The sequence below is a fragment of the Podarcis pityusensis genome (genome assembly GCF_964106645.2).
Source record: "Podarcis pityusensis genome assembly, chromosome: 6".
Taxonomy (NCBI): Eukaryota; Metazoa; Chordata; class Lepidosauria; order Squamata; family Lacertidae; genus Podarcis; species Podarcis pityusensis.
This window is the reverse complement of record NC_138030.1, coordinates 9,788,473-9,860,150: the sequence shown is the minus strand read 5'-3', so window position 1 is coordinate 9,860,150 and position 71,678 is coordinate 9,788,473. Positions and strand designations below refer to the sequence as shown.

The following is a 71,678-nucleotide window of genomic DNA, read 5'->3' as shown; positions in this document are numbered from 1 at the left end:
GGTTTTTAATAGGCTATTCACTCCTTTCAGGGGTGTGTGTGTGTGTGTGTGTGTGTGTGGACATCGGGTCAAAAAAGTGGCATATAATATACTACAAGAGGATCAGTACCCTATCTTTATTTACTCTCTTAATATGTTTCTTCCTACAGAGATGCTGCTGCTAAATTTATTTACTGTTGTCTAAGAGACTTCAGCGGCTCCTGCAGGCAGCCATGAACGACTGTCGGTTTGGGAATCATAGAATTGTAGTGTTGTAAGGTACCCCCCTCTGTAATGTCGTTTCTGTGTGGCCAGACAACACACAGGGAAAATCCGAGGTAGGAGACGGGTCTAGAAGAAAGTTGGGCTTCTGGAAGGATGGGCTGAGGGAAGACTACTCCCAAATCTTCGAATGGGACATTATCATAAACTCAACAGAGCTAAAACCACTTGACTCTTCTCTAAGCACGACACAGGGCTTGGGTCACCACTGTGCACCATTCCTTCAACACACAAGCACAACCCTACATGCCCTTTGGTAAAATCTGCTTTTTCTCTCAACATATGCACAATAATTTCAAGGACTCTTGAGCAGCTGATTTTTTTTGAGCAGCAAATTAAATAGTATCCCCCATAGACCTAGCAAAACAAAGGCACAGCTCATGCCACCTTTTGCTAAGTCCCATAAGGTCAAAGCAGAACCTGAATTCCACTAGTGGAATTCTCAAGAGCATCCTCAAAGCACAGTCGAGTTATGACTCCCAGGAGAAGTTACTTAGACTCTCATAATATGAAAGGGAAAGAAGTAGGGTGTTAATTTGGACATCACCAAACCTCTCCGTAGGGCAGTGAGGCCCATAAGCAGAGCGGGAGATATTCCCTAGGGTTTGGGGGAAGCAGAAGCTTAGCTCCCAGCAAAACATTAATTTCCCAGCAAGAAATTAAAAGAAAAGATGGGCTTACATTAATAGGACATAAAAATGTTGTAAGACATAGACATGTAAGTTTATCATCAATCACTTTATTTGTACGCCAAAGTTAAAAACTTTCTCAAGGCGGCATATTAAAACAACATATTTTAAAAAGTCACAAGCGTAATAATACTAGTCATAAACATTAAACAAGACATCAGAAAGTAAACAGCCAAATTGAACAATTTCCACATAATTCCCAAGAACCAAAATAATGATAGAATAAAATAACATCAACAATAGCAGCAACCCCATCCCCAGATAAGCCTCATTAACCCTATTAGCCTATTAGATACCTTATTAGCATCTAAGACCAAGTGCTGGGGGGGGGGGGGGGCAGGGAAAGGAAAGAGAAGAATCCACACCAAAAGTAAAGATGCCAGGAAGACTCTCTCATCCTTTATACACTTCAGATAAAGAGACTTGTTGGAGCAGGTCTGCAATCCTGCACAGACTTGCTTTAGAGTAAGCACCGTTTACAGTGCAGCTGTTTGGATATTTACTCACAAATACTCCACACTGAAGCCTGCACTGGAAAAGGGCCCTAGCTCAGTGATAGAAGATCTGTTTTGTCTCACGTTCAGTCCTTGGAGCCGGGAGGGATTCGGCTGCCCGTGAACCCTGCATGAAACGCTGGAGAGCTGCTGCCAGCCAGTGTACACAATATTGAGCTACATGGACTAAAAAAAAAAAAATAGAAAAAGTCCGGCCAGGTAAGTTATGGCTGTAGTCTTAGGGCGGCTCTTCTTCCATAAAGAAAAAGTCAACCATATAAAAGCAGGTGGGCCTTTTTAACCCCTTCGTGCGCGTTTGTTTATTGCAGCGTTTACAAATGACGCCGCTGGAGCAGCCTTTAGCTAGCTATAAAACAAAACAATAAAAACACACACCGACGGCAGGATCTCCAGCCTGCAAGCGACCGATTATATCTGCCCAGTAATCCAATAAAACGGACAGGTGGGCGTGAGGAACAAGGAAGAAAGGAGCGACTCTGAGTAGCTGTAAGAGGAACCGATTGCCTTCGGAGACAAAACCCGACGTAAAGAGGGAAAGCGTTTGCGCAGCGCAAGAAGACTGAAGATAAGACACATGTATATGTATATATGTGCATTTAGATCCGGAAACCGGTCAAACGCAGGCACCTGCCCGAACTCCCCCGCCCACCCCGCTTTTTCCAAAAAGGACCCAGGAATCCGAGACACACCTCCCCCCCCCCGCCCCTGCTCACCTTTGCCTCTGCACTTCCAAGGGGAACCCTCCTCCGGCGGCGGCGGCGATGCTCTGGGTGGGGCTCAGCAGCCCCGCGGGGGCGACGCCCGGCTTCGCCAAGACCCCCGCGGCTGCGACGGCCGGGGCGGGCACCACGGGGCAGAGCGGGCTGCCCAGCAGCAGCTGGGGCAGGAGGGCGGCGGCGGCGGCGCCCAGCCCGCGGGAAGGGTCCAGCTCGGCGGCGGCGGCGGGAAGCAGCAGCCCCGGTGGGGTGGCGAGCAGGAGCCTGGAGGCGGGCAAAGCATCGTCGTCGGGCCGCTCCCCGGGGGCCGCGGCGGCGGACGAGGGCGGCGGGCGCGGCGGAGGCGGCGGCTGCTGCTGCTGCGGAGACTGCAGCGGCGTCTTGCCCGGGGCCAGGCACGGCGGCCGCCCGTCCAGGGAGATGTTGTTGAGGAAGAAGAGGGCGGCCTGCCGCCGGCGAGAATCCCCGCCGCGCTTCCTCGCCGGCGGAGGCGGCGCGGGCTCCCCGGGCGGCGGAGGAGGAGGCTCCGGGGGCTCCCGGTCCGCGGACGAGCCGCACGCAGCCGCAGCCATTCTCTCCGCCTGCTGCTGCTGCTGCTGCTGCCACCAGCGGCCGCCCGGGCAGCCGTCGCGGCCGCCCCAAGCCCGGCCGGGTGGAGCCCTCTTCTCCGCGCTGCCCAGCGAGAGGGCGCTCGCCCAGGCGGCTCGCAAGGCCATTGGCCGCGGCGCGCCGCTATGCAAATACTCGAGGCGGCCCCGCCGACCAGCCCATTGGCTGCCGCGCTTCCCCGTTGTCTGCCGGGCGCCGCCCCGTCGCCTCCTTCCGCCCGGCCGCAAAAGCGTTTTTCTTTCTCCCTCGGCGCCGCCTCTTCCTCCCTCTTGCCGAACGGAGCCGGCCGGGTCCTAAAGCGCGCCGGGTTTCGGGAGCTGCGTTTATTATTGGGCAGGGCGAGGGGACGAGGCTAGTCCTCATGGAGGATCGTGGGGTTTTTCTCTTTCTTATCCTTGTTGAAGCAGGGGCGGGAGGGGGGAAGCCGGCGGCCCTGCAGATGTCTCGCTGGGTTTGGTTTGGTTTATTGTATTCCTGTGCCGTTTTTCGTGCAAATGAATCCCAAAGCATAGCTGTCAACTTACAGATGTGAAAATAAGGGACCAGCAGCCTCGAAAATAAGGGATCAGCAGCCAAAATAAGGGATTTTAGTTAACCAGCTGAAATACAAAGTTAAAAGGGACCAGATAATTTGGGAGAGCAGCGCCGGTTTTTAGCCCTTAGTTTCCAGAGGTTGCTGCTCAAGACACCAGCTGATGAAACACTGCAATTAAATAACTACTGTACAAGCAGCAACCACTTTTCGCGCAAAACCCTCCCGCAGTTTGGTCAAACGCATGCTGGTAGCTTCGAGAACACTATCCAACCATCTCGTCCTCTGTCGTCCCCTTCTCCTTGTGCCCTTGCAGATGCAGCGTGAATTGTATGAAATAATGAACAAATAATGAATGAAACAATTGCAATTTAAAATGAAACCATTTATATGACATTATTAACAAAACAACAACAAAAAATAAACACAGCTAAACGCTATTAACAAAACAGCTGCTGAAAAATAACCTGAACATCACCATTACAGCAAAATCCATATTATATGGTTAGCATTTCAATATGGCGTTTATAATCTAAAATAATACTAACAGCATTAACAGAAGAGCAGCTAAAAAAACCTAAGCTAAGCACTGTTAAGTTCATACAAACGTTCTCCATGGCCCCATGACTTGTGATCTTCCTCACATTAAGATACACATAAAATACACACAATGCCCGTTGTTAAGCCAGCTCATCAGCAGCTGCACTGGCTGTGGTCCTTAGGTAATGCGCCATAGTGGAGACAATGGGGCTCTTACCACCAGTGGAAAGAAGAAGAAGAAGAAGAGTTTGGATTTGATATCTCGCTTTATCACTACCCAAAGGAGTCTCAAAGCGGCTAACATTCTCCTTTCCCTTCCTCCCCCACAACAAACACTCTGTGAGGTGAGTGGGGCTGAGAGACTTCAGAGAAGTGTGACTAGCCCAAGGTCACCCAGCAGCTGCATGTGGAGGAGCGGGGAATCGAACCCGGTTCACCAGATTACGAGTCCACTGCTCTTAACCACTACACCACACTGGAAAGGTGGACTGCAGCTCCTTCCCTGGTTGTGCCAAGCAAAGTTGGTAGGCTCCTCCAGTCAACAGCTTAGCTGCATCATCCTGTGCCAACTGCAGCTTCCAGGCCAACATTAAGAGCAGGGAGAACATTGCAGAAATCGTATACTGGAGTTACCAATGGCTGAAACATTGGTGGCCAGGTTATCCTAGTCCAGGAACTGCTTTAGCTGAAGCTTGTAGCAGGCACACCTGATCACTGAGCTCACCAGGGCCTCCAACAATAATGATGGATCAAAGAGCACCCCGGACTATGCACCTGTTCCTTTAGAAGGAGTGCAACCCTATCCAAAACAGGTAAGGTGATCTATCTTCCAGATACCCACAGGGATTATGCCTTTCCAGGATTTAAACTGCACTTCATAGCTCACAGCTTCTCTGAGTTATTCAAGCCCCTTTGCCACGACAAGGCAGTGATCGGTTAAAGCTATGGTTTTCTCAGTAGTGATGTATGGAAGTGAGAGCTGGACCATAAAGAAGGCTGATCGCCGAAGAATTGATGCTTTTGAATTATGGTCTGGAGGAGACTCTTGAGAGTCCCATGGACTGCAAGAAGATCAAACCTACCCATTCTTAAGGAAATCAGCCCTGAGTGCTCACTGGAAGGACAGATCGTGAAGCTGAGGCTCCAATATTTTGGCCACCTCGTGAGAAGAGAAGACTCCCTGGAAAAGACCCTGAGGCTGGGAAAGATGGAGCGTACAAGGAGAAGGGGACGACAGAGGACGAGATGGTTGGACAGTGTTCTCGAAGCTACCAGCATGAGTTTGACCAAACTGCGGGAGGCAGTGGAAGACAGGAGTGCCTGGCGTGCTGTGGTCCATGGGGTCACAAAGAGTCAGACACGACTGAATGACTAAACAGCAACAACAAAGGATTTAAACTCAGTTTATAGGCCCTTCATCCACTTCATACAGGGTGTGCATGACCACACCTGCTTCAGATACTATGGAGAAGAAGAGCTGAGTGCCATCGGCATGAAGAGGACATTTTGCTCCAGATCCCCCACATACAGCTGCTAAATGGCACAGGGGACAAAATAGTGTCCTGAGGCACCCCAGGGCAAAAATTCCATGCTTGGATGCCTTCTTTTTTTGAGCGTGGCCCAGCCACTCACTCTCAGCCTAACCTACCCCACAGGGTTGTTGTGCAAATAAAATGGGAGGAGGGTTTTTGTGAAAACAGAAAGGGCGGGAGCTGGAGACTCATGAACGTTGTCTTTATCTGCCTTCTTCATTATTCATGAGGACAATTGTGAGAATGATGAGTTCTAAATGCAAGGTTCTTATAGAGATAGGTGGCTTTGCCACTACTCCTAGGGTGGCATAAGGAGCTGGATCTGATTGGTGGATCTGGGTCCCACCCCCGCAGGTCACATTTGACAGGTGGGCAGGGCCACTCTCCTGTCAATCACCTGGTGTCACAATGATGGCAGGGGATCCATTTTTGCATAGCATGTACATGGAAGCCCCAACTATCAGCCGATTGTTGACTCTTGATAAGCCCTGTGGACAGGGATTTGCAACCGCACTTTCAGCTCCGTTTTGCCTTTACCATTTTGACATCAGGTATAGGGCAGGTAAGGGACGCGGGTGGCGCTGTGGGTTAAACCACAGAGCCTAGACTTGCCGATCAGAAGGTCGGCAGTTCGAATCCCCGTGACGGAGTGAGCTCCCGTTGCTCGGTCCCTGCTCCTGCCAACCTAGCAGTTCGAAAGCACATCAAAGTGCAAGTAGATAAATAGGTACCGCTCTGGCGGGAAGGTAAACGGCGTTTCCGTGCGCTGCTCTGGTTCGCCAGAAGCAGCTTAGTTATGCTGGCCGCATGACCCAGAAGCTGTACGCCGGCTCCCTCGGCCAATAAAGCAAGATGAGCGCCGCAACCCCAGAGTCGGTCACGACTGGACCTAATGGTCAGGGGTCCCTTTACCTTTACCTATAGAGCAGGTGGGCAGGCCAAATGGGGAGGCCTAGTGGCCTGAGGTTCCCCACCCCTACATTAAGAGGAGACAGGGAGTCTCACTTACTAGGGCTGCATAGCAGTGGCTTCTGGTGAGAAGCTTCCTGCTGCCCGAGGTGGCTGCATCAGTCCAACTCATGAGCAGGCCAGCCTTGGGAGGAGGTGATAAAGGCAAATTTCTCAATGAGCACAGGTGCAAGCCTTCAGAAGATTTGGGGGTCTTAATAGACCACAAGCAGTGCGGTCAACATTGTGATACAGCAGGGGGGGATATCAAATGCGATTATAGGCTGCATCAACAGAAGTATAATTCCAGATCAAGGGAAGTAATAGTACCACTCTATTCTCCCTAGGTGAGACCCCACTTGAAATACTGTGTCCAGTTCTGGGCGCCACAATTTAAGGAGGATTTTGACAAGCTGGAACGTGCGCAAAGGAGGGCAACCAAGATGATCAATGTCTGGAAACCAAGCCAGAGTTGGTTATGTTTAGCCTGGAAAAGTGGAGACTGGGGAGATATGATAGCCATCTTCAAATATCTCAAGGGCTGTCTCATGGGAGAGGAAATAATAATAATAATGATGATGATGATGATGATAGTAATAATAATAATAATAATAATAATAATAATGATGATTTTTATTTATACCCCGCCCTCCCTGGTGAGAGCTGGGCTCAGGGCAGCTAACACCAATAAAATCACAGTAAAAACATAATGGGAGGGGGAAAACCAATTTAAAATACAGGCTAAAATGCAATTTAAAATGCAGCCTCATTTTAAAAGTAGCCGATAAGACAATAAGGGGAGGGAAACATAAGGGTCAGACTGGGTCCAAACCAAAGGCCAGGTAGAACAGCTCTGTCTTGCAGGTCCTGTGGAAAGATGTCAAGTCCCACAGGGCCCTAGTCTCTTGTGACAGAGTGTTCCACCAAGCCGGGGCCAGAACTGAAAAGGCCCTGGCCCTAGTTGAGACCAATCTAACCACCTTGCGATCTGGGACCTCCAAAATGTTGTCATTTGTGGACCTTAAGGTCCTCTGCGGGGAATACCAGGAGAGGTGGTCCCATAGGTACATGGGCCCTAGGCCACATAGGGCTTTAAAGGTCAAAACCAGCACCTTAAACCTGACCCTGTACTCCACCAGTGCAGTTGGTAAAGCACTGGATGAATGTGATCCCGCGGCAAGGACCCCGTAAGGAGCCTCGCTGCGGCATTCTGCACCCGCTGGAGTTTCTGGGTCAGCTTCAAGGGCAGCCCCGCGTAGAGCGAGTTACAATAATAAAGCCTGGAGGTGACCATCGCATGGATCACTGTGGCCAGATCAGAAAACAAGCTTGTTTTCTCCTGCTACAGACACTAGGATCCAAACCAATGGAAGAATTTCTGGCAGTAAAAGCTGTTCAACAGCGGAATGGACTTCCTTGGAGTTTTTTAAGCAGATGCTGGATGGCCACCTGCCTTGGATGCTTTAGTTGAGATTTCCTGCAATGCAGGGGGTTGGACTAGATGACCGTTGGGTTCCCCTCAAACTCTACAATTCTGTGATTCTGTGATTGTAAAAGGCTTCGTACCACGCTCCAAAGAAGGAAAATGCCATTGAACACAGCAGCATATATGGAGCCAATAGCTTATATGCCTTGGGAAATGACTCAGAGTTTTATTATGACATTAAGCGTTTAAGAAAGACTGAGCTGATTGATTTAATCATGCCACTCCAGACTGCAGAGAGCGATGCATCCTCTTAATGAAACGGGCATACAGCACGGATATGAACGAATGAAACAAAAACATCCCTCTTCTCCACATGCTGCAGAAGCTGTTCTATGTGACTCATCGTCAAAGGAGTTGCAGGGCTTTTTTGGGGGGGGGGTCGTGGTCACGTAGACAATGAGAGGTCAGAGAGTGGGGGGCTAAGGAAATACATTTTCCAAATCAGTACAGAAACCAGAATCGCTGTTTGCTTGCTTAATTGTGGAGCCCAAACCCTCAGGTGTTGCCCAGAAGAGAAACTATAGCTCAGTGGCGGTGAAATAACTTAGTCACATATTAGCATCTTCCTCTCTTTCCAAGGTAGCGATGACTGAACAGTCTGGCTGCTATACACATATTGATCTACCTTTTTAAAGAATTCTGCACAGTCATTGTACCTCCAGCCATCAGAGAAATAAAAATTATTATCGCTACAGATCAGGCTCTGGATTGTGTGAAGAAGTTATTTTATCTGTCCCAAATCTTCCAGCATTTCACTTCATTGGCAATCAGAGAAATAAAAATGGCCTGGCTGCTTTTCTGTTCTTGAACTCTGGACCTAGTAGCCATTGCAGATATGCAGACAACCTGTTTATTAAACATTCAGTTGATTTGTTTGCAGATTGTTAGATGACATGTCAAACCAAGCGCCATCCATTATTTTCCAGGGCATTTTCCTGTCACCCCTTATCACAAAAAAGATCCAATCTTTTGGAGAAGTGGGTTTGTTACATAAGACCTTCCGGTCAACTATAATGAGACAATTACGCAACCTGAATTTTCCAGGGTTGTTGTCCCTGGGCGATGTGGGGACTGGATATTGTGTAGCATGTGTGAAGGGTGCATCACATGACATGACATCACATGACCTGGGATTCCCTCTGCCAATTCTCGCCATCTTTGTTACGTTAAAGTTCTTATTTACATTGCAATTCATGTATCTCTACCTTACTTCTCTTATTAAACTGTTATTTTTTCTAGGTCAACTTTACAGCTTAGTCTAAACATATCAGCATGCTATCTTTAGAGCAGTGTTTACTCATATATTCTTCAAACCATATCCGTTGTGACCTTAATTTCTTATTTGTTTGTTATCTTATTGCTGCAGTTAATTTCACCAATTCTATAGATTCCGATAATTTATATAACCAATCCTCTTTTGTGGGTATATAATTTCCTTTCCTTTCCAATTCTTTGCAAGTAGTAACCTGGCTGCTGCAGCTGCATATAGAAATATTTTTTTTCTATCTTGTGGTACCTCATTTCCTATTATTGAATATATTATTATTATTATTATTATTATTATTATTATTATTATTACAAGGTAATTGTATAATCTTAGAAGGGGTGTGGCTTGGACTTCTGAATCTGTCACTACACCAGCCGCTGAGAAAGAGAAGCAGACATACAGTGGTACCTCGGGATGTGAACGGGATCCGTTCCGGAGTCCTGTTCGCATCCTGAGTAGAATGTAAGATGCAACTGCGTATCTGTGCGTGCACAGGTCGCATTTCGCCGCTTCCTCGCATGCACGTGAAGTCATTTTGACCGTCTGTGCATTCACGAGCGGCGAAACCCAGAAGTAACACGCTCTGTTACTTCCAGGTTGTTGCGGAGCACAACCCGAAAATACTTATCCTGTAGCATATTTATCCCGAGGTATGACTGTACAGGTATGACTGTAAGGGACGCAGGTGGCGCTGTGGGTTAAACCACAGAGCCTAGGACTTGCCGATCAGAAGGTCGGCGGTTCGAATCCCTGCGACGGGGTGAGCTCCCGTTGCTCAGTTCCTGCTGCTGCCAACCTAGCAGTTCGAAAGCACATCAAGTGCAAGTAGATAAATAGGTACCACTCTGGCAGGAAGGTAAATGGTGTTTCTATGCCCTGCTCTGGTTTGCCAGAAGTGGCTTAGTCATGCTGGCCACATGACCCGGAAGCTGTACGCCGGCTCCCTTGGCCAATAAAGCGAGATCAGCACCGCAACCCCAGAGTCGGTCAAGACTGGACCTAATGGTCAGGGGTCCCTTTACCTTTACCTTTATGACTGTACAGGAGATGAAGTGGGAGCGAAAGAGGTAGAGGGAATGTGGATGAACAGAAGCCTGTGAAGAAGAGAAGAAGAGTGAAAGAAAGCATGTGCTTGAAGGTAGGACAGGAACCTGACATGGAAGAAACTGAGGCAGAGAAACAAACAGAGAGTCAGGCAAAAACCAGGGAAAGTAACAAGAAATAGGAGCAAGGCATTGACCATGGGTAGGCAAACTACGGCTCAGGGGCCGGATCTGGCCCAATCGCCTTATCAATCTGGCCTGCAGGCGGTCCAGGAATCAGCGTGCATTTACATGAGTAGAATGTGTCCTTTTATTTAAAATGCATCTCTGGGTTATTTGTGGGGCATAGGAATTTGTTCACCCCCCAAAAAAAATATAGTCTGGTCCCCCACAAGGTCTGAGGGACAGTGGACAGGCCCCCTGCTGAAAAAGTTTGTTGACCCCTGACATTGACTGAAGCAGTATAAGGCAAAAGAACACCGCCCACGGTGAATTAAGAGAGGAGAGATTACAAAGGAGTCAAAGGGGACGACAAGTATTTCCAAAGAAAGAAGAACCACAAATGAGAGGAAGGAGCTTTGCATGTCCCAGTGGTGGTAGAACAAAGAAATGAACCTAAGGGCATGTGTACAGTGGTACCTCGGGCTACAAACGCTTCAGGTTACAGACTCCGCTAACCTGGAAGTAGTACCTCAGGTTAAGAACTTTACTTCAGGATGAGAACAGAAATTGCGGGCCGGCGGCATGGGAGGCCCCATTAGCTAAAGTGGTACCTCAGGTTAAGAACAGTTTCAGGTTAAGAACGGACCTCTGGAACGAATTAAGTTCTTAACCAGAGGTACCACTGTACTGATGAGAAGAGTCCCAACCATGAAATGAGATGGCTGGGGCTCATCAGGTGGCTCTGAACATAAGAGTCATGCTGGATCTCTGAAGGCGCTTGAGAGGCAGGAATGTAGGAATTCTCCCATCCAGCGACTGGTATTCAGAGGCCTACTGTTAAGTTGTGGGTGAAAATATCAGACGACACAGCGATTCTTCAAACAGCTCTTCTTCATTCACAGGACAGAACAGAACTGAACTGAAGGGTTCAGCCAGCCTGCTTATATAGAGCTCCACTACAACGCCACAGTAACCACTTTCTGTAACTATCCAATCACTGAATGTCACTTTCAATCCCTTATTTGCATATGTGGACCTGAGTGAAAACTATCTACAGTATCCCCCTGCTGGCCCAGGGTGAGAACTTCAGTACATAACACCTACGGTCTCCGACTATGAATGGAGGTAAACACTATTCTGTTGACAGTTCTCAAGGAAGAGTCAGCTGCCAGCCCAGTTGCTTCTGCACACGGACTTATCGTCTTTTGCCTTCTACAATGAGATGTCTTGGGTCCGTAGCTTGCACAACGGTTTATGTCGAGCTCCTCCTAGCGGCTCTCCCACGAAGGCATGGTATCTGCACTCGCCAGTGTGAATGCAGACGTGGTGCCCAAAATCTGTGAACAGAAACTCCTATGGTTTGGTTGTATGTATGTTTTACAAAGGGAATATCTGCAGTTTAGGGGAGGGGAGATTTTGGAAAGGGAGATCAAGTTGGATTATGATTGAGGTGCTGGGGGAGTCAGAAAACCCCAGCGACCCCTGCCCTGCACCAATTCCTGATAAAAATGCCAATTTCCTCCAGCTGCTTTTTGCCCTGTGGAGCAAAACATCTGAAGGGGCCTCTAAGTCCACAAAACCTTCTGCCCTAGCAAAAGTTTTTAAGTTGTGGCAGGACTGCTTTTTTGCTTTTGCTGCAAGAGGCTAATACAGCTCCCTCTGTGGAAATGGGTGCAATACTTGGGTGTTTGCAGACCATTTAAAAGCAGAAGCTGCATTCTTGAAGCTGGCACTGGTCTGTCTTGTACTCTAGTTTTTTTAAACAGATGGAGCAGACAAGGTAATATTTCTGCCTTGGGACAGAACAAAGGCTGCATTCCCTTCTGTGCAAGTTCCCGAGGGGCTAGTGGCGAAAGTGGGTGGAACAACAAATGTGCATTTTACCCCGTTTCATGGTAGAATATTTTGTCTACCTGGGTTCCATCATAAGCCAATGCAATTCTGGGCCTCATCAATAGGAGTATAGCATCTAGATCAAGGGAAGTAATAGTGCCACTGTATTCTGCTGTGGTCAGACCTCACCTGGAGTACTGTGTCCAGTTCTGGGCACCACAGTTCAAGAAGGACACTGACAAACTGGAACTTGTCCAGAGGAGGGCAACCAAAATGGTCAAAGGCCTGGAAACGATGCCTTATGAGGAACGGCTAAGGGAGCTGGGCATGTTTAGCCTGGAGAAGAGGAGGTTAAGGGGTGATATGATAGCCATGTTCAAATATATAAAAGGATGTCACATAGAGGAGGGGGAAAGGTTGTTTTCTGCTGCTCCAGAGAAGCGGACACGGAGCAATGGATCCAAACTACAAGAAAGAAGATTCCACCTAAACATTAGGAAGAACTTCCTGACAGTAAGAGCTGTTCGACAGTGGAATTTGCTGCCAAGGAGTGTGGTGGAGTCTCCTTCTTTGGGGGTCTTTAAGCAGAGGCTTGACAACCATATGTCAGGAGTGCTCTGATGGTGTTTCCTGCTTGGCAGGGGGTTGGACTCGATGGCCCTTGTGGTCTCTTCCAACTCTATGATTCTATGATAAGCAGCAATCTCTCCATTGACACTGAGCTGGACAGGTGTGTTGGCAAGGCAGCTACGGCAATGGCTCGCCTCTCCAAAAGGGAATGGGAGAATGCCAAGATGAAGGTCCACCAGGCTTGTGTGTTGAGCTTGTTGCTTTATGGAAGTGAGTCGTGGGCAACTTACAAGTGTCAGGAGTGATGCCTTAATGCCTTCCGCACCTGTGCTGCATCAGGAGGATTTGGGGTATCACAAGGCAGGACAGAGTCTCTGTTATGTACTGAAGTTCTCACCCTGGGCCAGCAGGGGGATAGTGTAGATAGTTTTCACTCAGGTCCACATATGCAAATAAGGGATTGAAAGTGACGTTCAGTGATTGGATAGTTACAGAAAGTGGTTACAGTTGCGTTGTACTGGGGCTCTATATAAGCAGGCTGGCTGAACCCTTCAGTTCAGTTCTGTTCTGGCCTGTGAATAAACAAGAGCTATTGAAGAATCGCTGTGTCGTCTGATATGTTCAGCCACAACTTAACAGTCTCAAACAAAGATGTGCTCTCTCAAGCCCACATTCCCAGCATGTTCGCACTCCTGCCTCAGTAACGTCTACACCGGCTTGTCCACAGAATGGAAGATGGCAAGATCCCCAAGTACACACTCTGTGGAGAGCTGGCTTCAGGCACCAGTCCCATTGGCAGACCAACTCTGTGCTACAAAGATGCCTGCAAGCGTGACGTGAAGGCTGGCAACATCAACCCTGCCGTGTGGGAATCCCTTGCAGATAACTGCAGGGCCTGGAGACAGCCAGGTTGTGCATCCAAATCAGTGGCCAGAGGAGGAATGACCACTGGGAAGAGCACAGAGAGAAGAAACACTATGGTGCATCTGCAGCAGCCCAACCGGACGCCTTCATCTGCCCCAGCTGCAACAAAACGTGTCTCTCCCATATGGCTCTCTACAGCCACAGCAAGTGCTGCAAGCTTCCAGCAGTTGGACTTCACCTCAAAAGGTGCACTCCTCCAATCTTCCCTGTCCCTTATAGGCAACTACAAAGGAACAGACACAAACTACTGTGTTGTTCTTTTTCTTAAAAAATAAATACAGTGGTACCTTGGGTTACATACGCTTCAGGTTACAGACTGTACTAACCCAGAAATATTACCTCGGGTTAAGTACTTTGCTTCAGGATGAGAACAGAAATCATGCTCCGGCGGCGCGGCGGCAGCAGGAGGCCCCATTAGCGAAAGTGGTGCTTCAGGTTAAGAACAGTTTCAGGTTAAGAACGGACCTCCGGAACAAATTAAGTACTTAACCCGAGGTACCACTGTAATAACATTCCTTCCAGTAGCACCTTGGAGACCAACTAAGTTTGTTATTGGTACAGTATGAGCTTTCGTGTTATCTGAAGAAGTGTGCATGCACACGAAAGTTCATACCAATAACAAACTTAGTTGGTCTCTAAGGTGATACTGGAAGGAATTTTTTATTTTGTTTCAAGTATGGCAGACCAACACGGGTACCTACCTGTAACTTTTTAAAAAAAGACACCCCAGTTTGAAAACGAAGGATGTTTTTGCTTTGACTTCTGTTCCAGGAAACCTATCCTAGACCTGCACTTTGTAGAGCCCATTTGTGAAGGTAATTCTTCAACACAGTGGACACCCCAATGCCTCATTTTTTAGGCTGGTGGTGTCACAACTGGAACACATAAAATTAAGGAGTACACTAAAGAAAGGTTGCAACATTTCATACTTCCTCTGTGCTGGGAGTTGGGGATTTGAGAGAAACCAGGCCACTGAGTTTGGAGCATCTGGATATCACTCACAAAACCTGCATTTAGTAACCTGATTTTGCAAGTCTGGTGTGTGTGTGTGTTTCATAAAGTGTTGCTAGTGTCTTTCCTATGTGAGGACACATGCCAAGCTTAGAAGTACCATACTGTATCCACTAGGTGGCAGGCGCAGACCAAAAGAGGCAAGGGCCCTTCGAAAAATGACAACGGATTTAGTGCCCCCACTATTTCCACATGTGCCAGCGACTAATGGCTAAAGCTGCGTCAGAGCACCCAACTCGCTGCTGACGCGGCCAACACTCGCAAAATGTACGAAGGCATGGAGACAACCTTTGGACCAACCTGTCAAGGGAAACTGCACTGCTGAAAATCATCACAGATCACAGCAAGCAGATGAAGTGATGGACAGGGCACGATCAAGAACTGTAGTCATGGGAAAACATGATCTCTGACACAGCAATTGACAGTATCTAGACTCTGCTTGGTGATGTGGTTCGGGAACAACAGGATATGAATGACCTTCCGAAGGTCAGTGTGAACCGCGTGCTAAGGGCCAGCACTGCTTACAGCTTGGCTGGTGTGTGCCAGAGAATATTTATTTCCTTGTATGCCACCTTGTTTTCCTCTGTCCTCTAGCTTTGACATTTAAGCTGCCATTTTGGGCCTGTGTTATCTACATCATTTGTGAGGATTCTGTACATGAGTCGTGTTCTGGGCACCAGAGTCATTTGCTGGGTATGTAAATATTCAGGGCATGGACTCACGAACACAAATGTGCATAGCATTTGCCCATGCTAATTTATATGCATAGATGTGTGACAGAAGAGGAGCCAACTAACTTCCCATGCAAATGACCCCCCCCAAAAAAAAGTTTGATTAATTGGCAGCCAGCCAAAGCTCATCCTGGTGCTGTGGGTTAAACCACAGAGCCTAGGACTTGCCGATCAGAAGGTCAGCGGTTCGAATCCCCGCGACGGGGTGAGCTCCTGTTGCTCGGTCCCTGCTCCTGCCCACCTAGCAGTTCAAAAGCACGTCAAAGTACAAGTAGATAAATAGGTACCGCTCTGGTGGAAAGGTAAATGGCGTTTCCGTGTGCTGCTCTGGTTCGCCAGAAGCGGCTTGGTCATGCTGGCCACATGACCCGGAAGCTGTACGCCAGCTCCCTCGGCCAATAAAGTGAGATGAGCGCTGCAGCCCCAGAGTCGGTCACGACTAGACCTAATGGTCAGGGGTCCCTTTACCTTTACCTTTAAAGGTCATCCCAGATCAGGTCCTCTTCAACTCATTGAGCCCAAAATTTTTCCTTTCAGATCGGGCTCTGGATTGTGTGAAGAAGTACTTTTATCTTTTATCTGTCCTAAATATTCCAACAATTAGCTTCACTGGATGTCTATGAGTTCTAGAGTCATGAGAGAGGGAGAGAGAGAGAAAAACCCTGTCCACGTTCTCCAAGCCAGGTATAATTTTATAAACGTCTATCATGTCACCTCTTACTTGGTTTTGGTCCTAACTAAAAAGTCTCAAATGTCACAACCTTTCCTCACATGGGTCAGGGGGCACTCCAGCCGCTTGATCACATTTCAGTTGCTCCTTTCCAACTCTGCTGTATCCTTGAGGGAGAGTTGACTAGAACAGCACACATGGAATTCCTAGCATGGAATTTACCTTTTTAAAAATAGTTGCCGTACACTGGGTCAACATCTTCACGGAGCTATCCACTCTGACCTGAAGGTCTCATCGCTGGTCAGTCACTGCCTGCTCATGCCTCATGTGCGTATATGTGAAATTAAGATTTATTGCCACCACAAGCATCATTTGACTGCTGCTTACACGGAACTGGGCCATTTTATTGCCCATTTGCTCAGTTTGGAGAGGCCCTTTTGAAGCTCTTCACAATCTCTTTTAGTTTTTAGTTTTAACGGCCCTGAACAGGAAGTCTGCAGTCAGCTCCCACGTTGTTCACCCCTGATATATGGAGAGCAGCTGCTATAACCTCCCCACCCCCAAATCCCTAACACAGAGTTCACTTAAAATAAGATCACTTATTTTAGGGTAAACTATGCAGTGGTTTAATCAATGCAGGATTTATGTACAATCAAACAGGGTACTTGGCGATACGTAGGTTTTTTTTGTACCCTGTGCGTATCAAGATCCAGAAGTTTTTGTTTAGTGTGTGGCTCCTTTCCCCTCGAATCCCTGCGATGGGATGAGCTCCCGTTGCTCGGTCCCTGCTTCTGCCAACCTAGCAGTTCGAAAGCACGTCAAAGTGCAAGTAGATAAATAGGTGCCGCTCCGGTGGGAAGGTAAACGGCGTTTCCGTGTGCTGCTCTGGTTCGCTAGAAGCGGCTTAGTCATGCTGGCCACATGACCTGGAAACTGTCTGCGGACAAACACCGGCTCCCTCGGCCTATAGAGCGAGATGAGTGCCGCAACCCCAGAGTCGGTCACGACTGGACCTAATGGTCAGGGGTCCCTTTACCTTTACCTTTCCCCCTATTAACTTCAAAAGTGTGATTGCTTCCTTGTCACCAGGACCCACCACCTGCAAAACTGATGTAGATCAAAAGCTACCAAGAAGATCACTAGGCCATTTCTGGCCCTCAGACTACTTCGGACTGGCAACCATGAGGATGTGGCTAAGCAGATATTGTTTCTTATCGCTGGTCCTTCAGACTGTTACGATATTGAATCAATGCAGCCACGAGCTGCTGGTAGCTTGAAAACAAAACATAATGAGAATGTTGGGACAGTTCCGTGGGAAACAGAGGGACAGTCAATTCACAGTGCAGTGGGCACCGGAATTAGCTCAGAGTGTAATATGAGCTGTACAGGAAGTACAGGAGGAGTTTGTCTCTCGACTGCAGGAGTTTGAAGAGAGCAGTCATGATTTTTGTAACGCTGCAAAGACAGAAATAAAGGAATGTAAATACGTTTCTGTCTATCTCTCTCCCCTGCCCGGGGGGGGGGGCAGGAAAGAGGGGGTGTGTTCTTCTCACTCTGAGAAGGATCGCCTATCGCGACCTCTGCCTGGATCCTCCTGGGGAATGCAGACAGGGAGGTCAACAGGAGATCAAGCCGGGTGCCTGGAGAGTGGCCAGTTTCTCCTGATAAAGGCTTGATTTCCAACACAGACTTCCCCATCAGCCATGTGCAATAGCTAGGGCCCTTCTCCTTGCTGAATCTTCCGATGTGTGTGTATGGGGATCACAGGTGCAACAATATCTGAAATAAGCACTTAAGATGCACTTTGGGAAGTTCTCCAGGAGTCATCAAACCATGCTTTCGCCATCTTGGCATAGCTGTCAAGCGTCCCTTATTTGGCGGGACAGTCCCTTATCCCAGTGCCATGTCCCGCTGCTGTCCCTTATTGATGATGTCCCTTAAATAAGCTACTGAAGGTAATGGGGCCCTTTCTATGTCCAGCTGTCCTTTGTCAACAACAAATTGTTGCTGTTTTTTTGTGTTGAATATATGCTATATGGTAATTTATGGACCTAATAGGTATCTAAAGCCATTTGCACGCAACAAAATATGTATTTTATCAGAGTAATTGTTGATCCCTTATTTTGGCTGCTGATCCCTTATTTTCGAGGCTGCTGGTCCCTTATTTTCAAATCTGTAAGTTGACAGCTATGCATCTTGGCCCAATACACCCTTTTGACGAAGGAAAGCTGCTGTCAAAAGTTTGACCCATTTATTCTTAGCTTGCATCTGGCAGGACGACCTTATTCTGCCGCTGTTTCCCCAGTGCTTTTGGTGGGATTTGCAGCGCACCAATGATGCCTGACAGATACCTAGCCTACCCTCCAACATTCCCCTGATGAAAATCGGGATGCGTGTCTTTTGGTGTCGGGCTGCCATGCGGGTCAGCAACACCGCTACAAGCGCCAACGCTGGCTGCAAGCGCCAGCTTATCCCCGGGACATTCCGGGATTTAATCAGAAGCTGGGATGGCTTCTATAATTCCAGGAATGTCCTGGGAAAATACATACGGTTGGTGGGTATGACTAGGAAGTCAGAACACTGGTCCATCCAGTTTAGCATTGTCTACACTGCATTGCAGCAAGTGTCTAGTATTTCAGGCAAAGGTCTTCCCAGTCTCACCTGGAGATGCTGGAAATTGAACCTGGAAGCTTTTGGATTCAGAGTAGTTGCTCTGGCACTGATCTACAGCCCTCCCCTTGTGGATCCACACCCTGCAGGACATTGGATGTCCAGGCCCCTGCAGTGTTGCTGATTTTATAAAAGGAAGGAAAGACAACGGTCCCATAGGGATGTGTTGTATTGGCCGCAGAAGCAACAAAATACCATGTTTTGCAAGTCACTGAAAGCTGACAGGTCTGCTGTAGCTCACTGTTGTCGTCTCTGGTTTGCAGCAGCCCTCCAAGATATCAGGCAGGGGCATTCCCCGGGACCTGATCATTCTAACTGGTATTGCAAGGGACTGAATTTGGGACCCCCTGCATGCAGAACATGGTCTCTCTGTCCTTACATTGCAGTTGTCTCTTGATGCAACACTTAATGCATCACAGTGAAGGTATGGCAGGGCCAATCTGGTTGAATGCCAGAGAACTGGTGGAATCTAGACAAAAGGAACCACAGAATAGCCAAGCAGAACAAACCACCTCACTGCCAAAATCTCGAGAGAATTAACCAAAGAATTTTGTAAAGCTCTCCAGAGTGCCTTGACTGTCAGTAAGTTACTAGTCCACATGAATTCACTTGCCGGTCAGGGATGTGAAGCAATGGTGCCTGAGCAGGCTTGAGCTGTCCTGGTTGATGTCAGTGAGAATAACTGGCCACTGAAGGGCTTCATATCACAGCAGAAATATCTGACACTGGTTCAAGTGGTAGGATCTGCCCCAGTAAGAAAGCACATTTGGGCTATGTCTCTTCGTCTTCATTGTGGCTGGAAGCAGGGCTGCGGTTTGCTGTTTCTTTTAGATCTTCTTGCACGTCAGCTAGGTTCTGGGCTGCTTTGCCATTACGCCTGCCTTGAACAGGCTTCTTAAAGGCTGCGAAGAGCAAAACAGACAAAGGCGTTAGCAGGTTTGCAATGCATTCTGGGATAACGAACTGTGCAAGTTTTGTTTCAGTCTCTGGCACCTCATATAGAAGAGATGGGCCGAAGGTAGATCAGGAGAGCGATTGCAATAGATCACCAAGTGTGAAATCCAACTTAGGCCCCATTCACCACCTACACTTAAAACAGCATTGTACCACTTTAAAGAGTCACTGGCTTCCCCCAAAGAATCCTAGGAACTGTAGTTCGTTAAGGGTGCTGGGAGATGTTAGGTGACCCCCATTCCCTTAGACAGCTACCATTCCCAATCCTTGGGAAGAGGTAGTGGTTGAAGCAGCTTGTGGAGTCTAAAGATCGGGTTTCCTGAAAACATTTCGCCCAGTTCCCACGTTAAGAGACACACAAATGAGCAGCTCCCTGTCTATGACTTGGTTGCATGAGGGCCAGATTTCATGGCACTTTTGGCACAGTGCCAAAGATGAGCCACTATCCCTCAACAAAACAAAACAAAACAAGACAATGAGAGTGATGAATGGTGACACAGCTAGGTTGGGGGCCCTTCCAAGACCCTGTGTCCTTGGCCGGTGCCCAACCTGACTGATTGTTGGAGCTGGACTTGGGTTCCATCCCACCCTTCCCTGTCGCCATAATTTCAGTGTTCTTTCTTCCTGGTTGGAAAAAAATAAACACAAAGGGCTATCCTTGCCACTGATGCAGGTTCTGCAAAAGCTGGGCCAGAATTCTGTCCTAAATCCTAATCCTGGTCATACACACTGGATTGAGCATTTCAGGAACCTGCTGTATTGAGAACAGTAAAAAAAAAAAAAAGGTAAAGGACCCCTGGACGGTTAAGTCCAGCCAAAGGTGACTATGGGGTGCAGCGCTCATCTTGCTTGCAGGCCAAGGGAGCCGGCGTTTGTCTACAGACAGCTTTCTGGGTCATGTGGCCAGCAGGACTAAACCACTTCTGGTACAATGGAACACTGTGACGGAAACCAGAGCGCACAGGAACACTGTTTACCTTCCCATCGCAGTGGTACCTATTTATCTACTTGCACTGGTATGCTTTCAAACTGCTAGGTTGGCAGAAGCTGGGACAGAGCAGTGGGAGCCCACACTGTTGTGCAGATTCGAACTGCTGACCTTACGATTGGCAAGCCCAAGAGGCTCAGTGGTTTAGACCACAGCGCCACCCGTGTTCCCCTATTACCTTTGAGAGCGGTAATGTAAAGGCAGATGGGCAGCTGCTTGCAGGCCTGGATTAAATTTGCAAGCGCTGGTATTTGAAAATACCAGTGTCCACCCCACCCCTGCTGCCACTGCCTACCACTGTCTTGCCCTTTGCAATTTTAACCCCTTCTGAGCTCAGCGCTTTGCAGGGAAGGGCCGAGCCTTTTAACAGAACGAGAAAAAGGAGCTGTCAACATTATGTGTCCAGGTTCATCAGACCTGTCAGAAAGACAATGTGATAGGAACGGAAGCTTGTCAAACAAGCCCTCCTGCCTTGCTGACAACAATATCTCTCACATACTCGGTCAACATTGCTCTCTCTAACTCACACGCATACACACACACACACACAGCCAAGCACACACTTTCTGACTGCACAAACAGAGCCAGGGGTAGAGCTTTGGGGATGGAGAAAAGTATTTGAACTGTGAAGAGGAAGGGAGGGTTGTTGGTTGTCCCCTCCGCCCTTTTTCAAGTGCCCAACCTTTATCCATTTCCTACTTTGTCACCTGCAGGAAATGCCAGTACAACACATTCCATTGTTAAGAGGTTTCCCCCTCTACAGGGAATGGGGCTTAACAATAAACACCGTTTGTGAAAAATGCATTCCCTGCAAGTCAATAACATTTCTCCGGAAAGGCTAAGCAAACACTGAACTGTGTACCTAGTGCACCTACTCAATTTACGTGTTGCAAAGCCTTTCTCCTACTCTCTTCTCCCTCCCAGGTTGGCTTGGGCTAACCCTTTGCCAGAAAGCCAGCCTGGCCCCTGAGACTCTGGAGTCCTCCCTGCTTGCGTTCCTTATCACACCGGACTGTATCGCTGTGGACAAACATTTGCGTACCCTGGAATTCAGAGAGCAGAAGAGAGTGTCTGGCCTGTGCATAGGAAAAGTTAGCTCTTTTCTCAAATGAGCCACCAGAACAAACAAAGTTCAGTGGACAAGGGCCACATCCATTTGAAGCGCAATGGTGCCATTTTAAACTGCCTTCCCCCCAAGAATTCTGGGAGCTGTTAAAGGCGCTGAAAGTTCTTAGGAAGCCTCTATTCACCCCTCAGAGCTACAATTCTCAGAGATAGCTCTGTGAAGAGGGATGGATTGCTAAACTACTCTGAATAAAAAAATCCTTCCAGTAGCACCTTTAAGACCAACTAAGTTAGTTCTTGGTATGAGCTTTCGTGTGCAAGCACACTTCTTCAGATACACTGAAACAGAAGTTGCCAGATCCTTCTATATAGTGAGAAGGATATATAACTATATAGAAGGATCTGGCAACTTCTGTTTCAGTGTATCTGAAGAAGTGTGCTTGCACACGAAAGCTCATACCAAGAACTAACTTAGTTGGTCTTAAAGGTGCTACTGGAAGAATTTTTTTATTTTGACTATGGCAGACCAACACGGCTACCTATCTGTAACTTAAACTACTCTGGAAATCATAGCTCTGTGAGGGGGATAGGCGTCTTCGAACAAAGTAACAAGTGGCAACATAGGCAATTTAAATGTGAATGTGGCCTAAGTAAACAGGTGCAGTGTTATGTAAGACATGAAAAATAGTATACAGTGGATGCTCGGGTTGCAAACGTGATCCATGCGGGATGCACGTTCGCAACCCGCATCTGCGCATCTGCGCATGCGAAGTTGCGCTTCGGTGCTTCTGCGCATGCGCAAAGCGTGATTTAGTGCTTCTGCGCATGCACAACTGCCCAAACCCGGAAGTAACCTGTTCTGGTACTTCTGGGTTTTGGCGGTCCGTAACCCGAAAAAACGCAACCTGAAGCGTCTGTAACCCGAGGTATGACTGTATCTCACAATACATGATTCTGAACCCCCTGTTTGTACCCTTTGTCAGTGAATCGTGTCCCCTTTTCCGCTTCTTTTGCGATCTCTGGGTGATCTCAGTTGTGCAACAATATTTTTCTTTCACGGGAGCCGCTTGGAGGCTTTCATCATCACAAGTGCCAATCACCTATTAGGGGGAAATTATTCAGACATGAGTTTCAGATGTGTAAGTTAAATGTCCCGTAGCATTTGGGAACCCCACCTTTTTTTCCTTCAGTTGTGCTCAAGTTTTGCACTCAAAAATCAGGTCTGATCAGAAAAATTCTTTTCCTCCTTCTGGTATTCTGCAAACAAGTTGACGCTCTTTCAACCCTGCCTACAAGTCAAACACAGCTCATTTTGGATTAAAGTCAAGTCCTTTCATAGGTCGTTCTAGGTGAACAGTGTAGGATTAGCCAGAGTGATGCCCTTACCATTGGCTGTGCTAGTTGGCTATCCTGGCTATATTAGGATTAAGGTCATAACTTGAATCATAGAGTTGGAAGGGACCGCAAGGATCATCTAGTCCAGCCCCCTGCAATGCAGGAATCTTTTGCCCAATGTGGGGCTCAAACCCACAGCCCTCAGATTTAGTCTCATGCTCTACCAACTGAGAAACTCAGCTTTGGAAAGACAGCTTCCACTCCTTCCAACTTTCACCTCCTTTATTTTAACCATGGCACCAGCACTTCATTTTGGGATGTGTCTGTTGCAAGTCTTCCTTTTGGTGATTGGTGGGACTGATTTAGCAGGGACAGCTGAATACATTCTGCTGCCTGGGGGAGAGGGCAAACGTTTGGTGCTCCCCATTGCACATACAGAAGCCATTTGGGCTGACAGATGAATCTGACTGGAACACTGGCAATGGGGCAGTGTCTCCCACTGCAGCTGATGCCAGCTGGCTAGCATAGGGGGCACAGGGCAGGTCAGATGCGGCACAAATCTCTGTCCTCCAGCCCAGAGGAATGGACAAGGGGCTCGGCAGGAATGCCTTGGGGGAAATACTCAAATGTCCATCATAATCTGCCACCTGAGGCAGTTGCTTCACTCTGCCTAACAATTGGGCCAGCTGAATCTCATAAGGCCATGCATCTCATGAGCTGACTGCTTTGTCGCCACACTTGTCTGCCCACGTGCGATGTTGGAGCAGGATCCTGGCACACCATATGGAGCCCCCTTTCTCTAGTGGCTTCTCTTGACTTAGTTGAGAGCATACGGTTTGATTAGCATTGCCAAAGGTTCTCAGAAGTGGGGAATCTCTTGTTTGTGGGCTTAATCAGACCCACCAGCCCTCCCCATTTAAACCATGGGGCAGTTTTGCCTTCAACTTAATGTAATATATGACACCAGGCTGGGTAAAGGCATGGCTGGACCAAAAGGGGTTTGCAGATCAGCGGTGGCTTCAAAGCCATGTGATAATAATAATAATAATAATAATAATAATAATAATAATATATTTTTATACCCTGCCCATCTGGCTGGCTTTCCCCAGCCACTCTGGGCGGCTCCCAACAGAATATTAAAAACACAAACACATCAAACATTAAAAACTTCCCTAAACAGGGCTGCCTTCAGGTGTCTTCTAAAAGGCAGATAGTTGTTTATTTCCTTAACATTTGGTGGGAGGGCGTTCCACAGGGCGGGCGCCACTCTGCCTGGTTTCCTCTGCCTGGTTTCCTGTAACCTCACTTCTTGCAGTGAGGGAACTGCCAGAAGGCCCTCGGTGCTGGACCTCAGTGTCTGGGCTGAACGATGGGCCGAGGCCATTTAGGGCTTTACAGGTCAGCACCAACAATTTGAATTGTGCTTGGAAACGTATTGGGAGCCAATGTAGGTCTTCCAGGACCGGTGTTATATGGTCTTGGCGGCCAATCAAAGTCACCAGTCTACCTGCTTTGATGTACCGTATTTTTCTTTGTATAACATGTCACCATGTTTAAGACGCCCCCCTATTTTTGGAGACTCAAAATTAAGAAAATGGGGGAGATTGCCCCCGTGTATAAGACTACCCCCCTTTTTAAACATTATTTTTAAAGTAAAAAAACGTAGTATTATACACGGAAAAGTACGGTACTTTGCAAGCGCCAACAACAGCTGATTCCTTGGGTCTTGCATTACACTGTGCAAGCAAAAATTAGTCATCAGCTGAATGACAGGTGGGCATATTCAGCCAAATAAACCCAGTGTTGCCCAGTTGCCTCCTAAATGAGTCCCACACTGAGAATGGGTTGTGCTTAGCCAGAAGGTAGACTCTACTTGGTGTATGTGTTGGGGGGGGGGGACAGACAGGTGGATGTGTGGGATGATGAGCAAATACACAAAAGGGAACAAACCTCGCTATCGGATGTATTGGGCTCGTCAGATTCTTCACTGACCGACTCAGAATCTCCGTTACCTAAAGGAAACAATGGCAGATGAAAGATCAGCTGTTGGAGGACTTGCAGTTTCCAGACGAGGAGCCACACCAATATTCAAATGACAAGCAAACAAAACCTCTCTCTGTGTGTGTTCCCACCCCACCCAGATGTCAATCAATTGAGAGATCCTTCTCCCTTGATTAGATCTCCTTATATGCAAATCAGCACACAGCTGCCTTTAAAAAACAAAACAAAAACTTTCCCACTAGCACAAAAATCCTGATTCTCTGGTCTGGGCTAGAGCTTCACAAAATCAAGCCATACAGGCCAACTCTACTTTCCAGCTCAGCCAGTAAAGTTGAAATTACGGATGTGACTTTTGTTGTTGTTGTTGATATAGGAATAGTGCTTTCCCCCCCTCATATAATAGGAGAGCCAACCAACCATTTTACTGATGGGAGAAGGAGATGGAAAGGGTCAAGTTTCTATTCCTCACAGATGTAGAGAAAATTTAAAAAATGGGGATTTTCCTGTGGGGGCTATAAATAGGAAAAGCTTGTGATTTCCTCATTGTCTTGAATCAGGGATCATTCCCTTTGCAACTTCCTATCGTGTGTCCATATCTCACTGGTTAAGTACATGGTCTGCATGCAGGAAGTCATAGGTTAAATATCTGAAATCTCCAGGTAAAAATACCAGGAGGCAAATGCCTGAGACCTTGGAGAGCTGCTGTCAATCACAGCAGACAATACTGATCTAGGTGAACAAATAATTTGAGCAGGTGGTGCTTTGCTTGGGTTGATATGGCCACAGGCTAAAGTGAGAAATTTCTGGTCTTGCTGTCCGAAAAGCCTTACAGGGTGCTGGAGGTTTCGGTTGAGCACAAAGACCTACTGTCTGTTATAATCAAAGTTTACTTAAATTGGAGGCACAGTGTGTTCAAACAATGCAGTCGTCTAGGATATAAGGAGTGAAACTACCGGTTGAGCAATAGAAGTTTCTTTGGAAGCCACAGAACTTAGAGGTTGCTACTGAGAGTGTTAATTACAACCATTAGGGGAAATGTTTCTCAAGTTTTGGAGTGCAGTTTGATGTAAGAGTGGTTTGGTCAACAAGGGATGTCTACATTTCTTGCTGAAAGAAATGGTAGCTGTGTCAGTCTGTTACAGCAACCACAGAAATAAGAGTCTTCTGGCACCTTAAAGGCTAATGGCGTTTCCAGTTTGTCTCTATTTTTGGGTGGGATTCAGTCACATACAGGCAAATTCAGGTTGGGCAGTTACAGTTGATTTGGAGGTATTGGGCAGTAAACCCACTTCCCCCAAAAGATCAGACTTTTGGCAATAAGGAAAGTGTCGGGAAAATGCATGGCAAAGTGTAGGGTAACACTTACTTTGATGCAAGGTCATCCAGTGTCTTCACAAACAAGTTGAAATTAAATGCTAACTAAATAGTTAACAGGGACGCAGGTGGTGCTGTGGGTTAAACCACAGAGCCTAGGACTTGCTGATCAGAAGGTTGGCAGTTTGAATCCCCGCGACGGGGTGAGCTCCCATTGCTCGGTCCCTGCTCCTGCCAACCTAGCAGTTTGAAAGCACGTCAAAGTGCAAGTAGATAAATAGGTAAATGGCATTTCCGTGCGCTGCTCTGGTTCACCAGAAGCGGCTTAGTCATACTGGCCACATGACGCGAAAGCTGTACGTCGGCTCCCTCATCCAATAAAGCGAGATGAGCGCCGCAACCCCAGAGTCGGTCACGACTGGACCTAATGGTCAGGGGTCCCTTTACCCCTTTACCTTTAAATAGTTAACACCGTCTAATCTCCCAGCGAGCAAATCATGGTGATGATGTTGTTGTTGGCGTCTGCCTGTCTGAAAAGATGAGGGCGTGTTTCATGCACCTGGGGCCTGCTAACTTAGAAAAACCCTACGACCTACCAAGAGAAATGTTGTTCCCTATCACTGTCTCTCTGAAAGTGCAGGTTACCTGGCTGGTCCATTTTCTGCTTTTGCGCTTCAAAAGGCACCTTTGTCTCTGAATCGGCTGTGGCGTCGCAAGATGCCGGCTTGTACGTGGGAAGTTCTTGTAGTGAAGAGATCTGCAGAAGGCACAGACAGATGTTTGTGGCCAGAAATATAGCAGTTCAACACAAACACACTCACACCAATAACACCCAGCCTCCATCATGGCCACATACCAGGAATCCTCAAAGGCAGATTCCTCCAACATCTGCAGCTGTAAGGAGACGGGTGTATTTCATGGACTGTCATATGTGGAGCTGTAGCGCACAAGGAGGGATCTCTAGTCAATGAATAGCTAGCCTAGCCTATCAAGACCTGTTAGTTGCTCCAGGACACTTCTGAGTCCACATGTATGTCCTGCCTCAGCTACAGGACACCTCTCCAAGGTGCTGATCTTATGTTCCCCTGCTTACCCACCTCCAGCACAGCTGGGGTGATCAGCTATGCTTGGTGGTGAGTATCTCCATGGACCAAAACAGCCTCCATGGAACATCACACATGACTAGCCTTCCTTCTTGATGAGATGGAGAAGGGATGTAATTGAGTGGTAGAGCACAAATCTTGCATGTAGGAGGTCTGGGGTTCATTTTTCACCAAAAGGCACCTTGGTGGGGCTGGAGTGACCCTCTCTTAAGTGTTGGAGAACTGCAGTGAATCAGAATATACACTACTTGGCTATATATGCTGGCAGTGTAAGGTAGCTTCGTATGTTCATGAGACCTGTGTTCAAGTCCTGCTAAACACAAGCATCACTGTAAGCATTCACAGAATGTGAACCATAAGTCGTGTCCAGCTCAGACAAGACCCACTGAAATTCATGGACCTTAGTTAGTCACACCCATTAATCTCAATAGGTCTGCTTTTAACATTGGATACAGCTCCCACGAGCACATATGAACTGAATGATGCTCATGTTCAGTCAAAGGTGACATGACTGATGCAGCAGACAGATGTTTCCTGAAGAGGACCCATGAAGTGTGGATGATGTAGCCACATCTTTCAGCATCTTTGCACACATATTGTGGGACTCTGATTGGGTCTGACTGTTCATGTGAGTATTTAAAGATGTGACTATGTCATCTACACTTTAAACACATAATGTGCAAAACATCTGCATGCCACATTCATCCTAGCCCTTTGCAGATATACTAAACAGGTAAAATGTGTGGAGGACTGGGGGCAAGAAGGCCTTGAGGCAGCTGACTCTCCACCAGATGTATACCCGCTTGTTTCAAGGTGAGGAGCCCATGCAGGGACAAGCGTATTCACACATATGTACAATACAAGAGTAGGATTGGCTGGCAAGTATTTTGTTGTGCCATTTGATTGTTGCATATTATTTATGGATGCATATGTTTTAATTCTTATGTAATTGGTTTCTATACTTGTAAACACTCAGAAGCCTGTTTTGGCATTAAGTGGCATATAAATCCATCCATCCATCCATCCATCCATCCATCCATCCATCCATCCATCCATCCATCCTCAATGGTGAACAAGGTGATTTGCTGCTGTGCAAATCAAAGAGGCTCTTGCCTAACTGTTGTCCTAGGTCATAGGACTGGTAGGAGGGCAAAAATATTGCAAAGGATAAAAGTGGCATAAAAAACATAAATGGAAAATGGTTTTGTTTATAAACAGAAGTGACAGTTCAGAAACAGCCCAACACATGAACTCTTGGAGCAGTTTCTCTTACCAGAGATGCTGCGAGGTTCTCCTTGGCTCCCACGCTGAGCTGCTCTGACTCTTTGCCCCTGTGGAGACGTTCAGCTGCGTGGAGCCAGGTGGACAAATCACTTTTATGAAGGATGGGGTCTTCAGCTGACCTTTTAATTGGACTTCCAGGCTCCTCTTCCCCTGAGGATGGTTGCCAGTTGGCTGCCTTCAGTTTCTCTCTTCCTCTTCCATAATCTGATAGGTCTAGGGGTACTTCTGTGAGATACTCCCTCATGACTTCTGCCTTCTCTGCTTGCTCCAGTTCCTCCCTGTCAATCAAAAGAAATCGCCCTAGCGTTCCCTCACTAGAGTCTCCCGAATTGGACCTTTCCTTTTTGCACTCCTTGCTTGCCCTCAGCAGTGGGGAAGGCGATCGACGCTCGGTGCGATCTAAGCCGTCTTCCATCTTGGCATTGCATTCCTGCTGTTGCATCAATAAATAACGGAGCTTCTCTTGATGATTAAGAAACTGGAGTCTATTCTCCAAATGGCGGTCCTTCATGTACACCATAGCGCCTGGGAGATCGAAGATGGCAGCTTGGTCTTCCCAGTCGTCTTGTGACTTCATTCTGCCTTCTGCCTCTCTGGCCATTAGTAAGCGGTGAGGGAAACCACTTTCCCTGCTGCTGGAGTTACTCTGGAGCCCAAGATGGTGCAAGGCAAAGTGTTGGCCGTGGAGGCAGGATTGCTCCTTTCTGGCGGCAAACTTCAGAGCCTTGTAAGATGAAGCAAGTTCCCGGCAGTCCGATTTGCTGGCTCTTAAATAACTGAAATAAAGCATGACTGTCATCAACACTACTCAAAAATCTGCCAAGAGTCGCAGGGTAGTATTCAACTACTGTCAGGGCTGGATCAAGGCGTTTTGCTGCCTGAGGCGAAAGACAAGATGGTACCCTTCCCCAAGGCACATACAGAAGCCAATTGGATTGGCACCTCAATACTGGTGAAAGGAAAGTATCTTCCACCGTGCTTGAGGGCAGCCAGGTAGTGTAGGGGGTACAAAGCATGGTACCCACAGCTCTCCCTGCTCCCTGCCCCTTAGCACCTGCTGCCTGAGGCAGCTGCTTCCCTCTGTCTCATCACAGAGCCAGGCCTAACGTGTCCCATTAGTGGAAGGACTTCTGGTTATGCAATGAGACTTCCCCTCTTCTCCTTTCTCCACGGGTACCAAACCCACGTGTACCCCACTTCCCAAATCTGCTACAGACAGTTGGGAGAACCCCTAAACAGCTTTAGGGGGTGCATGGGGGAAAACGTTCCATTGCACAAACAGCAACCCTTGCACTGACAGAACAAGAGTTTTAGTGCTATATTGGAAACCGTAATTTCAAATGGCTCAGGCTGCATTCCAGCTGGGTGCTTTCTTTCCATTTATTATCCTGCACTGCTGGGGATTGGACTAGATGATGCTTTGGGTCCTTTCCAATTCTACAATTCTATGACTCTAGACTCCATAGTGAGTGACTTTGTTTTGGTCAACCTGGACAGAAGGTCGAGGTGGTGAAGCCATCATCTAAGTGTTCCTGATTCACCATGCTATGCTATGTTCAGATGTACTGAACCTACAGCGCATTGTTCCTTTAACAACATCTAGTTTCCCGACTCCTCTCTCACCTTTGTTTTGTCCTGGGAGAAATCCTGCTGCAGGCCTGTAATAGAAGCCATGCCAAAAATCTGTATATAACCCCTGATAATAAACCAGTTACGTTATCAACACCTGTGTGGGACCTGAATTCACTGGTCACGTTTCAACACACTGGACACATCCCATTGCAAGCACTTCAATAAGATGTGTGGGCTGTAGCGATACTGGAATCTAGATCTAAAAGCTGTTTCACATGGTGATTTGTCCTTCTTTTCTCCCTCTGCAAGCCAGTGGCAAGGATGTTTCCCTCTTTACCCCGGTGATCACTTTTTCTGTATGCCACCAAAATCAAAGGGTCCAGAAACTTGTTTTCCCACCCTTTCAGATGAAAGCTGAAAATGCAAGGGAGAGGCCTGGGATATTCTTGGAGAGACCAGGCAGGCCTTTGTAGCTCACGCACCCTAGACTGCCAATAATAATAATAATAATAATAATAATAATAATAATAATAATTTATTATTTATACCCTGCCCATCTGGCTGGGTTTCCCCAGCCACTCTGGGCGGCTTCCAACACAATATTAAAATAATGTAATGCATCAAACAATGGGGCGAGGGTGGCGCTGTGGGTTAAACCACAGAGCCTAGGACTTGCCAATCAGAAGGTTGGCAGTTTGAATCCCCGCGACGGGGTGAGCTCCCGTTGCTCGGTCCCTGCTCCTGCCAACCTAGCAGTTTGAAAGCACGTCAAAGTGCAAGTAGATAAATAGGTACCACTCCGGCGGGAAGGTAAACAGCGTTTCCGTGCGCTGCTCTGGTTCGCCAGAAGCGGCTTAGTCATGCTGGCCACATGACCCGGAAGCTGTATGCCAGCTCCCTCGGCCAATAAAGCGAGATGATCGCCGCAACCCCAGAGTCGGCCATGGCTGGACCTAATGGTCAGGGGTCCCTTTACCTTTACCTAATGCATCAAACATTAAAAGTTTCCCTAAACAGGCTGCCTTCAGATGTCGTCTAAAAGTCTGGTAGTTGTAGTTCTCTTTGACATCTGATGGGAGGGCGTTCCACAGGGCGGGCGCCACTACCGAGAAGGCCCTCTGCCTGGTTCCCTGTAACCTCACTTCTCGCAGCAAGGGAACCACCAGAAGGCCCTTGGCACTGGACCTCAGTGTCCAGGTAGAACGATGGGGGTGGAGATGCTCCTTCAGGTATACTGGACCGAGGCCGTTTCTTGAGTTCTTACTTACGCTTCAAAGCTGGGAATTCGATCAGATGCTGGGGGTGGGGGCGTTTCACTCGCAGGGGGTGGGACGGGACTTCCTGGGCAATCTCTTTCCTGAGAGCAGGATCTCGAGCCGGGCCTCAGTAACGCAATTGTTCCGTGCAACTGGTTGGCTATCCTCTGTGAAGAATGCTAATAACAGAGGGGAGACAGGACGAGGAGAAAGGCTTTGTTGCATTATTTCACCCCTGCATTGTCTGGGGGAAGGAGGCAAAAAGAGGAGGCTGAACAGAGTGGTGAAGTCTCGTTCAACATTTTCAAGAGGCAGGGCCAGAGGTATAGGAGGGGTGAGGGGGGCTATGGCCCTGGGTGCATATTTTTTTTTAGGGTGCATTTTTCTCCTCATGCTGCACCGCTTTGCAAGTCCGATCCCACATCCCAGGCTCAAAAAGTAGCGTGAGGCTGTGTAATAATAAAATTTAAGGTCTTATTTATAATAAATTTTCATAAATGTACCAACCAAGCATGTACATAGATCAGCACAGGAAGACCGACTTGAAACCATTTTGACTCCCAGACTGACCAAATGTTTGCTCTGCAAGGGGTGAGGGGGTGAGGGACCTTCCCATTGTCTCAGGAATTGGGAAATCACCATCTCAAAGGGTGAAAGACTACCAGGAAAGCCAATCAGATAAGGCATTATCAGATAACCTGGCAGACAGGAAAAACAACAACATTCAGATTTCTGTTGTAGACCACCTTTTCTGTGATGTAGGTATGATGTTTGTGGGGGGTGGCCTTGGGTTACACCCCTTCTGTGATGTATGTATGATGTATGGAGGGGTGGTCTTGAGCTCCAGGGCAGGGAATTTAAATTGTCTATATAAGGGCAGACAGACCTTTGTTTGGGGGTCCTCCTCCTTTCCTGCGTGTGAGGGGAGCACCCTGTTGCAACAGATCAATAAAGATCAGGCTTACTAGCTGCTTTGCTTTTAAATATTCTCTGGTTGGCCTCTGTTATTTTCTCCTATCAATAGCGAACCCACGTAAGAACTCTATACGGGCTCTTGGATACCCCATAAGGGAAAAAGGGTAGATTTTGTTTACAACAGCTGCCAAGGCCTCCGGAGCTGAAAACAGGCCCGGGCCCTTCAAATGGGTCTCAACAGCCTTGCTTCATCCATTGCCTTCCTCTTTCTTCTGGTTTTGGAAAGATAGAGAATAACAAGTTAGCTAGGGCAATGCTTACCATCTCCACAGCACGTTCTCCCTGGAGAAGGATGTTCGGAGAGACCCTGCTACTTGGGGAGCTTCTCTGTCCTGGAGACTGATCTGGAAGAAGGGAAGAGAGGACCGGATGTTTCAAAGAATCATAGAATCGTGAGTTGGAAGCAACCACGAGGGCCGTCTAGTTCAGCCCCCTGCAATGCCGGAAACTTTTGCCCAACGTGGGCCATATGTTGGAATGTAGAGGACCCATCCAAATCTGGTCTGCCATCCTCAGAACTTAAGAACCAAAGTCCAAAGGCCCATCTAGTCCAGCAATCTGTTTTCATGGTGGCCAACAAGATGCCTACAGGAAGTCTACATTAGGGCAAATGGCGCATTGCCCCACCATCCTCAACCAGCCCCTGCCTGCCTGCCTTCTTACTGACATGCAGTCTAGGGGCCACCAGTGGCTGCCAACTTCTTCTCCCACAGGCTCAGTGTTGCCCTTAAAGACCTCAGCAGGGAAGAGGATGGAGACAAAATGAGAATGAATCTTCTCAGTATACCTGGAGGAGCATCTCCACCCCCCATCGTTCTGCCCAGACACTGAGGTCCAGCTCTGAGGGCCTTCTGGAGGTTCCCTCACTGCGAGAAGTGAAGCTACAGGGAACCAGGCAGAGGGCCTTCTTGGTAGTGGCTCCTGCCCTGTGGAACACACTCCCACCAGATGTCCAGAAAATAAATAACTACCTGACTTTTACAAGAAATCTGAAGGAAAGCTTTTAACATTTGATGTTTTATCGTGTTTTTAATATTCTCTTGGGAGCTGCCCAGAGTGGCTGGGGAAACCAGCCAGATGGGCGGGATATAAATAATACATTATTATTATTATTATTATTATTATTAGTCTGTCATTGCTTTGACTCCACTTACTGTTGACCTCTCTGCCTTATGCTCTACCAGTTCCAATGGGTGCCAGCCCCCACCGCTGAGCACCTCAGGAGGTTGCCTACGAGGGCAATTCTGCCCTGGGCCTAGAAGGGTTCCCTAGCCCTGCCGCAGAGCAAACTGGGGCCAGCCCCAGGAGAACATGCCTCCTGCCAGCGGACGGCCGAACGGTTCGTCATACTCGTCTTCTGCTTCTCGGCTTGTGGATTTCTCAGCGCTGGATTTCCTGCTCTGTGTGGAGATCAAGGGCAGTGGGGAGTTGGGGTTGGAGCTCCCTTCTCTCGACGACCCTCTCAGAGGCTTCTGTCTGTCCCTGTGGAAACACAAAGGAAAAAAGAATGAAAAAAGAAACTACAGCAGGGACGCGGGCACCTGACTCTGATGGTGTTTCCTGCTTGGCAGGGGGTTGGACTCGATGGCCCTTGTGGTCTCTTCCAACTCTATGATTCTATGACTGAATTGCACCATTTGCATGAGGAGTGAACGCTAGAATCCTCTTAATCCAGGCATCCCCAAACTCGGCCCTCCAGATGTTTTGGGAATACAACTCCCATCATCCCTAGCTAACAGGACCCAGTGATCAGGATGATGGGAATAGTAGTCCCAAAACATCTGGAGGGCCAAATTTGGGGATGCCTGTCTTAATCTTAATCGCCGAAGAATTGATGCTTTTAAATTATGGTGCTGGAGGAGACTCTTGAGAGTCCCATGGACTGCAAGAAGATCAAACCTATCCATTCTTAAGGAAATCAGCCCTGAGTGCTCACTGGAAGGACAGATCCTGAAGCTGAGACTCCAATACTTTGGCCACCTCATGAGAAGAGAAGACTCCCTGGAAAAGACCCTGATGTTGGGAAAGATGGAGGGCACAAGGAGAAGAGGATGACAGAGGACAAGATGGTTGGACAGTGTTCTCGAAGCGACCAGCATGAGTTGACCAAACTGCGGGAGGCAGTGGAAGACAGGAGTGCCTGGTGTGCTCTGGTCCATGGGGTCATGAAGAGTCGGACACGACTAAACAACAACAAGTCTTAATCTTTACCTATAACATTTAAAGCCCACTTTTCAGCAGTTATCATCTCTCCTCAACAAGGCAGCTTACAATAATTGTTCAGAATTATCCGTTGCAAGAAAAAACAGGGACACGAGGGCCTCAGGAAGTGTCTGAGATAGACCAATTTTTAAAAGTTAATGGTTTATCAAAACTATCTCAGGAGAAGAGGACAATCTTGAACTACAGAATAACACAACAGGAAATTGAGGGTGCCATTCAGAATATGGAAATAGGCAAATCTCCAGGTCCAGATGGACTTACCTCCAAGTATTATAAGACATTAAAAGATTACTTGATACAACCACTAATGGAGGTTTGTAATCAGATTATGGAGGGGAGGAGGGCACCGGAAACGTGGAAAGAAGCTTTCATCACATTGATACCTAAATTGGAAACTGAAAAGACTCAGCTTAAGAACTACCGTCCCATCTCACTCCTAAATGTGGATTACAAAATTTTTGCTGATATTTTGGCAAGCAGATTTAAAAAAATACTTAATGAAGTAATTCACAAGGACCAGGCGGGCTTTCTCCCAGGGAGACATCTGAGTGATAATACCAGGAACATTATTGATATTTTGGAACTTTTACAAACTAATATTAATACGAAAGCTGTGTTAATTTTTATTGACGCAGAGAAGGCCTTTGATAACATTTCTTGGATGTTTATGAAGAGAAACTTGGAAGGGATGGGAGTGGGACGGGGGTTTGAAAATGGAATAGAAGCAATTTACTCTGAGCAAAAAGCTAAACTGATAGTGAACAATGTGGTGACAGATGAGTTCAAAATTGAAAAAGGGACACGACAGGGGTGCCCCCTATCCCCTCTATTATTTATTTCAGTCCTGGAGGTGCTATTGAACATGATTAGGGAGGACCGGTCGATACAAGGAATACAGGTCGGAGTGAAACAATATAAATTGAAAGCTTTTGCAGATGATTTGGTTTTGATATTACAGGAGCCAGAATCTAGTACAAAAAGAGTATTAGAACTGATTTATGAGTTTGGTCGGGTGGCGGGATTTAAGTTGAATAAGCAAAAAACCAAGGTTCTGGGAAAAAACTTGACATCTTCAGAAATAGATGGGTTTCAGAAGGAGACAGAACTAAGCGTGGTAAAAAAAGTGAAATACCTAGGGGTTCATTTGTCTGCTAAAAATCTGAATTTATTTAAAGGTAATTATGAAAAATGTTGGTCGGAAATCAAAAAAGATTTGGAAATTTGGTCAAGATTGAAACTTTCCTTGTTGGGTCGAATTGCAGCTATAAAAATGAATGTATTGCCGAAAATGTTATTTTTGTTTCAGGCCCTACAGATTGTGGACAGAGTGGAATGTTTTGGAAAGTGGCAGAAGGATATATCTAAGTTTGTCTGGCAGGGCAAAAAGCCCCGGATAAAGTTTAAAATACTAACTGATTCAAAAGAAAGAGGAGGGTTTGCCCTGCCGGACCTGAGATTATATTATGAAGCTGCGGCCTTCTGCTGGATGAAGGATTGGTTACTTCTTGAGAACACCGATGTCCTAGATCTGGAAGGGTTTGACAATGCTTTTGGTTGGCATGCATATTTGTGGTACAACAAGGCAAAGGTTCATAAAATGTTTAAAAATCATATTGTCAGAAAATCAATATTTATGGTCTGGACAAAATATAAGGACTTACTAGAAAGTGAGACTCCGAGGTGGTTATCACCAGCAGAGGCTAAGGCTTGGAAAAAACCCAATATGGAGGTTGGTTGGTTGAAATATGGGGAAATTATAGAAAAAGTTGGAGAAACTTGGAGGCTGCAGAGTTATGAGAAATTAAAGAATAAGGTGCAAAATTGGCTTCATTATGCTCAAATTCAAGAGGTTTTTAAGGTGGATAAAAAAAGAGGTTTCCAGGTGGAAAAATCGAAACTAGAGACAGAATTGTTGGAACCAAAGACTAAGGTACTTTCGAGAATGTATAACTTACTGCTTAAATGGAACACTCAGGATGAGACAGTCAAATCAGCAATGATAAAATGGGCTCAGGACATTGGGTACAACATTATGTTTGAAGACTGGGAAAGGTTATGGACCACTGACATGAAATTCACGGCATGTAATGCCTTGAAAGAAAATATTATGAAAATGATATACAGGTGGTACATGACCCCAGTCAAGCTGGCTAAGATATATCATTTGTCTGATAATAAATGTTGGAAATGTAAGGAGGCTGAAGGGACATTCTTTCACCTTTGGTGGACTTGCCCAGAAGTGAAGGTTTTCTGGGAAATGATCTATAATGAGTTTAAAAAGGTGTTTAAGTACACCTTTCCCAAGAAACCAGAGGCCTTCCTCCTGGGCATTGTCGGCCAGAAGGTGTTAAAGAAGGATAAAACTTTTTTTATGTACGCAACTACAGCAGCAAGAATTCTCATCGCAAAATACTGGAAGACTCAGGATTTACCCACACTGGAAGAGTGGCAGACGCAACTGATGGACTATATGGAGCTGGCCGAAATGACTGGCAGGATCCGAGATTTGGGAGAAGAAGCAATGGAGGAGGATTGGAAAAAATATAAAGATTATTTACAAAAATTTTATAAGTTATATGAATGTTAAGAATTCGCATGATTAGGGAAATCTAGCTCCAGCAATAAGATTAAGGTATGGTAAGCTAAGTTATATGAATGAAAGGATTAAATGTTTAAAATAATACTATACATGTTTTTAGTGTAAATAGACAATAAGTATTTTAAACATAAATTATAACTATCTGAAAGAGCAAAAAAATACACGAACTAAGGTTATAATTTGCTGAAAAATTTTATTGTAAAGAATGCACGGTGAGGGAGACGCGGGGAAGTCCGGTTGGTTATGGAAAAGTGTTTTGAAAAGATGATTTTTTCTTTTTTTTCTTTTTTCTTCTTTGTTATTTCTTTGTATATCTGACTTTGTATCTCTATCTGGAAAAAACGCAATAAAAAATATTTAAAAAAAAAAAGAAAAAGAAAAAACAGGGACACGAAGGAAATGGCAGCTAGTCAAACTTCTCGTCTCATTCCCATCACTGCAGCTCCCAGGAATTCCTTAGTCTAGACGTAAGTAATGCAAAAGCTCCACCTGCTGGTCGCTATGGTTACCTTCAATAGCAGAGGTTCTCTGCAAAACAAATGCACTTCTGTGCTCTATAATGCTGTTCAGCTAACGGACTTCAGGTGAAATCTTCTGTCATCACGGCCTGGTGATAGGTTCATGGTGCAGAGGCATGACCTATTGTTTTATTTATTTAATAAATGGACACATTGCAAGGAGGGAGCTGTGTCTGGGCTTCTTGGGGAGAAGCCACAACTCCTTCAAAGTGATATGATACTGCTTTAAATGTGTTGCGAAGATGATTCACTCTGTGTTATAATTTAAGAGAAAACGTACTGAAAATGCAATACAGGTGGTATTTAACCCCGGTCAAATTGGCAAAGATATATAAGAAGAACACAACTACTTGTTGGAGGTGTAAAGAAGGAATAGACACGTTTATCCACATGTGGTGGGAGTGCCAGAAAATAAGAGAATTCTGGGAGGTTTTTTATAATGAAATTTTAAAAAATGTTTAAATTTTAATTCAACAAAAAACCTGAGGCATTTTTACTTGGTATTATGTCACGAGAAATTACAAAAACTGCCTGACCTATATTTATATACGTTACCACCATAGCAAGGACGCTAATAGCCAAAAGTTGGAAAAGTAACAATATTCCCACAAAAACTGGCTGGTTAGAAAAAATGATTGAATACTCACAGCTCGCAAAATTATCTGGGAGATTAAGAGGAAACACCACACAAAGAGTTAACAAGGATTGGTCAATATTTAATGATTATCTCAAAACCTATATAGAAAACCTATATACTCCTGACAGAAGTATAAATAAATCTAATAAATAGAGAAGTTAGACGAGAGAAAGGGAGGAAGAGAAAAGTTAGACTAGAGAAAGGAAGTACGGGTAATCATCATAAAGGATAAACATAATAACCAATATGTAATGCACATAGATTAAAGACTGACAAAATTACACAATGAGACTGGTTGGAAGTCAATAACCACAGTATGTCGGTGTCTTTGTTGGTAGGTAGGTGGAAGGGGTGAGATATGTGATGTGTGTTTTGTATGTAATATATGTAATGTAATGTCAAGTGTGTACAGCTCTTGTAATGTATTGATATTTATAATATTTTTTTTTAAAAAAACCACGTGTTGTGAAGAACTTACTCTGTGCCGCAGAGCCTCTTAATTTCTTCTTTCAGGCTCTTGTTTTCCTCTCTCACCTTGTTCATTTCATTACCTGTAACGGAGAAGAGGAAGAGGTATTAGGTGAAGCCGGACGCATTCTCTGATTTCTAACGCTCAGAAGTGGGCATACACAGGTGGCATTTTGCAACCATCTCCCGATGTTGAATCCCCCTACTTGAGCTTCAAGGACAATGTTCCACCCATTCTTTACTAAATAAAGAGAAATGGACCCAACTCTCGTGCATCGCTCTCTCTGACTGTGAGGAGACACCAGATTTCCTCCGCGCTTACTGAGGATGAAGATGTGCTGAAGGCTCTGGAAATGGGCCTTGCCAAACTCGCGTTGCTTCTTCTTCGCAAGCTCCTGGGTCACTTGGCATCTGTCGCAGAGACCAGCTCGCAACCTTTAAAAGGTAATTCAGAGACAAGGAGAACGTCACCTCTTGATTTTTATTTTTCTGTAATAATTTTTATTTGATTTTACAAATATTAGTTTATAACAATCCAAATTACATATCCTTATTTAGAGATTTCTCCAAATCTCTGGACTTCCCACCTTCCCCTCAATGGTTCCTATTGTACATTATTCCACATTATTGTACATTATTCCACATATGATAAAAGGTACGAGAAAGTCACATCTTTTGAGCAGAGAAGGTGTCCTGGAATGATGGCCTGAAAGACACACACCCATCACACTTAGTCATTCCTTCTATAGTGGTACCTCAGGTTAAGTACTTAATTAGTTTTGGAGGTCCGTTCTTAACCTGAAACTGTTCTTAACCTGAAGCACCACTTTAGTAATGGGGCCTCCCACTGCTGCCGCGCCGCTGGAGCACGATTTCTGTTCTCATCCTGAAGCAAAGTTCTTAACCCAAGGTACTATTTCTGGGTTAGCGGAGTCTGTAACCTGAAGCGTATGTAACCTGAAGTGTATGTAACCCGAAGTACCACTGTATTTCCAAAGTTTCTGATTTCCAATGAGAGCCAGTGTGGATCAGTGGTTAGAGTGCTGGAATTCCTGCTCCGTGATTGCATTCATGGGATTTTTGTCTATCACATGACGGTGTATGTTTTGACTCCACAAAGTGGGAAGTGACAGAGACAGGATGTTTGTGCTACTGTCTTCCGTGAAGTGGGACTACTGTCCTTTGTTCTTTTTCCTCTTTGCTGTCTGATGCCAGAGAGAGAGGGAGCCATTTTGCAGTGCTCTGTGTGTGTTTATATGTAAATAAAGTAGATTAGCCAAAATGCTGAGTTGCTGAGGTCTGTTACGCAAACTGCGAAGACTCTGTGGATCCCTAAGTGTGCCGATGTCTGTTGGCATCGGTCACTGTGATGTTCGGGCAAAAGAAAGCTTTTGAAGCTCCCAAACGATCGACCAGGAGGGAGAGAACATGCCAGTCAGGCATATGTCTCTGCCAGGGTCCTACTCGAGTGTAGGCTGAACTCCTGACAGGACTAAGACCCAGGAGACCAGGGCTCAAATCCCCAAATCGAGAGCCAGTGTGGTGTAGTGGTTAAGAGTGGTAGTCTCGTAACCTGGGGAACCGGGTTCGCGTCTCCACTCCTCCACATGCAGCTGCTGGGTGACCTTGGGCCAGTCACACTTCTTTGAAGTCTCTCAGCCTCACTCACCTCACAGAGTGTTTGTTGTGGGGGAGGAAGGGAAAGGAGAATGTTAGCCGCTTTGAGACTCCTTAAAGGGAGTGAAAGGCGGGATATCAAATCCAAACTCTTCTTCTTCACTTGGCTGTGAAGCTCACTGGGTGACTTTGGGCCAGTCACTGCCTCTCAGCCTCGCCTACCTCTCAGGGTTGTGGAGGGGATTAAATGAGGAAGGGAAGAACCATGTATACCCCCTGGAGCTCACTAGAGGAAAAGGTGGCACATAAGTGCAATAAAATAAATAAATGAATCAATGTTTGGGCTGTGAGTGCCACAACTTATAAAAGAAAAAACCCCAGCACCATTTGCGAGCTTCGAGGTTTTCAGGGGTGCAAAGAAATCCGGGGGGAGAATCCTCCAAAAACAGCCCCGAGGGAGTCAAAGAAAGATGGGCAAGTGGACTGATATGGGTTTATTTAAAAAATAAATATGCCAGGAATCTGGCAGAGCAGTTCCAGCAATGTTTGGCCTTTTAAAGGGAAAATAGGATCAATTGAATAAGGGTGAGATGAATTAAGAAAAATGGAATGTGGATCTAAGGAATGGAGTCATTTGTTTCAATTACAGGTTATAAAAAAAAAATGAACTCTGTAAAGGAAAAATTAGTGTTATATATATATTACAGAAGACTGAATGTTATGTTTGAAAAGAAGATTCTTAAGCCTATTTGTAGACTGTATTGCGCTGATAAATGTAATCTGAATACTGAAATACTGTTCAAAGGGGAAGAGGGATTCATTTATATTTATACTTTAATCAATATTAATTTTTTTAAATAGCTTGGTATGGGAATATAAATAAAGAGTGTGTCTTTTGGACTCATGGGCTATAGGCTGCTATCTGAGATGCACCAAGTATCCCCTAATTGGGAAGAAACAAAATAAAAAAATTCCTTCTAGTAGCAACTTAGAGACCAACTAAGTTTGTTACTGGTATGAGCTTTCGTGTGCATGCACACTTCTTCAGATACCACGAAAGCTCATACCAATAACAAACTTAGTTGGTCTCTAAGGTGCCACTGGAAGGAATTTTTTTTATTTTGTTTTGACTACGGCAGACCAACATGGCTACCTACCTGTAACTAATTGGGAAGGTGTGTATACCTTGAATACAGAGAGAAAAGAGAAATAAAAACAGAAGCCTTTTACAAAGTAAGGCCAAAAGGTCAAGGGAAAAAAAGAGATGTGCTACATTACTATGCATAGCATGAATGGAGAACCTGTGGCATGCCTAATCTACATCTCTGGGGATCAGTTAAGTGCGTACTGGAATTCACAGTGATCTTATTTCTCAAGCATCCTCAGATGGCAATTGAGGCTGCTGATGGTAGTGGCATTGGTGGGCAGCAGAAAAAGCTGGGTTGGCATAGCTAGCCCCTGAACTGATGTACCTGTTTTCCAACACTTTCACGTTCTCTTTTAGGACTTTCTGTTGCTCTCGTAGCTGGTGGTTTTTGGCGAACAGCTCTTCGATTCTCTGGGTGTCTCTGATTCAGGGAGAACACAAGGAGCAAAATGAGGTCAGCAGATTCCCACACCCTTAAACAACATAGTAAGCTACTATAGACAGAGTCGCAGTGTTGATCCAGCTTGCTCAGTACTGTTCATACCTGGGGAACCTTTGACCCTCCAGCTGCTGCTGAACTAGAATTCCCAACAGCCTTGGCCATTGACCATGCTTGTTGTGACTGATGGAAGGTCAGCAACATCTGGAGCAGGGGTCAGCAAACTTTTTCAGCAGGAGGCTGGTCCACTGTCTCTCAGACTTTGTGGGGGGTTGGACTATATTTTGAAGAAGGAAGAAAAAGAACGAATTCCTATGCCCCACAAATAACCCAGAGATGCATTTTAAATAAAAGCACACATTCTACTCATGTAAAAACACCAGGCAGGCCCCACAAATAACTCAGAGATGCATTTAAAATAAAAGGACACATGTGATTCATGTAAAAACATGCTGATTCCCGGACTGTCCATGGGCTGGATTTAGAAGACAATTGGGCCGGATTCGGCCCCCAGGCCTTAGTTTGCCTGCCCATGATCTGGAGGGTCAAATGTTCCCCACATCTGGTTTACACTGACTGGCAGGGTTTAAATGTGGGATTAAATTTGGGGCCTTCTGCCACTGAGCTACAACCCCAAACAAATTGTTGTTAGCAGTGGGATTCAAATCCGCACCTCTGAGGACGAAAGGGACCTGAACGCAACACCCAAGACCATTTGGCCATCCTGACACCCCACCCCATGCTTCCTATGTGGACAAATAGACTGATGGAAGTTTGTAGCATAATCCATGCTGAAGAAAGCGCATAAGGAACAGGCGCTGAAAAACTGCTCTCCACTGTCAAAGCACCTGTGGCAGCCATGTTCTCTCCGCCATTTTGTATGAACCCAGCCACAGCTCTGAATGTGTTCCCACGACAATTGTCTTGGGGGGGGGCATATTGCGTGAACCGGCCCCAGATTTTCTGAATTGGCCTCAAGTCCATCTTAGCCCCAGTCGCCACAGCAAAAAAGAGCATAGTATGTGCTTCACTCACCGGCATCTCTCATTGGTGAGCTCGTTCAGTTTTGTTTGCAGGCCTGAAAGAGTTAAAAGAACATTTGCATGAGACTCTGGATCCTCGCTGCATGTCACATGACACTGTCACATGATAAGCCTAAAGCATGTTGGTAAAGGCGGCTTTCATTCAGGCTGGCACCAGTGGAGGCTGGTCCATTGCCCTGGCATGGTAGACCCCTCAAAAAATGCCCCGTCAGCCCACCACCCTATGCCACTGGTTTATGGCAGTGGTGGTGAAGCAGAGGCAGTGAAAGGTGCATCTTGGGAAGAGGTGTCTGTTAAAGAAAATTCTGGGTTGAGAGACTACTCAGCAGCCCAGCTCATCGGGGTCCAAGTCCCCTGTGGGTCCATGCGGTCAGTAAAAGAAGGAAATTCCAGCCAAGCAATTTGGAGCAAAACAGCAGTCAATAGACTTAGATCCTTCATTGTTGCGCAGCAGGTTCCAACAGCAGTAAGAACCCTGAACATGGGGCGACATTCACTTTTAAAACTTTCCCACCATATCCCAGAATACAGTTTGCACAGCATCGTCAATACATCATTGCTACATCACTAAAATGTCAGAAAGGGGAGGGTTACACAAGATTAGCATAGACAGATGCGTCAGGGCAACACCCAAATACAGTGGTACCTCGGGTTACAGACGCTTCAGGTTACAGATGCTTCAGGTTACAGACTCCGCTAACCCAGAAATAGTACCTTGGGTTAAGAACTTTGCTTCAGGATGAGAACAGAAATCGTGTGGTGGTGGCGCGGTGGCAGCGGGAGGCCCCATTAGCTAAAGTGGTACCTCAGGTTAAGAACGGACCTCCAGAACGAATTAAGTTCTTAACTGGAGGTACCACTGTAATTTTTAAAGCTAGGTATCTTCCCTGAGCTGTCAAGTCGAAAGGATACATTCAGGCATAATATTTGTAACATGCACGAAGGGCTAAATTTGGCCCCTGTATCTGAAGTTCCCCACCCTTGCTGTATTTACCTAACCAGAAGTTCTGCTGACCATGTTTCTCTTCCTGAATTAAGCACTGACCCTTTTAAAAAAAAAAAATCTTCTTTTAAAATGCCTCTCTTACCTTGGACTTCCTTCTCATGCAATTCCTTCAGTTTGTTCAAGAATTCAGCAAAGTTTTCTGCGGCCATGATCTCCGTGTGGTCACGGGGGTGCGCCCAACTTGGCGGGGCGGAAATGAAACCAGGTGCTTCCTGTTCAGTTTTTTCTCTACCATCCAGTTTGTAGTCTATAATGAAAGCATGAATAAACGTAATGAATAATATCAAACGGGTCAAACTGGGTTTTTAATAATGTAGCTCCGACTGCATTGAATCGTAGAATTGGAAGGGACCCGAGGGTCATCTAGTCCAACCCCCTGCAATACAGGAATTCTGCCCACAGCTGTCCCTGGGTGGGCTCAAACCATCAAACTTCCGGCTAATTCATTGCGCCAGAGTTTATTAAGCCTAACCCCACCCACCCCCAATAAACACGTGCACGGCCCTTCTTTCTGTGCTAAAAAATAATGTAGTAATAATAATAATAATAATTTTTTATTTATACCCCGCCCATCTCGCTGAGTTTCCCCAGCCACTCTGGGTGGCTCCAAATCGAGTGTTAAAAACAATACAGCATTAAATATTAAAAACTTCCCTAAACAGGACTGCCTTCAGATGTCTTCTAAAAGTCAGATAGTTGTTTATTTCCTTGGCATCTGAAGGGAGGGCGTTCCACAGGGCGGGTGCCACTACCGAGAAGGCCCTCTGCCTGGTTCCCTGTAACCTCACTTCTCACAGTGAGGGAACCGCCAGAAGGCCCTCGGAGCTGGATCTCAGTGTCCAGGCTGAATGATTGGGGTGGAGATGCTCCTTCAGGTATACAGGACCGAGGCTGTTTAGGCACACACATTTTGTTCACAAATGAGGTTTCTCATGGGCTTCTAACTTAGAAATGACCTTGTAGACTTATCACATTAAGCTTTCTTCGGTAACAGCATATGCAGTTGCCAACTGGTACAGTGGTACCTCGGGTTAAGTACTTAATTCGTTCCGGAGGTCCGTACTTAACCTGAAACTGTTCTTAACCTGAAGTGCCACTTTAGCTAATGGGGCCTCCTGCTGCTGCCGCGCCGCCGGAGCACGATTTCTGTTCTCAACCTGAAGCAAAGTTCTTAACCTGAAGCACTATTTCTGGGTTAGTGGAGTCTGTAACCTGAAGCGTATGTAACCTGAAGCGTATGTAACCTGAGGTACCACTGTATATGAATGGAGTAAGGAGGTGGAGCCTTAGGAAAATCAGGAGGCGAATGTTTCAATGTGTCTGGGCCCATGAGCACATTTGGAATTTTGAGGAAATGCCATGGGCATCAGGCATGAAATGGCTGCTCTAGCGGCAAGGCATGTCACAAAATGACAGCCGCAAGGTGTGGCACAGCCAATCTTGTAAATAAGTGTGCAATGGCTCCTAACCACCCTCTCTCAAAGTTTACTGGCCCAGCTGCCTCCCTATACTTGTTTCCGTCCGGTGCAGCACATCTGCAGTATTCTAAAAACAAAAACAAGCAACTCATCAGTGCTCAGATTGTATCAAAATCTATTTTAAAAACTGCATCATTACCTAGTCGCCTAGAGAAAGACTTTTGCTCGCCATAGGTGAACAGGAAAATGGCTCTGAAGCCCGAAATAAACTTAATGAGCTGGATTACATTCTAAACTACCCGCTTCTCACAGGCAAGTATTGCGTTTGCACAGATGTCCTTTGGACACCTGCCTTAATCATTACCCTTAAGTGGTGTTTTATTTCTCCGGTGGTTTTCCAAAGGTGTCATTAGTTTCAGAGGCTTTGCAAGTCCCATTCAGGACCATTGGCAGGCTCTGATGGGAAAGGCTTTCACGAAGGCAGATCTTTCCAGGAAGCTCAAATTGCATTGATACCTGTGCCTGGAGCTCCACCTTCCTGACACCCAGGGCTTACTTAAAGGTAGCACATGCACCTGTAGGTTCAGTAAGGGGCTGTTTCTTTTTCTTTTAGAAAAGGATCTTGAAGTTTTCTACATGCACACACAACACCACTCAAGCAACTCAGAGGCCCGTTAATCATTCTCCAGGGATTGCTTTTGTGGCATTTTCACCAGGTCTTTCCTAATCTTGCCGTAGCGGAGAAGTTTCCTGGCTTCCGAATGAAATTGTGGTGTGTTATGTTACACAGAGAAGTCATTTGATAGCTGGTTGCTAAACAGGAAGGATGACTCTCGTCAGCCAAGTGGTGCTCTTGCAAAAGAAAAGAAAAGAAAAGAAAAGAAAAGAAAAGAAAAAAAGAAAGAAAGAACTTCATTCATTTAATCTGCACACGCATTATCTACACTTCATAACATACCACACTTGGGTGTGGTGGGGATCAGTATGTGGAGAGGAGAGGGTTAATCTTTCCCTTCTTCCAGTTCCCACCTGCCTGAAAATTCACCCTTAGTTCTTGGCAGTTAGGCTAAAGTGACTTCCATACAATGCATTCAAAGCACACAGCTCCCTCCCCTCCCAAATCCTGGGAACTGTAGTTTAAGGGTGCAAGGAACTGTAGTTCTGCAAGGGGTCGATTCTAGTTCCCAGGATCCTTTAGGAGAAATCATTTGCTTTAAATGTGCTTTAAATGTATGGTGTGGACTTACGTTCTTCTGTTTGCTAGCTAAAAGGACTAGCTAGCAGGAGATGGGAAGGACCTTTGACTGAAACTGTGCTGCCCATTAGCCACCACTTAGCTAGTAGTTTAAGGAAACAGGAGATATTCCGGATTGGTAGCATTGGAGGAGCAAAGGTCATGAGCAAAGGTCATGTTGGAATGTGAGGGCAAAAAGAGACAAGGGGAAGGTAGTTAAACCTTTACCAAGACACCTTAAGGCAGTGCATAGATAGATTCTGTGGTGCAAATGAGGACAAATACCTGCTAAAGCAAGGGTATAGATTTCTGTTTTGGAACGCATCAGCAAACCGAGAAGTGTCTCCCTTAGAAATGGCAAAGTACCGCCTTGCTTACTCTGTTTTGCCTGATGCATATTCCATTCTATAAACCGAGATAACAGGATCGTATAATCAATGGCAGAGAAACAAATTATCCCTGGAAATGAATTGCAATGATATCCTCATAAACTTGCAACCACTCCTGAGTGATGACGGGTCAGTGCCCCCCCATTTTATATAATGATCATGCAAATAAAGAGGATTTATTTATGAGTTCTGGGCCCAAGGCAAATAATGAGGTCCTTAATTGAGTTGCCCTTTGTCTTAAGCATAATTTATAAGAATGGTGTCTGATAGGTGCAGTAAGTTACTTCTGGGGTGGGGGTAGGGTGGGGGCAAGCAAGGATGTTTTGTCTTGCTAACCATCTAAGCCCAAATGGGCCTTTCCTAGTGGAGAATGCAAAAATGAAAAGTTTTTCTAAAACCCGTTCTCTGCCAACGCCAATGCTCGCAGAAAACAATGCATAATGGAAGTTGTAGCTGTTTTCTCTATTGATCAAAGCCAGTGCCTAGTGCTACATCCAACGGAGTTGTCTCGTTTGTGCAAGGATTTCCACTTGCGCTACTTGCCCCCAGGGGACGCAGGTGGGACTGTGGGTTAAACCACAGAGCTTAGGACTTGCCGATCTGAAGGTTGGCGGTTCGAATCCCCACGACGGGGTGAGCTCCCGTTGCTCGGTCCCAGCTCCTGCCAACCTAGCAGTTCGAAAGCACGTCAAAGTGCAAGTAGATAAATAGGTACCGCTCCAGCAGGAAGGTAAACGGCGATTCCATGCAATGCCAGAGTGGTCCATGCTCTGGTTATCTTCCACTTGGACTACTGCAATGCGCTCTATGTGGGGCTACCTTTGAAGGTGACCTGGAAACTACAACTAATCCAGAATGCGGCAACTAGACTGGTGACTGGGAGCGGCTGCCGAGACCATATTACACAGGTCCTGAAAGACCTACATTGGCTCCCAGTATGTTTCCGAGCACAATTCAAAGTGTTGGTGCTGACCTTTAAAGCCCTAAACGGCCTCGGTCCAGTATATCTGAAGGAGCATCTCCACCCCCATTGTTCTACCCAGACACTGAGGTCCAGCGCCGAGGGCCTTCTGGTGATTCCCTCACTGCGAGAAGTGAGGTTACAGGGAACCAGGCAGAGGGCCTCCTTGGTAGTGGCGCCCGCCCTGTAGAACGCCCTCCCATCAGATATCAAAGAGATAAACAACTACCTGACATTCAGAAGACATCTGAAGGCAGTCCTGTTCAGGGAAGTTTTTAATGCATGACATTTTAGTGTATTTTTGGTCTTTGTTGGAAGCCGCCCAGAGTGACTGGGGAAACCCAGCCAGATGGGCGGGGTACAAATAATAAATTATTGTTATTATTATTATTATTAGCCACGAGCTCTGGCTCAGATGAAGTCCTCCGTGTCTCGGAATGGCTGTGCAAGTTTCTGTATGCCAAGTGAGCTGTATCGAAACGTGTGCACATGCATTGTGGTGTGTCTTGCATGGAGTGACAGCTCAGGAAGAAATGGTTCCTGGCTATGCCACCGTCCATGCCCTACCGCAGGTTGCCTGGAGGGCAGGGGCGGCTGAGGTGTGGCTTAATCAAATGAACACAGAACTGCGAGTTCCAGACATGATCCTTTCGCTGCCCTGGACAAATAAAGGGTGCATTTTTTTTTATTTACAAGCTCCTTAGTCTTGCCAACTGACCAGAAAGAAAGAAAAAAAAATCCGGAACCAAAATACCAGCCCAGCTAGTTCTTTTGCTTTTATCTGAAACTTCCTGTGCAGGCGAAAAAATCTCTCCCCACTCCATGGAGACAAACATTTGCCGCTGCACACATTGGCAAATCATGCTGCTTTATGGGGACAGCTGGCACAGTCTGGTTTTAAGGTGGGCAAATCTCTGCTCCATCTCTGAAATCGCCCTAATGTTGCAAGGTCCACAGGGCCAGACCCTCCAAGATTTTCCAGGGACAGTCCCAGAATTACAGAAGCTGTCCTGGTTTCTGATTTGATCCTGGAGTGTCCCAGTTTTCCTCCCCCCGACTTCCTCCCATGTCTCACAGAGCAATTAAAAGTGGGGTGGGTGTAGATGCAAAAAAACGGAGTTCTGTTTATATGGAAAATAAAAGCCTTACGCCAAATGAAGGAAATGGTGAAGCCCTTCCAATAATTTTGGAGGAAAAGGTCACCAAACCACTTTAAATTCTTTAATTGCAACATTGCAGTAGCCAGCCATTTCTTAGAAAATGTGGGGAGTTAATTTTTCAATGGAGCTTGCTACCAGGTAACTGGGTGAAGGCTGTGAAGCCTTATACTGCAATCCTAAGCATTTTTACTCAGCACTAAGTCCCACTGTGGGACGTGGGTGGCGCTGTGGGTTAAACCACAGAGCCTAGGACTTGCCAATCAGAAGGTCGGTGGTTTGAATCCCCACGACGGGGTGAGCTCCCGTTGCTCGGTCCCTGCTCCTGCCCACCTAGCAGTTCGAAAACATGCCAAAGTGCAAGTACTGTATTTTTTGCTCTATAAGACTCACTTTTTCCCTCCTAAAAAGTAAAGGGAAATGTGTGTGCGTCTTATGGAGCGAATGCAGGCTGCACAGCTATCCCAGAAGCCAGAACAGCAAGAGGGATTGCTGCTTTCACTGCACAGCAATCCCTCTTGCTGTTCTGGCTTCTGAGATTCAGAATATTTTTTTTCTTGTTTTCCTCCTCCAAAAACTAGATGCGTCTTGTGGTCTGGTGCGTCTTATAGAGCGAAAAATACGGTAGATAAATAGGTACCACTCCGGCGGGAAGGTAAACGGCGTTTCCATGCGTTGCTCTGGTTTGCCAGAAGCAGCTTAGTCATGCTGGCCACATGACCTGGAAGCTGTACGCCGGCTCCCTCGGCCAATAAAGCGAGATTAGCGCCGCAACCCCAGAGTCGGTCACGACTGGACCTAATGGTCAGGGGTCCCTTTACCTTGAAGTGCCACTGAGTTCAATAGGATTTACTCCCTGGTTTGTTCCTGATCATTCTCACAGTTTCTATTATTATTATTATTATTATTATTATTATTATTATTATTATTAATTATTTCCCTGACAGGGACTTAAGGCAGCTTACAGCTAAAATCTTACTTCATTCCATTTATCTGTGGAAGGTGTCGTACACAATCCTGTGAGGTAGGTTCAGTGGAGAGGTTGCAATTGGCTCAAGGTCTCCCTATTTTCATCTGAGAAATGTTGGAAAATCTTCAGTGCCCCAGTGGTATGTTATTTTTAAACATGGACTGTGTGAATAGCATAGGGATATTCTGAGCTCTTCCTTATCTTCCTGGCTGTTTTTCGAGGGTTGGGGGAATGGGCAAGTAAGTATTTCACCTAGTGGCTCTCTAGGAGCTATTAATAATGGATTTCCCCCCTTCTTTTCATTTTGCATGCTTTAATTTGTTCATTATACTTTTATTGGGATGTTACTGCTTGGCACATATGTCTACATTCTATTTTAACTTGACCTGATTTGGAATCCACATGTATAGCGCATTATTGCTCCTCTTACATAAACCAACTGAGATTTTGTGCAGAAAGGGGAAAAGCAAGATCAAAAAGGTTACACTGCCTGATAGGACTGTTCTTGCACAAAACACCCAACAGGGTTCAATGTTCACAACCACCTTTAATTGGCAATAAGGACATGAACTGTGGAGGAAGAGTAACAGTGGAACAAGACCAGTAATAATGGCTTTTTAAACAGGAAAGTCGCAGGCTTGCCAAAGCAACCTGGCTCTGTGACTATGCAAATGAAGAAGCTACAACCGCAAGTGATTCTGGTTTAGCAGGATCCAGAGCTGAGGCTGAACACATATCAAGGCCCTCTTCCCACTGGGGTATGTGAACCACTTTCACACTGTGCTATCCCAGGGACACTATGGTATAGGTGTGACTCACACGGACAGGACTAGCTTCTTACCTGCCTGGTTGATAATAGGAGACAGAGACCATCCACGTCCCTTGTTCACTGCAGTGATTAGAGTCTTGGACAAGGACCTGGGAGACCAGGGTTCAAACCCATCCTCAGCCGTGAAGCTCAGGGGGTAGAATCATAGAATTGTAGAGTTGGAAGGGACCCTGAGGGTCATCCAGTCCAACCCCCTGCAATGCAGGAAACGAAAGCATCCCTGACAGATGGCCATCCATCCTTTGCTTGAAGACCTCCAAGGAAGGGGAGTCCAAGGTAGCTGAACAGCTCTTATCTCCAGAAAGTTCCCCCTGATGTTTAGTGTTGAGTGGCCTAGCTCTCTGCCTAACCTACCTCACAGGGTTGTTGTTGAAGGGGGAGACCCGCGTATTGCACATGGAGGACATGAAGAAGAAGAAGAGTTTGGATTTGATATCCCGCTTTATCACTACCCAAAGGAGTCTCAAAGCGGCTAACATTCTCCTTTCCCTTCCTCCCCCACAACAAACACTCTGTGAGGTGAGAGAGGCTGAGAGACTTCAGAGAAGTGTGACTGGCCCAAGGTCACCCAGCAGCTGCATGTGGAGGAGCGGAGACTCAAACCCGGTTCCCCAGATTATGAGACTACCGCTCCTAACCACTACACTAAATGCAATAATAAATAAAATGAACACCACAGCAGTGTGGGATCACACCCCGGGGCATCAATGTTTACCCTGCTGGGTTTGTTTTTGTGAACGGGGCAGTAGTGCCTGCCCAGTCTGTAGCTGTTTGAAAGACTTGCACAAATGGTAGACACATCCTCCTTCTCAAATTGTCTACAATCTGCATTTCTAGCAAGGCAATCAGAATTATTTGCTGCTTCGAGCTTCCCTAGTGTACTGGAAAACATTCAGCACTCCCTGGCACCAATACAACACAGTTTGGCACACTGAGGACTAGTGGCATTTCTGAATGTTGCACAGTTATTATTATTTTCTAAAAAGATACTGTTACTTGAAAAAAACCAACCCCAAATCCTGTGCTAGTTGATACTTCTCATTTTAGCACTACAGCATTACAATATTTGGGAGCAAGTTTAATTAGCTGCACATGTAACTTTTGATAAATAAATAAGTGCTGCTTGGAGGTCAGGGTTTTTTGAATGTTAATCTTAATCATTTCCCCCCCGTCAATCTTAAATTCAGTTCTTCTGATTAAAAAAGCCCAAAAAACTCTCATGAGAACTCACCAGCCTTTTAGTGGGAATTTCTCCCAATAAGACATTTGTGTACGTAGTTTAGACTGATGCACACATTTCTGCAAGCAATTTGTAGTGCCTTTGTATGTTATTTTCATCAATATGTTCATGGCGATGCACATTCCCCCCCCCTAAGCCGTACATTTTGTCAAACACTGTTTGCAAAATTGGGATAAATGCGAAATTTGAAGGGTGGTTGTGTTTCGGTTGCAAGAGGTGAGAATTTGACAGATTCACCTTTAAATGCCAATGGAATCAAATCTCTCCGCTGCCCAATTCCTTTACCTACCGGTGTTTCGTTGGCGCTGACACTTTTTATGAAGTGGATGGGCAAAGGAGCTTAATGGCATGTGGCTTGCTATGTGCGTTAGCTGCCTCGCTGCAGATGGCTAGCTGGCTGCAACACCATCACGGAGGCAGTTGATCAAGGCAGCTTGCACCAAGTAGTCACCCAGCAGGTAGAGCAGAGACTACCGGCCTCATTTCGTGGGTCCCCACCCAGTGCATTTTCTCTTTCTCGGCACGGCCTATAGCGCTAGGGCAACCCTTTTGCCTTAACGATATCCAGGCAGGCAAGATGGAGAGAGAAAGCTGCAGGGCCAGTCTCAGAACCAGAGTAAGCAACAAGAGCCACCGCCTCCTCATCCCAAAAACTCATGCTAACTCGCAATGCGGCAGGACCGGTTGCTTCTGAAACCAAGCCCTGATCAAGCCAAAGAGATGGACAGGGTGGATCATAGAATCATAGAACGGCAGAGTTGGAAGGGACCAACCACAAGTCCAACCCACTGCAATGCAAGAATCTTTCGCCCCATGTGGGGCTTGAACTCACGACCCCAAGAGACTCCTGCTCCACCAACTGAGCTATCATCCCAGGATCTAAACTCGGCGATCACAGAAGATGAGTGGAAAGGGACAGAATTAAGGAGAGGGCAAAATAACCTGCTTTGGGGGGGAGAGAGCTTGTGTCAATTCTTAAATTCATTTATTTTATATATATATACCCCACCTCCCCCGCCCCCAAGGAGTATAAGCAGGTGTACAAGATTCCCCCCTTCTCATGAGGAATGACCCTGTGAGGTGGTTTCGGCTGGGGGAGGAGGGCGACTGGTCCTAGGTCACCCTGCCAGCTTTGTGGCTGAATGGGGATTTGAACCTTGGTCTCCCAGGTCCTAGTCCAACATGCTAACCACTACACCGCACTGCCTCTACACCACCTCCCTCGAAACAAAGGGCATGGTTTCACTGTCGTGACCATGGCAGCTAAATGGAACAAAGATACAGTTGGCCTCTGAAAATGAGTTGCTACTGAGTTTGTGGGTGTGTCTTTAGCTCCAATATGGAGCCTGGGCTTTATGTGTGGATGGTTTGGTTGGCTAGGTAAAAGGTAAAGGTAAAGGGACCCCTGACCATTAGGTCCAGTCGTGGCCGACTCTGGGGTTGCGGCGCTCATCTCGCTCTATAGGCTGAGGGAGCCGGTCATGTGGCCAGCATGACTAAGCTGCTTCTGGCGAACCAGAGCAGCGCACAGAAACACCGTTTACCTTCCCGCTGAAGTGGTACCTATTTATCTACTTGCACTGGTATGCTTTCAAACTGGTAGGTGGGCAGGAGCAGGGACCGAGCAACGGGAGCTCACCCCATCGTGGGGATTCGAACCGCCGACCTTCTGATCAACAAGTCCTAGGCTCTAAGGTTTAACCCACAGTGCTACATCCACTAAAAAGGCCCTTGGGTAGCAGAGCAGGAAAGACCCTTGCCTGAATTCTTAGAGAGCTGCTGATGGTCAGTGTAGACAGAACTGGGCTAGATGGACCAGTGGTCTGACTTAGAACCATAGAATTGTAAAGTTGTAAGGGACTCTGAGAGTCATCTAGTCCAACCCTGTGCAATGCAGGAATCTTCACCCCCTATTTTTATTAAATTTTCTATTTTACATTTTAGAATATTCATTTAAAATATCAATGACTTCCCTTCTTCTCATTCCATGGTTCATTTTACAAAACATAAATCCTTGCATATTTTATATAAACTAAGCTATTCAGTATTCCATTATTACATCCGTCAAAACTTATTTATGCTGTTGAATTTATCTTAATGCTGCCCACGTTTTCAAATAAACACAGTTTTCCTCCATATATTCAATAAATATTTTCCAATCTTCTTTAAACTTATGTTCTTCTTGTTCTCTTATTCTATATATTAGCAGGAATCCTTTTTAAAAAAACATATTTTTTAAAAAAAGCATTGCAAGATTCCTGCCCAGTCATCCGTGGCTGGGCTCAAACCACCAGCCTTCTGGTTAGCAACCAGAGGCACTGACCCATTGCACCACCTAAGGCAGCTTCAGATGCTTGGCATATCCTGATTGGCAGAAGACTCATGCCCTTCTGCCCATGAATGAAGTTTCAGCTGACTGGGGACGCTGCTATTTCTGCAGAGAACGAAATAGGTTGCAAGGAACAGCCTCTCCCGGTATGGATTTGCAACAATCCTGTTCACCACAGCTTTGGATTCCGATATCGAGCACACAGGTTAGCTGACATGCCAAAGTCAGAATTTTAGAGAGAGGTCTCTAAAATTGAACCTGAGACCTTCTGCACTCAAAGCAAGGGCCCTACCACTGATCTACAACCTTTCCACATAGGAAGTCCATTGGTCTGTGTAGTGCAATATGGTCTACAGTGCCAGTGTTTCTCAAACTTGGGTCTCCAGCTGTTGTTGGACTACAACTCCCATCATCCATAGCTGGCAGGACCAGCGGTCAGGGATGATGGGAGTTGTAGTCCAACAACAGCTGGCGACCCAAGTTTGAGAAACACTCGTCTACACTGAATGGCAACACCTGCCCAGGTATCTTTCACGGCTCTACCTGAAGATACCTGGGGCAGAACCTGGGACCTTTGGAAAGCAAAATATGCATTTCACCAGTGAGCTATAACCCCTCCTGTGATTTTCTTAAAAAACAGGTGCTTTGAGTCTGATAAATGCATATTCCCCAAGAGCTCAGCACTCAAAAAACCCTTGCTCCCCGCCACATGTTAGCTGAGCTATAGAAACTCTGAAATCTAAAAATTAAATCAGAATTGATTTTGACTGAAACAGATTGTTCATGTTAATGCTTGAACACTTTATCCTTTGGGCAGAAAGGGATGTTTTGTTGTTGCTATTAGTTGGCTATTTTGGTCATCAATGAAGCTCCCAAGTTCAGAGGCAGTATACCCTTATTGCTGGGACAGAGGAATACTGAGAGAGGGACAGTTGCCTTTGAGCACTATTGTGGGCTTCTTAGAAGCCTCTGGCTGACGGACAACTCTATGAAAAAACACACAAGAGGGGATGGACTCTTGGTTTCATGCAAGGCTCGTTCCCCCACACCCGTACTTTGCCCCGTTTACAGACACACAGTGTAGGATGTGCAATATTGTTTTCAATGCCGACTGCCACTCATTTTAAAAGCATGCAAACTTTTGTATCCATTTCCCAGCAGAATGAGAAAACCAGTAAGCGGTTCGGTGCCAGATCGCCTTAAAAGGGGCAAGATCACCTTAACATGAACAGGGAATATCTGTGCTCCAAACATATGCAAGAAATAAGAAAGGAAGAAATCACCTTGCAGGGTCAGATTGACCCACCTAGACCACTATCCTGTTTCCAACGGTGGACAGCCGGACAGATAGGTGATAACATTGTGCAAGATTGACAAAACCAACGAGCAACGTCTGATACCAGCAGATTTCGAATATCTCTCAAACCCCTACAGAACCACTCAGACAAATCTAGCATATATTGACCATCCAAGCAGGTAATGAAACCAACATTTCATTTTCAAGGGCTTGTGCCTTGTGGAACACGCATTAGCTTCAGTTCCTGGATCCGTTTGCATTACATGGGCACAATGCCAGCATCGGTTCTGGGTTCCCTCCTCCCAAGCCATATGCTATGCTAGCAAGGGAAGTCACTAGATAAAACCCATCTCTCAAGTGCAATAGCAAATACTCACATCAGACCGGAGCGTCTCTTCGTCTGTCTTCTCTCTCTTCCCCTTCCCTTCCCACCTTGATACCTGTGACTTTGTCGCTCTATCTAGTCATGATGACAGAGAAACAAAAAGAGAGGTTGTGAACACGGCAGAGATAGGAGAGAGCAATGTGGGTAAATTTGCACAGACAATAAGACACTTTTTTTTTTTTTTTTTTTTGCATTTCGGTCAAACTTGCTGTACAGGTTTGCGTTTCTTTAACCCAGCAGCAGAAAGGAGGTTCGCTGGTACTGAAGCTGCTAAACAGGTTCTGCTATAACACAAAGAAGTGGCCACACAGGTTTGCCACCAACTCCACATAGAGATTTGATTGTTTTCCCATAATTACAGCTCGGTCTAGTTGGTCAAAGTCAGTCAATCACAGGAACAAAACAGCTCCCTCCCCCAATAAGGCATCTACCATTAAGATGGGAAATTTTTCGTTTCCTTTTACAGAATTGTAGCTTCCACAGGTGGCGGGTGGGGAACAAAAAAAACCCCAAACATGCCTAACCACTTGTTGGGTCGGCTCTTAATTTCTCACGTCTCGTCAGCTCGCCTACAAGGGAGGGTCGTTGCGTGTTTAGTTTGACATTTGATCTTCTATTGCTGAGAACAGATTCCATGTTATTGTTCTTTGGGCAGCTACAAATCGGAGGACATTAAAATTCTCAAGCAAACATTTCCTCATTTGGGGAAAGAAAAGGGACTGATGTTGATCATGCTGATTCAGAACGAGGGAAGTTTACTGTGTTGTTGTTGTTTTTTTAAAAAGAACAGTTTGCCTCAACACTTCCAAATTGAATTTGAGTATTGAAAGTTTGCCAAGCTCTGAAGTGATACCAAACGTGGCTGTGGCAGAAAGGCTTCCAGTTGTCATCGTTTCTGGGCTCCATCTCCCTCCATCTCTCAGGGCTTTTCTTCTTCTCTTATGCAGATCCTGCTGTTTCTGGTGTAGCAGCAGCAAGTAGTGACTGCTCCTCTGAGTTTGAATCTGGGCCCCGCAGATGTTGTTGGACTCCAAATCCCATCAGCCCCATCCGGTATGGCCAATGGTCAATGTTGAGGCTAACTGTACCTCAGCAGCATCTTCAGGACCACAATCTTCCAACCTCTGATTTAGAGAGTCAGGCTGCATGCACAATATACCTTCAAAGCACATATCAAACACACTATTTCCCTCAAAGAATTAAAGGTAAAGGACCCCTGACCATTAGGTCCAGTCGTGGACGACTCTGGGGTTGCGGCACTCATCATGCTTTATTGGCCGAGGAAGCCGGCGTACAGCTTCCTGGTCATGTGGCCAGCATGACTAAGCCACTTCTGGCGAACCAGAGCAGTGCATGGAAATGCCGTTTACCTTCCCACTGGAGCGGTACCTATTTATCTACTTGCACTTTGACGTGCTTTCGAACTGCTAGGTTGGCAGGAGCTGGGACCGAGCAATGGGAGCTCACCCCGTCACGGGGATTCAAACTGCTGACTTTCTGATCGGCAAGCCCTAGGCTCTGTAGTTTAACCCACACAGCCACCCACATCCCCCTCAAAGAATTATGGGCACTGTAATTTGTTTACCCCTCAGCAGCCTTTCTCAACCTGTGGGTCCCCAGATGTTGTTGAACTACAACTCCCATCACCCTAGCTAGCAAGGCCAGAGTTCAGGGATGATGGGAGTTGTAGTCCAACAACATCTGGGGACCCACAGGTTGAGAACCGCTGCCTCACAGAGTCACACTTCCCAGCAATCCTTCACAAACTATGGCACCCAAGTTTCTTTGAGGTATATGGTGTGTTTTTAATGTGTTTCAAAGCTACAGCATGCGCTCAGCCTCAAACGCCCACTAAATGGTTTGCTGTAAAACTCCCTATGCCAGTCTTTAAACTTGGGCTGAGCTAGGAAAGGTGATATTCAGCAACGTTAAGATGGAAACAAACCCCTTGCTTTTAATGGTCTTTCATGGGCTGCTACACAAGGAAGGTGCTGTGGACTAAACCACTAAGCCTCTTGGGCTTGCCATTCAGAAGGTCGGTGGTTCGAATCCCCGCGATGGGGTGAGCTTCCATTGCTCAGTCCCAGCTCCTGCCAACCTAGCAGTTTGAAAGCACGCCAAAAAGTGCAAGTAGATAAATAGGTACCTCTCTGGCAGGAAGGTAAATGGCATTTACGTGCGCTGCTCTTGTTTCACCAGAAGCAGCTTAGTCATGCTGGCCACAAGACCTGGAAAAACTGTCTGCGGGCAAATGCCGGCTCCCTCGGCCTGTAAAGTGAGATGAATGCCGCAACCCCAGAATTGTCTGCGACTGGGCTTAACTGTCAGGGGTCCTTTACCTTTTTTATTCGATAAAAACTGCCAGGGTACCATTCTAGGAAGGTTTGCTCTCAATGTAAATCAGTCGCAGTTCGCCCTTGGTGATGTCAAAAAGCTGTCAAATCTGACTGTGATGTCATTGCATTTACTACTTGATCCCTGGTTGGCTGGGATCATTAAGGAGAAAGCACCCCTAAAAGGGGGGAGAATTGTCAGGGGCATAGCAGCATATTGGGGGAAACAATGGGTGTGAACAGATGGGTTATAAAGGCCAGGACTAGCCGCCTGAAAAACAGTTTCTACGCTAATGCAATTCTGGTTCTAAACGCAGCATAAGGGGTCTCTGTAGTATAGTGTATTTTAAAATGGAGTTTTAGAGTTTTTAGGGGTTTTTGAATGTTTTATGTAGTTTTGTAGTAGTTTTATGTAGTTCTTATGTAGTTTTGTGGTAGTTTTATGTAGTTCTTATGTAGTTTTGTGGTAGTTTTATGTAGTTCTTATGTAGTTTTGTGGTAGTTTTATGTAGTTCTTATGTAGTTTTGTAGTAGTTTTATGTAGTTCTTATGTAGTTTTGTGGTAGTTTTATGTAGTTCTTATGTAGTTTTGTAGTAGTTTTATGTAGTTCTTATGTAGTTTTGTGGTAGTTTTATGTAGTTCTTATGTAGTTTTATATTTCATTGTTCCGCAAGGGACAATGACAATAAAGATATCGTATATCGTATATATCGTATATCGGAGGGTTTTTGAGGAGAGCCAACCGTTTAAGAGGGCCTGGAAGCACTACTTTTGCCCTGGAAACCAAAATCAGAAAGCACAGTCCTAATTTAACCACTTCTGAATCTCTTCTAGGAATTTCAGTTGCAACCGAGTGCCTGATTTATAATAAATACTGATGTACCTGTTCGACTTGAAGAGTCAGTGATCAAAGTGGATTTGCATGTTAACTCCCATAATGATCGGCTGTTACTCTGTCCTTGCCTGTTCCCGTCCTCTTTCATCACTGGGTAGAAGAACACACACTTTCTTAGAACCAGAGAGTTGGAAGGGACTTTGGGGATCATCCAGTCCAACCCTCTGAAATGCAGGAATATGCAGCTGTCCCATATGGGGATCAAACCTGCAACCTTAGCATTGTCAGCACTGTGCTCTAGCCAACTGAGCTATCCAAGCTGATTTGGTACCAGAGCTACAAGCTAGGCTTCACTGAGGTGTGGAATTCTGAAATCCACACTTGACAGCTAGATTTTTCTGGCACATTGGAAAAATGTGGATCTTTGGAATAGGCATTTTTTTGAAGGAGAGGGTCTAAAGAAGTAATGTGGACACAGAGAATGGAGGACTGCATGCCCAGAACTCAGAATGAGGTGATGGAGCTTTGAACATCTGATGTTTGCAATAAACTACAAACACTGGCCATTACCTTTACAACTTGACGGTAACTTCCAGAGGTTTCTGGCCTGCTGCTATTGGGAACAGAACGTTGAATTGGATGGACTGTAGCCTGGCCCGACCATGCAATTGTTCATTTCTTGTTTCCACTGTCAATGCTAGACCTACTCAGAGTAGGCCCGCTGTCGTTAATGGACTTTACCAACTTAGTTTCATTAATTTCAGTGTATCTGCTCTGAGTAGAACTAGCACTGGATGTATCTATCTGCCTTTTGAAATTTCACCAGGAGTAGCCCACACCCATTAAACCCCATCATAAGGGCTAGAAACTTGATTGTTATTGTTTTAAAAGAAATCCAAAGCCTGGGCTGGCGAATTTTGTACTTAGTTCCAAACTCTGTGCTTGGACGAAGCTTGCATGAATCCTAAATATAGGTCTAACCGTGAAGGCTCTTTGACATCAAGTGTGCCTGTTGTAGAGCTAACCGTTCACTGTGCTTTTATATATACTTTATGAAACATTGCAGTGGAATCTCCAGCTGATCCTTATGCAACACTCTGATGTAAGGACCTTGGCTTTCACATTTCATTGTGCTCACACCAGCCAGTTCTACAGGATAGCGAGGAACAACTATCCCTCACTGTTACTGCACATAAACCTTATGTAAGCAGTAGATTCGTAAACAGTCAGATGGTCACCTGACTGCTGATGTTCTTCAGGGAGATCTGTCCAAATGGTTAGCAGTCCTGCCTCTGAAGAGTTTCTCAAAAAGGAAATGAACATAGTGAGTAAAGTAAAGTTTCTGAGTTTCTAAAGTGTTGGAATCTTTTGGGCAGCCCTCATGGCGGGTCCAAAAATATTGCCAAAATTCTTTGGGTACACGGAGCGATGTTTAGCTGCTCCATTCAGAACCCTGCCCCCCCACAAAGCAATGTTTTTCATTGGGCAAATGGTCTTTTCTGGGGGAGCATTCCCCCTCCCTTCATGTAGCTTTCCTCTGTGCACATTACACTTTTCAATACCCTTTTTTCAATTCTGCAAGGAAACAGTGAGTCTCATCGTTTTTGTACCCATTTTACAGATGAGGCTATTGAGGTGAGGATACTCGCTTATAACTAGTTAATGAAGTCATGGGACGAACATGATTTGTTTTGGGTTTCTTTGTACTCTGATATCTGAGGACAGATTTATTTTTGTTTGCATGCAAGTTTGTTTGTTTTTTAGTGGGAACATCATGTCTGAACAGATTGTTGGAAGATTGGGGGGGGGGGAGATGGACAGGAGAGAGTTAATGACGCTGAATTGCCTAGAAGGTCTCCTTTCCAAGAAAAGCTGCCTTTTGTTATATGTTCATTCAATTTCCAAACCACTTTTTATCACTTGTGATCCCAGGGCAATCTACAACACAGACGAAACCCCCAAAAAACCTTCAAAACACTAAAACTCACTTTTAAGCAGTTGATTTAAAAGTGAACTGTACAAACAACACCCATCAATTAATTTACTGTTCAGCTTTGTCAGGTCAACTTCCCCCAAAGCCTTGAGTAAAGAGGTTGGTCTAACTGCCCAAAACAGACACCTAAAACCTAATACAGTGGTACCTTGGTTCTCAAACACCTTGGTGCTCAAACAACTTGGAACCCAAACACTGCAAACCCGGAAGTAAGTGTTCTGGTTTGCGAACCTTTTTCGGAAGCTGAATGTGCTCCATTTTGAGTGTTACGCTTCCATTTTGAGTGCCACACTTCTGTTTTGAGTCTTACACTGAGATCTGTCTGTTTTTGCTATTTATTTTGCATTTTTGTTTTTGCGGCTCTTTATTTTTGTTTCTGTGAGTGTGTGGAACCCAGTTCAGCTACTGATTGATTGATTGATTGTGTGACTGAAGTACATTGTTTACTGCTTTCATTTTGTGGATCAATGGTCTCGTTAGATAGTAAAATTCATGTTAAATGGCTGTTTTAGGGGTTGTTTTCAAAAGTCTGGAATGGACTAATCCATTTTGCATTACTTTCTATGGGAAAGTGCGTCTTGGTTTTGGAACACTTTGGTTATGGAACAGACTTTTGGAACAGATTAAGTTTGAGAACCAAGGTATCACTGTACTGATGACGCTGGTTGTAGCTCTAAGGGAAGGCAGTTCTGCTGCCTCTGATATTGCTGGACAACAGTTCCCATTACCTCCTCCACTGGCCATGCTGGTTGGGGCTGATGGGAAGTGGAGTCCAACAACCTTTAGAGAGCCATGAGTTCCTTGCTCCTGATTAGAACGGGGCGATAGCTGGCTTTCAACACTGCGATACATCACCAGCTAAACATCGCGATATACAGTGGTACCTCGGGTTACATACGCTTCAGGTTACATACGCTTCAGGTTACAGACTCCACTAACCCAGAAATATTACCTCGGGTTAAGAACTTTGCTTCAGGATGAGAACAGAAATTGTGCTCTGGCGGCACAGCAGCAGCGGGAGATCCCATTAGCTAAAGTGGTGCTTCAGGTTAAGAACAGTTTCAGGTTAGGAACGGACCTCCAGAACGAATTAAGTACTTAACCCGAGGTACCACTGTATACCAATTTATCACAAAGTCTGAAATAAAGATGGAGCTATATAGAGGCTTTGGTTGGCTTCATGGTTTTGCTTGCATCATGATTTGATGCCCCCTTTAGGAAGCAGGGAAAGCTAAGCCAGCAGAGTTAGCAAGGGCTGCAAGAATCGAGAGAAGCATTAGTTGGCTTCACGGTTTTCCCGACACGGTGATTTTTGCATAGCATAACACATCGTGCTTCGAAATACAGTCGGGTTACAGATGCTTCAGGTTGTGTTTTTTTTTGGGTTACAGACATGCCAAAACCTGGAAGTACCGGAAGGGCTTACTTCTGAGTTTCGGCAGTCGCACATGAGCAGAAGAGCTAAATCACGCTTTGCGCATGCTCAGAAGCGCTGCATTGCAACCCCCGTGTGCGCAGACGCGGTGCTGCAGGTTGCGAACGCTGCGGGTTGCGAAAGTGCCTCCCGCACGGATCATGTTCTCAACCCGAGCGTCCACTGTCTATTGCCAGGTCAAAAATTATGAAACTGATAGCATGATAATGGATTTCTGGCACTGGGATTTTAGTTTTTTCCTCTTTCCCAACATTGCTTAATGTGAACCCCCCGCCCCCCCATAAGATTTGGCTCTGGAGAGTATGAAGGTATGCAGATCACCCCACCAAGCCTCCACATTTACAGACCTACTTTGAGCATAAGAATATTCTTGGAACGAACGCAAAGATGAATTACTCATCGCATTGCCTATGCACTACTGTCCACCAGAGGCTGCTCATCAGCTTCCGAGCGGGTTGGAATTGCAAATGTTTGGTCCTTGCAGCACAAGAGAAGAAGCACAAAAAGAGAAGTCAAGGCACTGCAGTCATGGAAATAGCGCAAAGGCGAGGAACGGGAGCCACTGTGCGCTTATAGATGTCCCTCGCCCAGCCCCCCAAAAAGCCCCATTCTACATTTTTAATTGTGTTCTGTAGAGTCCAGTTACTCCTGATGTTTGTTCTATGCAGAGCTCATGGGGGGGGGGGGGTAGGGAGAGGGAGGGGAATTCCTCACACAGTTTACACTTTACATGTGTTATGTGACCCCTGAGCCAAGGTGATGAGTAACCATACCACCTTTAGAAGACATCGAAAGGCAGCCCTGTATAAGGAAGTTTTTTTAAAAAAATGTTTATGTTTTGATATATGTTGGAAGCTGCCCAGAGTGGCTGGGGCAACCCAGTCAGATGGGTGGGGCAAAATTATTATTATTATTATTATTAAATAGGATGTACCTATTTTCATAGAAGAAGAGAAGTGAGAGCTGGACCGTAAAGAAGGCTGATCGCTGAAGAATTGATGCTTTTGAATTATGGTACTGGAGGAGACTCTTGAGAGTCCCATGGACTGCAAGAAGATCAAACCTATCCATTCTGAAGGAAATCAGCCCTGGAAGGACAGATCCTGAAGCTGAGGCTCCAATACTTTGGCCACCTCATGAGAAGAGAAGACTCCCTGGAAAAGACCCTGATGTTGGGAAAGATGGAGGGCACAAGGAGAAGGGGACGACAGAGGATGAGATGGTTGGAAAAGTGTTTTCGAAGCTACCAGCATGAGTTTGACCAAACTGCGGGAGGCAGTGGAAGACAGGCATGCTTGGCGTGCTCTGGTCCGTGGGGTCACAAAGAGTTGGACATGACTAAAAAACAACAACCTATTTTCATCGGAGAAATGTTGAATGGTCTGGGGTTGTTGTCCAAAACATCTGCAGGGCAGCTGTTTGGGGAAGAGTGTCTTAGGGATTTTGAGCTGTAACCCTAATGAAAGAGGTTTTCTGTGGTCAAGTCTGGCCTCCTCTCTTTTCTTCAATGAGACATACTTGGAATCTTTGGATAATCTGTGGCCATGTGATGCGCCTACCCTCCCTGCATGACTAGCACCTATTGTGAGCTTTGCATTCTCAGACTATAACCTTTAGAAGACATTTGAAGGCAGCCCTGCATAGGGAAGCTTTTTAAGTTTTAACGTTTTATGTACGTTTTTTATGTATGTTGGTAGCTGCCCAGAGTGGCTGGGGTAACCCAGTCAAATGGGTGGGGTACAAATATCGGTATATTCTTCTTCTTCTTCTTCTTCTTCTTCTTCTTCTTCTTCTTCTTCTTCTTCTTCTGGCTTAAGAGACCTATGCGGAGGCATGGATGACTGTGGAAGCAGCAGAATGGAGCAATGGGAAGACAGAAGGGACAAGCTGTAGCTGGCAAGGCCATGAACCTGGCGCCCTCTTGTGGAGCTCCATGGAACTATTTTATTTGTTGTGGGGACCCTACTCTGGCTATTTGGCAGTCTGGCACTGAACAGCCCAAAATGCTTGTTTATAAAGCTATTGTACTACCAACCTTACTGTATGCATGTGAAACATGGACCACTTAAAACCTCATCTCCAACTCCTTGAAAGATTCCATCAGTCTCTGAAAAATTGTACACATTCCTTGGGAAGACAAGCGAACTACAGTGGTTCATCGGGTTACAGATGCTTCAGGTTACAGACTCGACTAAACCAGAAATAGTACCTCGGGTTAAGAACTTTGCTTCAGGATGAGAACAGAAATCGTGCGGCGGTGGCGCGGCGGCTGTGGGAGGCCCCATTACCTAAAGTGGTACCTCAGGTTTAGAACACTTTCAGGTTAAGAACAGACCTCCGGAACAAATTAAGTTCTTAACCCAAGGTACCATTGTAATGCTGGGGTACTGGAAGAAGCAAAGATCACCAGCGTCAAAGCAATGTTTCTTCAACATCAACTTCATTGGGCTGCTCATAATAATAATAATAATAATAATAATAATAATAATAATAATAATAAATTTTTATTTATATCCCGCCCTCCCCTGCCGAAGCTGGGCTCAGGGCGGCTAACAACAATAAAATAAGACAACATTGTTCAGATGCCTGATTATCGTCTTCCAAAGCAACTACTCTACTCTGAACTTTAAAATGGAAAGTGTAATGCTGGTGGTCAACAGAAGAGGTTTAAAGACTCTCTCTCAAGGCAAATCTAAAAAAAAAGTAGTATAAACACTGACAACTGGGAAACACTGGCCTGCAAGTGCTCCAACTGGAGAACAGCCTTTACCAAAGGTGTTGTGCACTTTGAAGACGCTCAAACTCAAGACAAAAGGCTGAACCATGCGAAGAGGAAGGCACGTTTGGCAAACCCTCACCAACGCCTGCCTGGAAACCTATATCCCCACTGTGGAAGGACTTGTGGATCCAGAATTGGCCTCCACAGTCTCTTATGGACTCACTGTTAAGACCGTATTCATGGAAGACAATCTTACTAGGCTACAAGTGATTGCCAAAGAAGAAGAAGACGACATGTCAGTTCCCTTTGGGGAACGGTTGGGAGCAGCGAAGGCAGAGCTGAACCCCAGCACTGTCTATTTGTTGGCCTCACTGTGGTGTCTGCTGATTGACAGGTGGACGTGGTCGGGTTTTTTTTTGGGGGGGGGACTGGCTTTTGGGGGCCGAATTGGACCCCTGGCAGTCCAATATTGACCTGTGGGGGCTGGAATTTCCCTTCTGCTGTCCGACAGGTTCTGCCACGTTTCACACAGAAACCCGCAGGATTAAAAATAAATAAATCTGGCGCCGGGCAACAGGAACAGCCTATGGTCTTGCCACAGAGAAACTCCCATAAAAATCACATTACTACAGAGGTCTAAGGTTAACTAGTGCCCTCCTCTTGAGTTTGCTTGGTGGTTGTTAACACAGGTGTAATAAGGGGAAATTGATTGTGCAAAGGGAGCATAATCATTTCCTTCTACGCTGGTAGGCTGGGTTCCCCCTCCCCTCTGTGTATGAGCTAAAGGATAACCTTGGGGGTCTTCTCATTTTTGCCTTCTGTTCATGTTCCAGCCTTTCTTATCTGTCAGCAAATGTAGCCGATGCCTGTAATTCTGGAAATCAATGAATATGTAAACAGAAACTCAAGGTGAACTTTTGAAACCACTGCCTCACTTGGCAGGTAAGTACCCATTTGGATTGCTTAGGTGTGTCTGACAACAGGCACTTTTCCCTGAAGGGTCACACGATCCATTGCCTATGCCTTATTTTATTATTTGCCTATCGATCCTTCCAGCCTCTCCTCTCCTCTCCTTTCCCTCAAACAATAATAAAGAAAGCTTTCCATTGTGAACGGGCCAATTTGTTCTGAAGTCTGTCGAAGGCTTATCAGGAAGAGAGTATGTTCAGACAAATTGTGTCCCATGGTTTGGGAAGGAAGGAATGAATGAATGAATGCAGGTATTCAGGTCAACCGTGTATCTGTGTGTGGCCCTTCATTTTAATAAATTTGCAACCTGTAGCATTTGAAGCAGTCCTAGAAGCTGAAATGAATCTGGGAGGGCGGAGAGATGGATTTTAAGAACATTTTCTATTATTATTATTATTAAAAAATTGTATACCTCCCTCCATCCAAACAGTAATAACATTTTATTATTTATTTCCCCAGCCACTCTGGGCGGCTTCCAACAAAAGATTAAAAATACATTAAAACATCAGTCATTAAAAACTTCCCTAAACAGGGCTGCTTCATAGGGTGGTTCACAACATGAAAATACAAAACGAGAACAGAAAATACATAACAAAAAAGAAAAGAAAAGAAACCAATAACCCCATGCCTACATATAATTAGCAAATACAAATTCAAATCTACTTGCAGAAATCTGAATCTATCATTTACTAATTCAGTTAATTAAATAATAATAATGACATGAATATTAATGTAATGTATTAACTACTGATGTCGTTTTAGTGATGGTTAAGTTGTTCACTGCCTTGGGTGTGTATGTGTGTGTGTGTGTGTGTGTGTGCTTGCGTGTAAATGTTTGGTGGTATAGAAATATTTGCAAACAAACATGTGTTGTAAAAAAAACCTGCCCTTTTCCCCTTGTGGGGTATCCAAGAGCCCGTATAGATAATTTATATATATGAGACCTTAAATTCTTATAACACATGGGTTAGAGATGACGGGATCTAGAGTTGCCATACACCCGGAATTCCCGGACCCAGCCGGAATATGGCAGAAATCACTGTAATGCCTGGGAAAAACCAGACGTATGGCAGCCTCAATATTTTGGTGAAAAAAAAGCTCAGCAACTTTGCCTAAAATAACTTTTGTGTCCGGATTTTCACTTTTTGAAATATGGCAACCCTATGGGATCTGTAGTCTATCTGGCAGGCCACAGGTTTTCCATCTCACTCTTGGCCTCAGTTTTTCATCTGTAAAATGGACAGGGCTTAATGCGATTCAGGCTGCAGCCCCCAAACCCTGCAACGTCATCCCTGGGAAATGTGGAGAAATAACAGAGAACATTGGCAGTGAGCGAAGTGTACGTTTCTCATCAATGAATGATCAGAACCGGCTCCTGTGTGTCTGGGGTTAGGTAGGGCAATGGGTGGTTTCGCTGGAATATGATTTACACAATCTATTTGTAAAAAAATGAATGTGGCAAGTTATGAGAAGGGGTGAGGGAGAAATTTGATTCACTTCCCATTTACAGGCGAACCGACCAAATTCAGAGTTTCTAAAACAATAGGCAAACTGGAACCCCAACCATTCTTTGAAATCCATACTTTGGAAAAACCTGTACTTCTGAAAAATGGAATGTCCCAGTTTTGCCGGGACAGATGAGGTGTATGCCACTCTTAGAAAGGGCTGCAGATATTAATATAGTAGGCTATTAATATCTACATATGTATTAGGACAATAACACTATATCAAATTATATAAGAATGTATGAGAGTATATTACATAGCATATATATATATATATATATATATATATATATATATATATATATTCTTATCCATATCTTTGTTCTCCCCCCTCACTTCCCTCCCCTTTTTTCTCTCTATCTATCTATCTATCTATCTATCTATCTATTTATATTTGAACTCATTCCAATAAAACAACAACAACTCTTAGAACAGCATGCTTGACTAGACAGGCCATTTTCCTTCCCCAGCAGGGCTGCTCTTTTATTTTTAAAGGACTGCTGTTTTAAAGTGCTTTTAAAGCTGTAATCCAGGGACCATTTACCTGGATGTAAACCACAGTGGACTTAATAGGGCTTACTTCTGAGTAGACATGTACAGGATTGAAAGCGTCCTTGCGACACATGTTTTTGAGATGTTTCAGTTGTGTGATCTGTGTTTTGTTTTACCATAAGCCTCTCTGAGAGGCGTCTGGCAGGATAACATAGCTGTCAAGCGTCCCTTATTTGGCGGGACAGTCCCTTATCCCAGCGCCATGTCCCGCTGCTGTCCCTTATTGATGATGTCCCTTAAATAAGCTACTGAAGGTAATGGGGCCCTTTCTATGTCCAGCTGTGCTTTGTCAACAACAAATTGTTGCTGTTTTTTTGTGTTGAATATATGCTATATGGTAATGTATGGACCTAATAGGTATCTAAAGCCATTTGCACGCAACAAAATATGTATTTTATCAAAGTAATTGTTGATCCCTTATTTTGGCTGCTGATCCCTTATTTTCGAGGCTGCTGGTTCCTTATTTTCAAATCTGTAAGTTGACAGCTATGCAGGAGAATAAATACGAAACCTCAGTAAATAAACAGATGCAAGAGGATGCTGCAGCAAACAAGCTTTCGGAAAATGCTCGCCCGGTCCACCGCGCTTTCATCCCTTGCTACAAGCCCAGGGGCTGCATTGCAAAGTGATAACAGGAGTCCATTGCACGGATGATATATGGTTCAGTGAACCACGTGCCCTTGCAGGAGAGCCTTTGTAAAATCTGCTTTCCATTGCATGTGAGCTGCAGGCATTTCGACCTCGGAGAATGAAATATCTTTGGCACAGACAGGATTTGAGCTGCTCCCCGAGAGGGAGCTCAACGGTGGCCTTTATCAGAGTATGTGAGCTCGCAAAGATAAGGCTTCAAAGCCAAACACATTTTAAATACACCTTTAAAAGCCTTCAGAAATGTAGTTTCATAAATGTTTGTGTTGCCCGATGGATAGATAACAGTGGAGTGGTGTTATTGAATTGCTGCGCAGCCAAATACTTGCAAACAGTATTTGTTGCCGGTATCAGATGAATGGCTTACTTATTAATGGGTTTCTGAATATGGTTAGAAATCGCCCTTTCAGAGGCAGCGTTTCCCACCCGTTCTGCTTTGTGGCTCCGAAAGCATCTCGGGCTGTTTCTCGCCTGCCAATCCCAGATAGAATTCCTGTACAGGAAACGATTTGCGTGTCTGGGTCGCAGAGCAATAGGGAAGCACAGGATTTGATATGGCCCTGAAGCAACAACACCAGAACTTTCAGATTCAGCTGGCATACCCTCCAACATTTCTCCGATGAAAATAGGGATGCCAATAATAATAATAATAATAATAATAATAATAATAATAATAATAATATTTATACCCCGCACATCTGACTGAGTTGCCCTAGCCACTCTGGGTGGCTTACAACACATATGAAAGCATAGTAAAACGTTAAACATTTTAAAACTTCCCCATGCTGAAGGACGGCCTTCAGTTGTCTTCTAAAGGTTGCATAGTTATCTCATTGGCTTGGGTGTGTGTGTGTGTGTTTCATGACTCCATACCCTCCAACATTTCTCCAATAAACATGAGAGATCCTAAGGAAAAGCAGCACATTCCGGGATCAGATTCAGAGACCAGGATGCCTTCTGTTAATCCGGGACTGTCGTTGGAAAATAGGGACATTTGGAGGGTCTGAGCTGGAGAACATGAGGAGATACTAGCTGGACCACACCAAAGGCCTGCACATTCTCTGCTTCCCATAATGGCCAGCCAAGGGGGGAAATGTTGGGACAATCTGATCATGGCTCTTCCAGATGGGGTGAACGAAGGCCCTCTGACACCTGGGGGGTGGTGTCGCATGTGCTGTACATAGCAACGCTGCACATGCGCTGTACATAACGGTTTGCCGCCAGCGCGGGGATCCTCTGCTCGTGGCTGCAGGCCCAGACAGAGGGGGGGCCATATGGGCCACTTGGCCCGGGCCTCTGATTCCAAAGGGGGCCCCGGTCAGCATTTTCAGAATCGGAGGGGATGCACTGGGGTGAACGCGGAGGCGCAAAGGCGGCTGCGGCGGTGGGCGGATTACCTGGGGCCATGACTGGCAGCACGAGTGAAAAGCTTCCCCGGCATCTGGGGCGGGGCCTGCGATCAAGAATTCGCAGAAAAGAAAGCTAGGAAAGCAATTTAAATGTAAATACTTATAATAATCCTTTTCCCTATGTATTTTTAAAAAGCACTATTGTATATCTACATTTTCCATTTTGTCTTTATATGCCGTTACGGTTCAAGCCTTGAAATAAAATTATTCGTCAGCATAACTTTTGAGAAAATTATTTATATACTTAACTTATTTATAAGACTTCAGTTATCCTCAGGGTAAAAAAAAAGGGGGGGACATTATCTACCTAGCCCGGGCCTCTGCCTGGGCCTACGGGGTGCTGCCTTGTCACCCTCCCAGTTGTGGAATCCGGGGCGCACCCGGGGCGCACCATTGCGACACCACTGCTCCAGATTGTCTTATTTCCCTCTCTCTTTAATGGTGGATGTGTCATTGATGACCAGTTGCCTCTGAATACCAATTTCTGAGAATCACATAGGTGGGTAGTGCTGCTGTGCTGGGATCCTGCTTGCAGTCTTCCCATGGGTACCTGGCTGGACACTGTAAAGCCAAGTTGCTGGACTGGATGGACCTGAGATCTGATCGGAGGCGGTTTTATGATAGTGCGACCAGGTTGGCCGCACCGGGTGCTGTGCTGCAGGGGGCGCCACAACAATGCTGTAGAACAGAGCGTGAGAGGTGTGCGTGTGTGGGAGGGCATTTTAACATCGCACAGAGCACTGCTGAAATTTGACAGCCCAAATCCAAAACTGTCCAACAGGGCTTTTCCTATCCATTGGTAAATTGGAAGGGTCCA

The 71,678-nt window shown here is 45.8% G+C and overlaps 2 protein-coding genes across 3 annotated transcripts in view; both read right to left on the bottom strand.

The window, feature by feature from the left end:
- The window catches only part of CABLES2 (Cdk5 and Abl enzyme substrate 2), a 46,545-nt gene extending 43,723 nt beyond the window's left edge, over positions 1-2,822 (bottom strand). The window contains exon 1 of the mRNA XM_081011291.1: positions 2,179-2,822. Within this exon, the coding sequence (XP_080867417.1) occupies positions 2,179-2,753 (575 nt within the window). The 5' untranslated portion in view covers positions 2,754-2,822. The remainder of the gene's footprint in view (positions 1-2,178) is intronic.
- A 16,040-nt stretch (positions 2,823-18,862) lies between these two features.
- On the bottom strand, positions 18,863-56,618 carry RBBP8NL (RBBP8 N-terminal like). Of its 2 annotated transcripts, none has more exons than XM_081011174.1 (14): positions 56,455-56,618; positions 44,336-44,500; positions 43,240-43,282; positions 42,091-42,186; positions 39,324-39,436; positions 39,012-39,084; positions 33,872-34,038; positions 32,818-32,900; positions 31,594-31,760; positions 28,743-29,529; positions 27,012-27,123; positions 25,002-25,063; positions 22,690-22,816; positions 18,863-19,611 (listed from the first exon to the last, which is right to left on the bottom strand). In XM_081011174.1, exons 2-14 carry the CDS (start codon positions 44,400-44,402, stop codon positions 19,481-19,483), a joined length of 2,028 nt encoding a protein of 675 aa, XP_080867300.1. In that variant the 5' UTR covers positions 44,403-44,500; positions 56,455-56,618; the 3' UTR covers positions 18,863-19,480. The 2 variants fall into 2 exon arrangements, with proteins under 2 accessions (XP_080867300.1, XP_080867299.1); XM_081011173.1 differs by lacking the exon at positions 56,455-56,618 and adding an exon at positions 48,485-48,506.
- Between the last annotated feature and the right edge of the window lie 15,060 nt (positions 56,619-71,678).

What these genes read in the sequence shown, in the direction of transcription:
- RBBP8NL (XM_081011173.1), bottom strand. An exon ending in CGGCCGTCCGCTGGCAGGAG is followed by an intron (nt 32,901 to 33,871) that starts GCATGTTCTCCT and finishes CCCTTCTTCCAG; the next exon opens with ATCAGTCTCCAGGACAGAGA. An exon ending in GCAGAAAATGGACCAGCCAG is followed by an intron (nt 25,064 to 27,011) that starts GTAACCTGCACT and finishes TGTTTCCTTTAG; the next exon opens with GTAACGGAGATTCTGAGTCG.